This window comes from Juglans regia, chromosome 12, assembly GCF_001411555.2.
Source record: "Juglans regia cultivar Chandler chromosome 12, Walnut 2.0, whole genome shotgun sequence".
Taxonomy (NCBI): domain Eukaryota; kingdom Viridiplantae; phylum Streptophyta; class Magnoliopsida; order Fagales; family Juglandaceae; genus Juglans; species Juglans regia.
The window spans coordinates 11,041,930-11,114,018 of record NC_049912.1 but is presented as its reverse complement, the minus strand read 5'-3'; the positions used below and the strand labels follow the sequence as shown (position 1 = coordinate 11,114,018).

General features: G+C 36.9%; 2 protein-coding genes and 1 long non-coding RNA gene across 6 annotated transcripts; all 3 read right to left on the bottom strand.

Annotated features, from left to right (window-relative positions):
- Nucleotides 1–9,276: 9,276 nt before the first annotated feature.
- LOC109020950 lies at nucleotides 9,277–10,338 on the bottom strand. Its single transcript, XM_019003487.1, has 2 exons — nucleotides 9,600–10,338; nucleotides 9,277–9,437 (listed from the first exon to the last, which is right to left on the bottom strand). Exons 1-2 carry the CDS (start codon nucleotides 10,336–10,338, stop codon nucleotides 9,277–9,279), a joined length of 900 nt encoding a protein of 299 aa, XP_018859032.1.
- Nucleotides 10,339–19,596: 9,258 nt separating this feature from the next.
- On the bottom strand, nucleotides 19,597–20,276 carry LOC108980042. Its single transcript, XR_001994321.2, has 3 exons — nucleotides 20,047–20,276; nucleotides 19,881–19,921; nucleotides 19,597–19,780 (listed from the first exon to the last, which is right to left on the bottom strand). It is a non-coding gene; the product is annotated as an uncharacterized LOC108980042 (long non-coding RNA).
- A 13,073-nt stretch (nucleotides 20,277–33,349) lies between these two features.
- LOC109021240 lies at nucleotides 33,350–69,457 on the bottom strand. 4 transcript variants are annotated; one of them, XM_019003840.2, is made up of 20 exons: nucleotides 69,255–69,457; nucleotides 66,209–66,471; nucleotides 64,933–65,014; nucleotides 64,758–64,835; nucleotides 64,563–64,622; nucleotides 64,352–64,456; nucleotides 62,272–62,382; nucleotides 60,778–60,819; nucleotides 56,349–56,459; nucleotides 56,072–56,211; nucleotides 53,617–53,741; nucleotides 53,437–53,543; nucleotides 53,293–53,335; nucleotides 53,073–53,164; nucleotides 38,347–38,395; nucleotides 38,063–38,133; nucleotides 36,874–36,993; nucleotides 35,482–35,567; nucleotides 34,094–34,139; nucleotides 33,350–33,653 (listed from the first exon to the last, which is right to left on the bottom strand). In XM_019003840.2, the coding sequence occupies exons 2-20, from the start codon at nucleotides 66,283–66,285 to the stop codon at nucleotides 33,621–33,623; spliced, it is 1,578 nt and encodes a 525-aa protein (XP_018859385.1). In that variant the 5' UTR covers nucleotides 66,286–66,471; nucleotides 69,255–69,457; the 3' UTR covers nucleotides 33,350–33,620. The 4 variants fall into 4 exon arrangements, with proteins under 4 accessions (XP_018859385.1, XP_018859398.1, XP_018859393.1 ...); XM_019003853.2 differs by having other exon boundaries at nucleotides 38,063–38,127; XM_019003848.2 differs by having other exon boundaries at nucleotides 66,209–66,465.
- Nucleotides 69,458–72,089: the final 2,632 nt, after the last annotated feature.

The following is a 72,089-nucleotide window of genomic DNA, read 5'->3' as shown; positions in this document are numbered from 1 at the left end:
ATCGCAAAACTTGGACACCCAATCCCAGAATCTGGACATCCAAATCCGAAGAGTTATTTTTGGAAACATTATTGACACAAGTAATTGTGGTTGATGCTCAAATATACACCCTTAGTAAGGAAGATTTTAAGATTAATAAAAAATATCTTAAACCAGATTATATGAAAAAAGAAGATAATCAAAAGAGATTATTAGACTTCTCAACTTTTACAAAAATGGAACGAGATTATATTCAAGAGAAATATTATGAGTACTTAAAAGAAATACAAGCTAATATACATTTCTTTGCATGGTTTGAAATTTATAAATCAAACCAATTATCAACCATAAATTGGAGTACTAATCAATGGGTTAAGGAAGAAAGTGATCAAATTGTTTATGAAGAGTATCCTCTTTTGAAGCCATTAAGTACAACCAAAGAGGTACTCAAATCTTAGCGTCACCAATAAAGAAATCTAAAACACAAATTAAAAACACAAATAATATAATCCAAGAAAATAATGATACTAATTTATATTTAGAAACTATGAGCAAACAATTAGAGAGAATTAAGACCCAATTATCTCCCATTAATCCTACTGTTAAAGAAGTAAAAGAAACTCCTTTATTTGTTTCCCATGAAATTCCATCTCATTTAAAAATTATTTTTTCTAAAAACAAAAATGATTTATTAGAACAAGTCTCTAATAAATTAGAAAAAATTAAATATTACTAATATTGCCTCTACTTCAAAACAATCTCATATTAATATATTAAGTAAAACAAACTCACCTATTTTATCTAATTCTGAAATTAGCAATATCGAAAACCAGTTTAAGAATATAGATTTACAAATAAAAAATAAATAAAGGAGATCATGTCAATGAGTATTCTGCTGGGGATTCTAAATGACATATTTCCATTACTCGTAATTGGTATCCGATGCCAACCCCACTAGATATGAAATTCGCGGAAAGAAGACATATAGTAAGATTGTTTTTTCACTAGATGTACTATATGAATGGAACATAGATGGATTATTGGTTCTATTCTTAAAATACCTCCCAAGTGTGGAAGGTGTCTTACTTGTGTATACTGAGAGTCCCAAGGTCGATTTCACAGGGATTAAGGTAGATTCAGTGCTATGCAATTGTTTATTGGAATAACAGGAAGCAAGAAGGTGAGATATGAGATGTGCAACTATCTTACGGTCACTGGGCAACTTTGCAAGCCAGATTGTTCACACTAGAAGACTCAAGGGGTTGAAAATAGTTTTGCTTCTTTTTTGAGAATCCTAGATGTGAATGAGATGGATTGGATGCACACTAGATTTAAAAAAAAAAAAAAAACCTAAAGGAACCGAATTCTCTGTATTGATAAAGATGAACAAATTTAAAACTCAAGACCAATGTTCTGAAAAGCTTTTATAGGAAAAAAAATACCTAGGCTTCGGGTTAGCTTTACACAGATGGGTTCTAGGGGAGTTTTGCATTTACTTTCAAACGCGATTTAAATCATGATAAAAGCATTTGGATAATGTATATGATTAAAACTCTAACAACACATTTACTGAATAATCTCAACAAATTTCCCATTAAATTGGCAATCAACATACAAGTCGGGTTAGGGTCTGCATCCCTTAAGCATCCACCGTGCCGATGGATCAAAGAAGGCACAAAGAAGTCCTAATCCCAATGTCTATAACAATGACAGAGATTCATGGAGAATACAAATTAAAACTGGGAAGAAATCAAAACTCCCACTGAAAACCCTATTGCCCAAAGGTTCCCCTTGACCTAGGTCACAAAATTACTCTTCCATCCAGTATGAAAACAAGCTACTAAGCAAATAAAAAGACTGATCTATAATCCAGAGAAGGGAAAAACAAAAACCCTAAAATTAGAAGCTGAACTTTCAAAATGATTTTCGGACTCAGCCAAAAATCCCAACATCCCCTTCTCGTACGTCCCTTGGTCCCTTTTAACCTCTCCTTCCTCATCCTCTTCAGTGCTCCTGCTGGTTTCTCTCTCCAGGTTGTTGCTCTCTCCAATTCCATGCGGTTCTAAGGTGTGAAGCCTGAGATGCAAAGCAGTAAGGGTTATGGGCTTGAGAGGATTCCTTCTTCTCTTTTTTTTTTTTTTTTTTTCTCTCTAAGTGTCGAGTGAGTGTGTGAGGTAAGTGGTCAGATATTGATTTTTTTGCACGTGTATTTCCCATTTTAACCTTGTGGTACCTTTGTTGTAAACTTATTGTGTAAGTAAGCATATGTGCTCATTTTCAGACCAAAATCCTTAATTTTCATGCTTAATTTTCATATTATTTCCACTTAATCAATTATATGAATATTAAATATTAAATTATTTTCAAGAAATGATTATGGTTACTAATGTTTATTAAGGAAATGGAAAAACAGATCATCAAGTAGCTCACATTATTATTGCAGGTTTTATTGGTCAATTAAAAAGTTGGTGAGATCATTATCTTTCAAGTGAACAAAGAAGTAAAATATTAATCCAATATAAACATGATGAAAGAATGCAAATAATCAAAACATAAGATAGCCAACCATTAGAAGATGTTAATACTTTAATATTCATATTAACTAAGCATTTAATTTAAAAAAAGAAACAATGATTTTTTAATTAATTTAAGATGCCTTTAATTATCTGATTTTCGTTAGTATAAAGATATATTTCTAACTAAAGTTATGATTAGAAATGATTGTCAACAACCATACTAGAAGGAAAAGTTCATAATTTGACTTCCTTATTACTTCACCCAAAAGGTACAAAAATCATTAGTAAAAGCATACGGTATAATTGATTTTATTAATCTTACTTATGGTGATATTATAACTATTATTAATAGAACTAGTTTAACTATGTGTAATAATTTAAGATTAAAAAATCAAATGGAGAAAAAAAAAAAGAAATTTTCTAAGAAAGAACTGGGTACCTTTTGAGAACCGTTTGGTTATACTCTATTATTGCCTCCTTCTATAAGACATAAAAGGGAAAAAAGAGTTTATATGAATAAATGAAAATATAAAACACCCTATAAAAAGATAAAAGATAAAAAAAATATAATAAACTAATAAAAAATAATAAAAAGTATAATAAAAAGAAAAAATAAATTGTTAGTTATAAATGTGAAAAAATTGGATATTACAAGTCAAATGTAGAGTCAAACAGCAAATTAATGAATTAGATATATCTAAAACATGAAAAGAAAAACTATTAAATATTTTTATAGTACTGTCAAGTGAAGAAAAAGAAAGTTCTTCAGAAGAAATTTATCAATTAAAATAATCAAACCTTTTAGAACAATCTTCTAATAGTGAATCAGAAGAAGATGAGGCTTATGTTTGTAATTGTCTAAATAAAAAAAAAAAAATTGTATTTGCAACAAAATCATTAATGTTCTTTCAAAACATAAGGATATTATCATAGAATTAATTAATAAAATTAATAATCCACAAGAAATAAAAGATTATTTAGTAAAACTAAAAGATATTATTACTAATGATACTATTTCAGTTTCAACACCTTATAATTTTTCAGAACTAGTAAGTAGATCTAAAACTGAAAAACAAAAAATCACACTACAAGACTTATAACAAGAGATTAATAAAATAAAACAAGAGCTTAAAAATCTGAAAACATCTAATCTTAAATTAGAAGTTTCAAATGAACAATTATTATTAGAAATTATATTATTCAGACATTATGAATGGAATGTTATGCTATTTGTATTAAGAAAATGCTCCTAGTGAATTTTAAAATATTATGAATGAAATATTTACTCATTTCACTCACGTTTCAAAAGTTTATATAGATGATGTGTTAATTTTTCCTCATCTATTGAACAACACTAGCAATATTTAAATACCTTTGTTCAAATTATTAAACAAAATGGATTAGTTGTTTCATCACTAAAATAAAATTATTCCAAAATAAAATTAGGTTTCTTGTACATTATATCTATCAATGAACTATTACACCGATTAGTAGAGTAATAGATTTATCTAATAAATTTTCTGATGAAATAAAATATATGCAACAATTACAAAGATTCTTGAGAAATCTTAATTATGTTGCAGATTTTTATCAATCTCTCAAGCCAATGTGTAAAACATTATTCAAAAAATTAAAAAAGAATCTCCCTCCATGGACAAAAAAACATACAAATATTATAACAAGTTAAGTCCCATGTTAAGAAATTACCATGCCTAGGACTTCCATCTCCTCATACTTTTACAGTTATTGAAACAGATGCATTTGATCTTGGTTATGGGGTAATTATAAAGCAAAAATTATCAACTGATTCGGAACAAATTATTCTATTCTATTCAAGATGTTGGAATCCTACCCAAACGAATTACAGTACTATTAAAAAAAATCAGCTATTGTATTATGCATTTCTAAATTTCAAAATAATTTATTGAATCAAAAGTTTTTACTTAGAATAGATTGCAAATCAGCCAAGAAAGTTTTAATTAAAGATGTAAAAAACCTGGCTGCTAAACAAATATTTGCTAGATGGCAAACAATATTAATTATTTTTTATTTTGATATCAAAATAGTAAAGGAGAATCTAATTTTTCTTCATGACTTTCTATACCGAGAATTCTTACAGGAAAAATCATGTCATCCTTCAAAGTCAAGAGTAAAGTCAAAATCTTCTTCCACTAGGCTACCATCTCGTTCTTATCATTCACCTTGTCCTTCTGCAAATTCAAAATCATACATGGTATTGGAAACATTACCACAAACTATTAGGTCATCTTACAACTCATTCTCACTATTAGCCTCTCCAAAATTACCAATATATTCAAAAGTTGTTTCTCCTTCTTCTACTCCTCAAATTATTAGACATTCACTCTTATCTCAACCTTCAGCCTCTTCTATTATCATTAAAACTAACTGGTATTCAGTCTTCCCTATTGAGTCTGAAATCCAACACCTATCTTATCCCTTCAAAAATTACTTGATGCATTTCTCTTGCCTAATTGGCATTACGTTTTACAAAATATTATGAAAATCCAACAGTTTTATGAATTCATATTAATGGACACAGATTCAATTATTTTTTCTAAGATCCTTTGTTCTCTTCAAACTCAACATTCTCCACCTACATCTTCAAATATTGTCTTTCACAAAGTTACCATTAAACAAATCCTCATCTTGGAATAATGGGGAAAAAATTCCTATTTGACAAGGAAATTTTATTATCCTTATGATCCATCATATTATAATTATTATGATTACTACTAGGCATGGAAAAAATGTTTTTAAAACAAAACAAAAATTTGCATCATTTATGATTCCTCCATTTTGACAAATTACAAGAGATCAGAATACTCATACGATAGTTTTTACTATGGTGGGATTATTATAGACCTGAACAACTTCTTCTTCATATCATTCTCCAAGAAAGTGGTAAGATTTTCTCATCACACAATGATTATCCATTCACATTAAAATATTGTCTGCCACTTCTTTTTTTTCTTCCTCAAAATAAAATTGAATGGGATTATGAAGTGAGAATATCTTATCAAACCTCATTCTTAATTATGTTCTTAGCCCGCCAAGTCTCTGTCGAGTGGTGGAAAAAATATAATTATGATCACGTTGTAAAAATGTTTTCAACAATTACCAAAGCCCCTAAAGTTCTAATCCAGTGGAGTAGATTTCAAACTCAATTAGTATCCATTACTGTAACAACCTCGCCCTAGAGTGGGACGAGTTGCTACTTTTCATCTTGCCTTTTTTTTTTTTAATAATATACCAATAGTTTATAAAAAGAGACCTGTATCACGAACTAAAAATTTGGAAAAGGGACTGTGGAGGGATAAAATATCAAGCCCAAGGTTGTGCCCAACCCATCAGGCCATCACTAGGGACAAGAGAAGAAAGGTGTAGGATACAAGAAGGGGCATAGAACATGCATATGTTAGGAAGTCAGAAAGGAAGTCAGAAAAGGAGTCGTCTAGACACACAAAGCACTCAAACACACAAGGGAGACTAGTCACCTCATGGCAGGCTGGCGTGAGTAGTGAAGGGTTAGATAAAAGCGAAGGACCTCTCGACTTCTACTTGGCTCCTCTTCTTCAACTTGAGCAAGGAGAGCTCCAGATGGATTTTCTTCTCCAACAAGTAGATCTCCAGCTTTCTTTGTATAGTGAGATATGAAGGACCATAAGTGACTATAAACAAATACATTATAGTGAAAACTCTTCTCCCCAAACCCCATGGACGTAGGCCTAGTGTTGAACCACATAAATCTTTGTATCTATCTCTCTTTACTTTCTCTGCACTTATGTTCTATCCACTGCCATAGACGTACGTACTGACACTGTACAGCCACATCGGAACATTGCCGAGGGCTCCAAACAATACCGATCAAGGCCAAAGTCGCCCCAGTAGGCCAGAAATGACTCTTTCTTCCCTTCCGGCCTGTTGAGTGATTTTTTCTGCATCAACAGGAACCTTCCCCATTTCTATCATATTTCAAAGTTCAAAATAACTTGTTTGTTAAAAACATAGGACACTCTCATTAATTAAAAGTCAAAAACTACACTAATCTTTCGAGTAGAAACATCTAGCCGGTTCACAAAATACTTTGTCTAAAAATACATGCCCCAACGGTTTTACAAACCAACCAAAAAATTTCCAACATCAAATAAAGACCCAACACAAGCTATGTGAGTCTAATACATCCCCCTCCCTAGCGATGTCTTACTCCAAAGTTTCTTCTTCGACATTTCCTGAACATTTAAAATATTAACACAAAGGTGAGTCTAATACTCAATAAGTAGTACACTAAGCAATTAAAATACCATACCTCGACTATTTTTTACTTTTGAAAGATCACACAAGCTTAAAACATTTAAATAAACATAAAAATTTACATAAGCATTCGAATTCAGTTTCACTTTCCTTTGGCTGGTACACACTATTACGCCCTGTGTGTTAGGGTTAGCGGTCTTTCAGACCTGATCTCCGCCCGTGGCCACAGGTTACGAAATCTCTCAGTCAGAATGGCGCCATTGGGTGTACTATCAATGGGATTGATCCGGCATTGCAATTTGCCCCTTTCCTTTGGTACCATAATCATTCAGTCACTGGCCATTAAGTATTTTCATGCATAAAACTTTCATTCCTCTTTCTTTCCTTTCATAGCATTTTCATCATTTTTCTTAGTCCAATGCACATGCATTTACTTTCATAAAGATGCATTTCATGTCATACTTTATAGTAAGGATGATCATTAGCTTTTACAAAAACATGTGCATGATAAATCTCATGATCTAAACCTTGCATGTGCATGCTTTACATCATATATATACACACATTTATAATTCATAGGATGCTTAACATGGGCTACCAAGAAGGCTTATACATTATATACATTTAACTTTTTGTCACAAATAAGCATTTGAAGAAAGAAGCATTTAATAGAAGAAAATATTGAGTAAGAAGCATGGTCATAGCTATTTTCCTCCAAGCTTTACTCTTGGTTCCCTTTTGAACTTGAAAAAATCATATTCAATGATATGGAGCGAGTACACCAATATCCATTTCACTATAAGCTTCACTAACAAAAACCCTTAACTAGGGGCTCACTTTAATTCAGAAGGAATTAAAATGCTTTCCTTAACTCCCTCTTCACTTAGAGGACATCAACTACAAAACATAATCTCAACCCATTTAACTTCCCATCACACATGGCACTAAGCCAAAACATTAAAACTCTTCATTTAAAGCATTCTAAGAAAATTCACAATCTTGACTAATGGCATGCTTGTTGTCCAATGAGGGCTATTGAGCCTTCTATATTAAAGATAGATGGAGATCATGGGTTAAGAACGTACAAATAGTATGAATTTATTTAGGAATGAAAGAGAGCAAGGGAACATCATAAATCTGGAATTTTCATTAAAAGGGCATTTTGACCCTTTTTTGGTAACTTGGTTGGAGCCAAAGTAGGTGAAGGGTCAAGGCTTACTAGATGGCTTGTTTTGTCCCTCATTTTCCGTAGTTTATCTTACAAACAATTAGTTTTGGTTGAGCAAAAGATGCAAATGAGCAAAGGGGATGAAATGGAGTGGTTTAAGCCCCAAATCATAACACATAGTAAAACATTCTGCACTACATGGACAGCTAGTAGCCTTAGTGCATTCTTGCATTTTAAACTCCCTCCATTCAATCACAATCCGAACTACATAGACTAAGGTTACTAGTATTGAAGAAAACTTGCAAGAAACATCATTTTTTTTGTTTAAACATAGCACAAAATAGCAAGGGTGAATCCCTTATAAACCAAAGAGAAAAGATATTTACAATCGTGAATTGTGCAACCGTTGTGTAATCATTTTGAAAAAAGTGAATAAAGTATGGGACCTACATGAAAAAAATTAATTTTTTAGCAGGGGACCCCACTCTTTTCAAAGCGATTACTCGTCATTTACGTACTTCACATTTGTATGTAGAATTACTCTAAACCAAAAAATTACAACATAAAACTCACTAGTTTTAATAAAATCCTTTGTTGCTTACTAAGACTATTAACTTAGGGAAAATATTAAAAATACACATTCTCATCTCTACTAATTTAACACATTAAATAAATGCTTAAACATAACTAAGAACATAATTTAAACTCAAGAAAAGCAAGGTAAAGCCATAACAGAATATTTTTTCCAAAATACATAACTGAAATAAAAATAGGACAGAAAAATCCCTCACCTTCACAACTGTGGTCTTGACCGATTTTGGGCTATCCCTACCCTTCTTTCACTTTGTTATACATCCAAATAAACAAGAGCAGAGAACAACAAATAAGAAAATTAAACATTGGAAGGCAAAGGGCGAAATCTGGATAACAACAAATTTTCCCAAAAATAAAGGCCACGGTTTGAGCTTAGCTTCAATCCAACTACAAGGAGTTTGGAAACTAGGTTTGTTACCTGATTTGATCTTCCTCCCAAAGTGCAAAATGAGGCATCAAACAAGGAGATGAGAGTGAGAAATTTGAAGAAATGGAGAGGGTCTCGGCTAGATCACAAAATAGAATTTCAGATCAAAATCTTGTATGCCAATCATATAGAATCGAAAATCCTCAAGAGAATGGGTCAAGAATGGGCTTACCTTGTTGTTCCTCTCCATGAGGAGATGAGAGCTACGGCTTCTTTGAAATGGGAATGGAAGAGGCGAAATGGGGGGAAAGGAAGAGATGAGATGCACGGGTTGAGGCTTTGGGTTTTTATTTATTTATTTGAAACTGCAAAACTTCATTTCAAATAAACACACTATGGCCTTCAGCCATTACATTGTCAAGGTCAGAAACAAACCCTACATTATCATGGCCTCCATCATTTACACTAGATTGTAGTACATCTATTACAGTAGAACCAAAACCTGATCCATGCCTATCAACCATAACTTGAGCCCTTATACCTGGGTTGATAAAATCAATATCAATAACCTCACAACTTTGGTATAGTGCTTGTTGTGCTAGCTGATGAGCCACTTGATTTGCAATCCTCTTCACATGTCTGATCTCTCATCTTGTATCTGCCAAGATTGAATAAACATCCTGCACAAGGCATTGAAGCATACCATTCTCCTGAAAATGCTTTTTAACTGCATTTACAACTTGAAGTGAGTCTCCTTCAAAAACTACTTTTTGCAAACTGAACTCTTTACATAGCTTTACAGCTGATATTAAGCCTCTTGCTTCTGCCATAGTAGCTTGTGAGCAGAATTGTAATGGTTGCAGGCACAAAACCAATAAATTCCCTTCAAAGTCTCTAACTACAATTCCAACTCCAATTTTATGACTTCTTCCTCTTACTGCAACATCCCAATTTATCTTAAGCCAATCTGTCTCAGGAGGATGCCAATGAGTATTACATGTTTGATCTAATTTGCCATTATTTCTCGAGTGGAATTGTTGATGTTGCATCTGTTGGAAATCAGTTGCTTTCTTCATCAAAATGGAAGGGGCTATAAAACTATCTTCATACAACATCTTATTTCTTATTGTCCATAACATTCTAGGAATTTCTGCAAGCAAACAGATTTCGATTTTACCAATTCTCTGAAGCATCTGCATAAAAATATCTCCAAACTCTTCATGAGTGATTGCAGCTTTCTGTAATTGTTTGCTTCCTAACATCCAAGCATCCTGTGCAGATGGACAGGTCCATAGAACATGACCTGGAGTTTCTTCAGCTTGGTGACATATTGGACACAAAGGTTCCTCTACAATCTTCCTCTTGTACAAATTTTGCATAGGGGGTAAAGCATCATTACAAGCACGCCAACTAAATACTTTGACAGCATTGGTAGTTTGCATTTGCCATATGTGTTTCCATAATGCTTTATGCACCCCTGCTGTTGAAGTTTCCCCTTTTTTTATGATCTTGCCCTTGTTTGCATAGGTGATAGGCACTCTTAACTATAAAACAACCATTAATCGAATGCTACCATACTATATTATCCCTTAAATTAGTGGTCTGTGCTACAGGTATCTTTAGAATATGTTGCCTATCTTCTTCCCAAAAAATATCTTGAAGTAACTGCATATTCCACCACCTAGTATTAGGATCAATGAGCTCAGCTACCTTGGCATGTGATGACAGAGTTTTCACAGGAGACATTATTTTTGCAGATGCATTAGTTGGAATCCACTTATCTTGCCATATCTTCACCTCTTCCCCATTGGCAATTCTCCAAATCATACCCTCTTTAATAGTATCAATTGTTGTGCTAATACTTTTCCATGTATAAGAAGGTATGAATCTAGCTTTGGCTTGCAAAATAGAACTATTTGAGAAATAAATAGCTTTTAGAATTTTAGCTGCTAAGGCTGTAGGATTATTGAGAATCCTCCAAACCTGTTTGGCCAGTAAAGCAGAATTGAAGGCCATCAAATCTCTGAAACCAAGGCCCCCAACTACTTTGTTTTGACTCAAAGTATCCCACCCTTTCCAGTGAATTTTTGCAGCTTTTTCTTGAGTGCCCCACCAGATGTTCAAAATCAAAGAATTCAATTTACTGCATAAGGTTTTTGGAAGTAGAAACACATTCATACTTTAAGTAGGAATAGCCTGGACAACAGCCTTGATTAAGATCTCTTTACCAGCTTGTGAAAGAAACCTAACCTTCCAATTCTCAATTTTTTTACTCACTTTTTCAACTATTCCTTGAAAAGCTAAGACTTTGGATCTTCCAATAACTGATGGCAATCCCAAATATTTCTCCATATTTTATGAGGCTCTCAAACCAGAAACTTGCAAAATATAATTCTTTGTTTCTTGCTTTGTGTTGTTGCTTAAATATAAGGGAAGTATTGTTTCTATTAAGTCTTTGTCTTGAGGCCAGCTCATAGCTGTACAAAATCTGATTTAAAGTGACCCACTCTTGCATATTAGCTCAACAAAACAGTAAACTGTCATTAGCAAAAAACAAATGGCTCAGCTTCACCTTACCTCTGGCAATTGAAACTCCTGAGATAGACCCAGTCTCTTCTGCTTCCTTTAACTGATCTGTTAACACCTCAACACAAATGATAAACAAGAAAAGAGACAAAGGACAGCCTTGTCTAAGTCCCCTAGTGGGTTTCAAACATTCTTGAGGGACACCATTTAATAACACTGAAAAAGAGGAAGAAGAAATACACCTCAAAATAAGCTCAACCCATCTAGCATCAAAACCCATTTTCAGCATAGCTTCTTTCATAAACTTCCACTCAATCCTGTCATAGGCCTTACTCATGTCTAATTTCAAAGCCACGTAGCCCTTTTGTCCTTTCATCCTAGTCCTCATAGCATGCAAAATCTCATAGGCAGCCAATATGTTATCAGAAATCAGCCTACCAGGTACAAAAGCACACTGGTTTTGAGAGATTATGGAAGGGAGAATTTGTTTGAGTCTATTGGCTAACAATTTAGTGATGATTTTGTATAGAACATTACATAAACTAATGGGTCTATAGTCAGTAATGTTCATTGGATTACTACATTTTGGAATCATCACTAAATAGGTAAAATTTATATCTTCCATGCCATGATTAGTATTCAGAAATTCAAGTACAGCCTCACTAATCTCCTCCCCAACCACAGACCATTATTTTTGGTAAAAACAAGCCCCATACCCATTTGGTCCTGGAGCTTTATAAGGGCCCATCTGAAAAACAGCTTCCTCAACTTCCTCTTTTTTGAAAGGTGCCAAGAGAGCTTCATTCATTTGAGGAGTAACCTTGTTTTGAACAGTCTTCAGTACTTCTTCCATGTGAGTAGGATTGGAGGTTGTAAAAAGCCCTTTAAAAAACTGAGTAAAAGCCTCTCCAATTTGCTTTGAATCTGAAAAAGTCCTATCAGTATCATCAATAATCGTGGAAATATTATTCCTCTTCTTTTTCTGGGTTGCACAAAGGTGATAGAATCTAGTATTTCTATCTCCTTTCTGTAGCCAAGTCTCCTTTGCCCTTTGCTTCCATTTCACATGCTCTCTTTCCATCTGGTTATCAATTTCTTTTTGTAAATCTCTAAGTTGTTGCACTGTTTCTTCTATAACAGATTGTTGTAAATCTTGAAGAGCTTTCCTTTTCTGCTTTATAGTGGCTCTAGAAGCACATTCTTTTCGGTAAACTCCACTGTTTCAGTACCTGCAAGCAACCCTCAAGTTTTTTATTAATCTTAGTGAGGCCTGTCTTATTACTTCCATGCAGTTGCCAAGCATTATTGATAACTTCCTCACAGTCTGTAAATAGAGACCAACTGTCTTCATATCTGCAAAGTTGATTTGGTTTCCTAGTCCAATCACGCTGTTGCCCAACAGTCAACAAAAGAGGACAATGATCTGAAGTAGAGGAGGCTAAAACTTGTACCTCTCCCCCTCCATAATCTGCACACCACTCAGAATTAGCTGTGGCTCTATCCAGCCTTTCTTTAGTAAAATTATGATCCTGTCTATAGTTGGACTAGGTATACTTGCCTTGGACAAAACCCAAATCCCTCAATTGGCAGTCCTATAAAACACTTCTGAAATCATCCATCTGTTTTTCATCCCTTCGAGCCCTTCCATACTTTTCACTATGATATTAAATTTCATTAAAATCTCCTATGCATAGCCACCTTTCAGGATTGAGAAGATGAAGATGTCTCAGGATGCTCCATCCTTCATGTCTCTTGTCTGTTTCTGGATTGCCATAAAAACAAGTTAGCATCCACTTGGCTTCTGGTTTACCAACCCACATGTTTATGTGTCTTTGTGAATAGGTGCTTATGTTGAGGTGAACCTCTTCTACCAATAACAGAACCATCCCTCCACTTCTACCAACACCTTCAACTGAAAACAAACAATTGAACCCCAATTTCAGTTTTAAAGCTTCTAAGTTCTTCTTATGCAATTTTATTTCCATAAGAAACAAAATGCTAGGCTTATGGATCTTAACCAACAGGCTAAGATCTCTAACTGTCCGAGGGTTGCCAAGCCCTTGACAGTTCCAACTTAGGAGCCTCGTTTCTCCCAGCAGGGCTGGTTAATAGCCTCTGTCGATATATCAAAGCAAATGGTAAAGCTTGTTTCTTGCCTTTACCATCTTGCTGATTTTCCACTTCAAACATACCAGATTCTTCATCATTATTTCTTTTCCTTGTGGCATAATAAGAAGGTTGCATCAGTTCATTAGTTTGCTGTCCCCTCGCCCTTCTCTTCCATCTGTGTGCACATACCTCAGGAGTTTTCTGTGATTCACACAAACTGTTCTGATCCTGTAGGTTTTCTTTCTAATCTGGCTGACTGGTTCTCATCATTGCTAATGGAGATTGTGTTGCAGACTGATCCATCACATTCTTTGCATTGTTGAGAACGATTGCTTTTGATTCTACCTCCTTATTAAGCAGTGGTATTTCAATAATTTGAAGATTGCCTACAGTACTCTCTTCTTGATCCTTTCCAGTTGATTTCTGTTGTATTATTTCCCTACTTGTAATAATCTCAACAGATTCTTTTTGTTTCAAATTGTCCACCTTGTTACAATTTCCTTGCTTTGGTAGAGTAGGAAACATTGGACCAGATGTACTTCCATAACTTGAAACTGTAGCAGAGCTTGAAGCTCGCAGCCATGATCCATACTGTTGCATCATGTATTCTTTGTTTTCTGCATGCTGTTTATACATCCCCACACATCCTTGCACTTCATGTTTAATAGCCCCACATTTAAAACAAAATCTAGGAAGCCTTTCATATTTGAATTGAATGATGTTTTTCTAGCCAAGCAGTTCCACAATCTTCCCTCTTATTAAAGGCTTCAGTATATCCATCTCAACTTGCACTCTAATCCACTTCCCCCAACAATTCCCATCTGAATCAGCCTCCACCTCAATAACTCTACCTATCGTGGATCCAATTCGACCACCTATTTCCTTATTCATGCATCCAAGAGGTAAATTATGCAATTGGACCCACAAATTAGTAGAATTAAAGTTCATTTCAGAAGGTGGAGTAACACCATCAAACTTTTTTAAACAAATCAGATTTGTGTCAAACAACCAAGGCTGGCCTCCTAAAATTCTTTGTAAATCTGCCTCAGTTTGGAATTCAAACACATAAAGGTTTTCTCCAACTTCAATAATCTTTGTTCCAGCACAAGATTTCCACACTTTTAACAACGTATTCTTAAAAGCATCCTTATTAATTTTTTTTATCAGCTATTACTTTTCCCACCAGACATAACTTCCCTCTCTCCATGTTGGTCTCTATATCTTGGTCAGTTATAACTATCTCATACCTTTCCTCTTCAATTAAGGAAAATTTGTTCCATAATTCTGGAAGTTCCTCATCCATTTGAAGCCAGAATTCAATCCTGTACTTTGTCAAAGTTTGAAACTTGTGATGACAGAAGTGTCACAAAACAGATGTAGAAAAACTAGACTTCAGAAGAAGTAACTAAGGTTGCACCAAACTTGCCCTAGGCAAAAGACCCTTCAACCGAAGGTAAAGGACAAAATTCCTCCTCACTAGAGAGTTCTCGAGTAGAGAGGAAACTTAATCTGTTTGTTTCGGACGATTCTGGGTTTTTCTTTATTGTGCTATTTGCAATGGACGATGCGGATGAAGTGTAAGATTAGATATTTCCAACGTACCAAACCAAAGGATAAGATTAAAAGAAATTAACTTAACAATACACAATGAAAAATACATTTATACCCTTCTTCCCCTTCTTTTTCCAAATCTCATTTGTTTTAAAGAAATGATACTTGCAGTCGTGAGTGTGCAAGCGCCGTGCAGTCGCTTTGAAAAAAATAAATAAATATGAGACCCGCATGAAAAGAAATTAATTTTTTAATAGTGGACCCCACTCTTTTTCAAAGCGACTGCACTACGTTTGCGCATTCCACAACTATATGTAGCATTACTCTTTGTTTTATTTCAGATTTTTAACCTCTCATTTTTTATAATAATTGCTCATTTGAAGCTTCTTCCTCTTCTTTTTCCAAATCTCATTTAAAGATAGACACTTCAAATTAGCAATTATTACAAAAAATGAGAGGTTAAAAATTTGAAATAAAACAAATGAGATTTGGAAAAAGAAGGGGAAGAAGCTTCAAAGAAATTAATGAAATAAAAGAAGAGGTTAAAAATCTGAAAACATCTAATTTTAAGTTAGAAGTTTCAAATGAGCAATTATTACGAAAAGTTATATTATTAAAGATAGATGAGAATATTAATACCCCTAATAAATAACAAGGAGAATGTTCAACAATAGTTATTAAGGACGAGAAAGATAATTTTATTAATATCTTTGATAAAATAAATTTTTAAAAATGATATACTGAAGTAACAATTTCTATTAATGAATAATTTTCTTTTACAATAATTGTCTTATTAGATACATGAGCAAAATTAAATTGTATCAAAAAAGAATTAATATATTCTAAATATTTTGAAAAAATAAAAGAAACATTATCCCAACCCAACGGAACAAAGTTAAATATAAATTATAAGTTATCAAATACATATATATAATAACAGAATCTGTTTCGAAACAACATTTATCTTAGTAAAAAATATTAATACTAATATAATACTATCAAATCCATTTCTTGCCCTATTATACCATTTTTCAATAATAGAAGAATGAATTTATACTAGAATACTTGGATAGGAAATTATGTTATAGTCTGTCGAATGCTTTCTTGAGTAGGAGACAACATATAGTTAAATTACCCTATGATAGAGAATATTCTGAGAAAAATATTTTTACTAAAGTAAGACCAATTCAAATGAGCAATAAATTATTAGAATTTTGCAAAAAAGAGATTAACGATTTATTAAAAAATGATTGATAAGAAAAAGTAAATTACCATGGAGTTATACTGCCTTTTATGTTAAAAAAATGCAGAATTAGAACCAGGGGTTCCTTGATTAGTAATCAACTATAAACTATTAAATAAAGTATTACAATGGATTTAGTATCTAATTCCTAATAAAAAAGATTTATCATCTTGTCTTTATAATGCTATTGTATTTTCAAAATTTCATATGAAAAGAAGATTTTGACAAATCCAAATTGCTAAAAAAGATCGGTATAAAATAGCATTTACAGTTCCTCATACTGTAAGAAATTATAGTATGACTCTCATCTCCTCATACTTTAAAAATTATTGAAACAAATGCTTCTAATTTTGGTTATGGAAGAATTATGAAACAAAGATTATCAACTGATTTTGAACAGAATATTCGATTCCATTCCAGATGTTGGAATTCTGCCCAAAAGAATTATAATACTATTAAAAAAAAAATTTTAACCATTGTATTATGCATTTCTAAATTTTAAGATGATATATGAAATAAATTTTTTTTTTTACTTAGAATAGATTGCAAATTAGCCAAGAAAGTTTTAGTTAAAGATGTAAAAAACCTGACTGCTAAACAAATATTTACTAGATAACAAACTATATTAAGTATTTTCAATTTTGATATTGAACATATCAAGGGAGAATCTAATTATCTTCCTGATTTTCTATCCCAATAATTATTATAGGAAAAATCATGTCTTCCTCAAATTCAAGAGTAAAGCCTAAATTCTCATATGCTAGACCACCATCTCCTCCTTATCCTTCACCTTATCCTTCTACAACTCCAAAATCATACATGGTATTGGGAACATTACCACAACCGATTAGGCCATTCTACAACTCATTTTTACCATTAGCCTCTCCAAAATTACCAACATATTCAAAAGTCCTTTCTCCTTCTACTCATTCTCATATTATTAATGTATATTAGGTCATAAAATGTAATTGATATACTAATGTATATTAATATCAAAAGGAATATGTTGAGAATTTATTAGTCTATAAAATGTAATTAATATATATTTTTTATATTAATAACATATAATCAAACAAATGTTATGTTTAAGATTAAAATTTTATGTTATAAATTTTTATATATTTATTTCATATATAATTATATATATTAAAAATTAATATATATATATATATATATATATATATATATATATATATATATATACATGAACCATCCCGGACTGGTTTTGGCTGGCTTTTAAAATAGTAGAACGGGTCTCGGGCTGAACAGGTTCAGAACTGGATCTAACCAACTGGTTTGGGCGAGTTCTCAAACAAGTGAGTGAAAAAAGATGGCTTGCTCTTGCCTAAGGTAGGCATGTTTGAGAGAGAGTAGAGAAGATGAAACAAAATCTGAAAATCACACAATGATCGTTGGGCATCCCGAAACAAAATCTGAAAATCACACAATGATCGTTGGGCATCCCGTTTGGGCACCAGCCCCATAAAGCTCCCCTTATATATCTCCTCGTTTACCAACACAATCCTCATAGAGAATCCAAAAGTCTCCATGCATGGGTGCCATGTGGCATCATACTTCTTATTTGGCCAAAACCCTCCATTCTCTTCTTCATTATTGTCTTACGTTGGGAACTCCAAAAGTCACTCTGGATGTGGCGTGACCCTTAGGTGGTCCAGGTTCATTGAACCTCCAAGGGCATGTAGGGCTTTTATGACTGAAATCCTAAGTGTGTTTCACCAACTCTTGGATTTTCAAACTTGTGCATGGTTGCCATGTGGCAATGGCGTGTGTGTACACTTTTCCCTTCCTCAAGTGTATAAGTAACTAAAACTTAAAAAATACATAAACTACTATTGACTAGGACTTCCTTCACTTAAACACATTCTACTATCCAATTCCATCCTCTATGCTTTTCTTTATCACGTTTCTCAAAATTTTGGAATGCATAGCTTGGGACCAATATTTTGAATACCGTACTGGAAGCCGTACCTGTCAAGGTACTAGAACGAAATATTTCGATACCAGTACCGTTTTGTGTACCGTTTTGAAATAATTTATACCTGGATAAATTATATATATACAAGCATTAACTGTATTCCAAAATAACAACAAAATAAGTCATAAACTCAATACTTCTCAATACAAGTCTTAAGTTTTAAGTTACAACTAACATAAACACCAATATTATCACGATAAAATCATTAACGTCACCACGTCATCAAAAATACTCATCGTCATCAAAAAGACAATAAGGATCAAGATTCGATATGTTAATCAAAATATTTTCATCAACGTCACCATCGTCATCAACATCAACACCAACATTATCATTGTCTACCTCATTTTGTGAGGCTAATGACTCCTCAATACTTACCCAATCTAAATCTTCTCCATCAAGAAGCTCATATTTTTCACCCACCCATTCTTTCATCAAATCAATGTTTTCAAGATTAATTGGATCTAAAACATCTCTTCCATTTTTTATGCTCCTGTCAAAATAAAATCAAACATAAGTGAAAATGTTATATATTTTTCAATAGTGAAAACATTAGTATTAAAAACATTTACCTCTCTCTCAGCTTCAAGTTATAACGAACAAATACTAGGTCATTCAAACGTTTATACGCTAATATATTTCTCTTCTTCGAATGAATAAAATCAAATGTACTCCAGTTTCTCTCACATCCAGTTGCACTACAATATTGACTTAGTACTCAAACAACAAACCTTTGAAGCGTTGGAACCTCGCAACCAAATTGGGTTCACCGTGCAACTATAATAATAATGCAATTATTAATTATTAATTAAATACAAGTTAAAATAAAATAAGATAAAATTTAAAGTACAAAGTCATACTATTTAATAAATGATATTGATAAATGATAATACCTAGGCCTGCAACCCGGCATGCCATAAGCAGTCTTATGACCAACCCGACCCGAGAAGTTAGTTTTTTGGTGCCAAACCAGTCCGACCCAACCCGCCCAAAATAAAATTGGGTTGAACCCGTTGACCAGGTTTATATGTTTTATAATTTTATTTTTTATTTTTAACATAAAATTGAAAATATTAAAATTTTTTCATCTGGCAGAGGAGCATTGTACCCATTTTATTTTTTTAATTGAATACTAACTTTTTCCCCTGATCAAACTTCAACTTTCAATCTTATCTATAATTTTTATATCATGTTGATCTCTACAGGAATGCTGAGATTAAAAAAAAACAAAGAAAAATATTATGAATGAGAAAAATACTGACATTACCACTTCCTTCGCCTTTACATTTTCTTGGAAACCAAACAAGTACAAACCCACTAAATATTGTACTGAAATAACCATACTAGCCCCACTAAATATTAGACTAGATAACCATTGACGGACTCAAAACCGCTCAATATCTTATCCAAAACAACAGTATTTCTTAGGATTAGCCTCCAAATCATCCAAAATCATTTGCTCAGCAACATGTATCTACACAACAAAAGAGTTTATAATCATGATCATGATGATATAGTAAATACTAAATATTTGATCATACTGAGCAATAGAGACTCACCTCCATATTTTGCTAAAATATACTTGAATTGGAGAATGGTCCTGTTCAAGATTACATACATTAGTTGATCTATCATCCATGCTTATTCAACCTCGAGTTATTTTTCAAGATGGAAGGAAACAAAGATAGCTGGTTTTTTTTTTGCTTTTATAACAGTTTACAGCACCCTGTTATCTAGACTCCGAAACAGAGACCATGCTCCACGACAGGAATCCATTTCATTTTCTTTAATCAACGTCAGATATCATGTTTTCCTTCGTTTCCTCATGAGCCAAACAACTAAAACCACAATAGATTCTATTCAAATACAGAGAAAAAAATCCACAAAATTCAGAAACTTGAAGACTAATATGGAACCAAAAATACCCATAGAACTCCAAATCTGTAATGGAAATAAGAAAAAAACTTACCTTATGTCATTCAATACAAGAAAGACCCAGGAAAGCCATACGAGCAAACAAAAGACAAATCATAAAAGAAAGCAAACAAAAACATTAGTAACATTAGTTCCTGAAAACTAATTAAATATGAGCAAAGGGAATTTGAAGTGGAGACTTACACGAGCATTGAAAACAAATCGGTTCACGCCCTTTCAGTCATCCAAATCGTAAGCTGTAAAATGCTTGCAGCAAGCCAAAGCTTGAAGATGGGAGGCAGGGTTCTTATCCAGATTTGGGCAGCTAGGGTTTGAGAACTAAAGATAAGTATGTTTTTATAGTCAGACGGGCTGACACCGAGAACACAAATCCGCTACTAGTCGGGTTGGAGATCCGAAAAACTAAAGTCCGATAAAAATCGGGTCGGGTCGGATTATTGTAATCAGATTCGACGGTTTACCGGGTTATATGCACAGCCCTAGTAATACCTGGATTAATCTTATCACGCTGGCGGATAACTAAAGAATGTCCAAACTCATCTACTGCATTCTTATACAAGTCAAGTTTTGCAATGATATTGTCTTGATTATCGGGATCAAGTTTCATCTTCATAACACAGCTGTTGAAGCCTCTTACGACATCATTTTTATTTTTAAAGTTGGGGCTATAGTAAATTCCAAGGTTAAGAAAACAACCCGCCGCAATGGACTGTGAAGCTGCTTATCCCATCTAGAATCAACGATCCTGGTGAATGGACTGAATAAACTAACTTTGTTATTGCATCTTGCTTTTATGTTCTCTTTGGATCTTTCCATTGCTTCATACAAGTATCTCATTGCTTGCTTCTCATTCTCGTCAATAAGTCTTAGAACACGAACCAAAGGCTCACTAACTTTAACAATAAATTGACATTGAGCCCAAAACTCTTTATCTTTTAAATCGATCTCAACTATCTCCTTCCCTATGTTGCTCTTAGAATAATTTGACGCAATCCATTTATTACAAGTAAACATTTGTTTGAGTTCTTTCTTAAACAAGAGCAAGCATTGGATACTTAAAATTATTTTCGCAAATCTTGTAATTGCAGGACGACACAAATCATGACTTTTGGTAAAGTCTTTTCTCATCAATGCCAAAACTCAACCATGGTTATAGATGAACTTTGTTATCTTTTTTGCATTTTTTATAGTATCATCAATAAGGGGAAAATATCTTGGATTAGAAAAATTCTCCAACATTAAGTCTATGCAATGAGCTGCACATGGGGACTAGTAGAAAGAGCCATACATCATTTGTAACTTTTTTTCTACAGCTTTATAACTTGCATCATTGTCCGTTATGAACTGCACAAGATTCTCAGCTCCAATTTTTTGAACAACCTCATCAAAGATATTAAACAATGTTTCAGTGTCTTTTCTAAGGCCAGATGTATCAACAGACTTCAAAAACATTGTACCTTTCGGATAATAAACTAGAAAGTTGATTATTGATTGTTGCTTCTGGTTTGTCCAACCATCTGTCATTAGTGAACAACCGGTCTCATTCCAAACCTTCTTAATTTGTTGCAAATAATCTTGAACCTCATCCATAGCCATCTTTAACAAATTTCCTCTCAACTCATATAAAGAAGGGCCCTTGAATCCTAACCCGATGGCAGTCATGGCATTGATAGCTGGTCGATAAAACTTGGATTGAGCCGCATTGAAAGGCAGATTAATATCATACCACTAGCATGCTACAACCATCTTTGCTTTTACAATCATCTTATTTGAACACATAGAACTTTTAATTGAAGGTTGGGCCCCATGAGTTATTCTTGAAGCAAAAAATCTACTTAATACCCCCACTGACTTTCCAGTTCTAGATTCTTTCGACTTCCCCTTACCTTTTGAAAGCTGAGACTGCCCCTCCATACCATTACTATCATCAATATCATCAGATGTTAAATCTATATCGTCTCCAATTTCTGACCTTATTTTTCTTTTCTTTTCTTTGTTTTTTTTTCATGTCATCAAGCAACTCTTTCATTTGGCATTTTACATCTTCTTTTACATGCTTCTACATTGCCTGGAATCCCAGCTAGATGATACTTCAACCGAGTGATCCCGCCATCTCTAATTACTTTATTACAATATAAACATTCAGCATTATTTCTTGCCTTGGCATTACACGTGCATGGCCCATGCTGGATCTTCTGATCTTACAGGAGCAAGTGTTGGAGTTGAAGTCATACCACCTGTTAATTGACAACTAGATATTGTTAACTATTAAAGTATAAAAAATTAACACTTATAAGTAAGCCATTGAGAAGAAACTCATCAATGAATTCATGGTCAAAGAGGTAATTTTATACATCTTCACTTCGGTGATTCTGCATCAACGAATTCATGGTCAAAGATTTGATATGAATGGTGTGTTTTCATTATTATTTCAACTATTGATTTATTTACCACTAGTCTTGAATCAATTGGTTATGTCAATGTTCTCATTTTTTCAATTGCTTCCTATGCAATAACTCTTATCGGTAATATGGGCTCCTAAATTAATTTTCATAGTACTACGCTCAAAAGTTACATTTGAACTTCTCAGCTTCTTTGTTTGTTTCAATTTTAATTCAATGTGAAGAAGCATGGCTTAACCAATGAATGGGGAAGCGACTTAACTATAGTTTCATTCTATTTATCAATTTATAAAATTAATTATACCAAAAAGTCTCATGTTTGATCAACAACGTGAAAACACAGGAGGCGGCATCAGATACCTTGAACACATGGATAGAGGGAGCTCATGGGATTGTCATTTAGGCAACCCGCCTGATTTATTCAGTTCATTGAATTCTGGCAAGGGATATATCATATGATTCCATGTCTGGGAGCAATGTTTACTTGGCGAACTTGTCATTGATTCTTTAAACTAATGTTTTGAAATTCACAAGCTTGTATTCCTAAGTTGGCAAGAACTATATCAGATTTGGTGGTGCAGCTCTTTTTGTTTTTTGTTTTTTCCATGTAGTTTGGTAACTTGTGCCATTTGATGCTGTTATTAAATCCATATGTATTGCGTTGAAAATAGCTGCATATTAAATCCATATTTTTATCACAGATTTTGCTTATAAAATACCAAGTTTCGAATAGAATCAGACAATCACCCCAAAGCTATAGAATTATAGATACAATGTAGAATCTAAAAAAAACAAACAATATAAAAATATAACCTAAAATATCTATAAAAATACAATTTTGATTTATTTATAAAAAAAAGTAAGAAAAAAATCAAATTAATTAAAAAATTACTAGAGACGACGGTGGACGTGTTAGGAACCTCGATCAAGTCCCTAAACACTATGATCTCTACGCCAATGGTAGCCTTGTGATGACCGAACCTTTGTTCCTCTCTTGCTTGGTTCTCGATCAATGGTGGTCAAGATGACCACTTTGGTATGGTGAGATTAGGTGTTTAGGCTAGGATGGATGTATGGAAGGGTGGACTAGGTCAAGGAAGTGTATGGGCTACAATGGAGTAAGGGGCGGATGGCACTAGTGGAGGCTAGGGTTGGCGCCACTTGGACTTGGGGTTTAGGGTTTGGAAAGGTTGATGGACAACTAGGGTTTTGGTTTAGGGTTTGGAATTAGGCTAAGAGTAATGGGTGGCTAGGGTTGGTCGAGTATGGCTAGTGAGAGATTTTAGGAAAGTTTCCTAAAATCTTGGAAGTCAATGGGGAATGGTTATGGCCGGCTATAGGGAATAAATCAAATTCTTGATCCATGGCTTATACACGTGTGATCTTCAAACTAAAACATCTCATGGTTTAAAAATGTGTCCTAAAGAAGATCCAACCATCAAATTTAAAATCACATGGCTAAAATTTAATAAAACATGGATCTAACTCAAAAACATCAAATTTTAGGCCTAACCGAAATCCTCTTGCATAGAAAATCATATCTTTAAAAATAATACTAAATATCTTCGAAATAACATCCTAACATGTATATAAGAGGCTTAGGATCATCATATAAAAATATCAAACCCTTTGGAATAAGATTAAACCACGAAATATTCAAACTTTCACAAAACAGAAACTGTTTTTCCACTTCCAGTTTTCAAGTTTCTAACTCTAAGAAAATCTATCATCAAAAGCTTTATTCATGCAACAAAACCTCAATGAACATTCATAAACACATATTAACAACACTCCATAAAATTTTCGGACCAAGATATGTCCATTAGCTTGGTCAAAACTTCCAAAACATAACATACTCTCCAGTTTCACACCCAGAATGACCTTTCCATGGTTAAAAATACTTTTGACCAATCAAATGAGCATGGAATGAGACTAATAAGAAATACATGGAAACTAGACTCAAAGACGAACAACTTATGTGAAGGAATCATCTTGGGAAAATACTTACAAAGGGTCTAAAATGGCCACGCAAAATGTCCCAGAAATCTGCCCGAGAGAGCTCTTTTGGGTTTCTCTCTAAGAACGGGGGAAAAGAAGTGATAAAATGGAATGAAAAGTGCCTTGCACGACTATAGACTCCTGGAGGGGGAAGTTGTGGGCTGGAATGACCCTTGATTGGTGGTGGCTATGTGACATAAAGTGGGGAATAGTGAGGGGCAAAGACTGCCTGCAGTAGCTGTGAAAGATGGAGGTTGATGGAGTGGCTTTCTCCTTCACATCAAGGCACTATTGGGTGCAGCCAATGGCAGTGGATGGTCTGCCATGTGGGGGAGGAAACTTCTCCAAGAAGTTTTGTCAAGGTGGCCAATTTCGTGGGCCTTGGTGGGCCCCACCAAGTGGGCTTCAATTTGGGGTTTAAAGGGGGTTTGGTTAGGGTTTTGAGATGCTATCAAGCCCAAAACCAATTTTTCTTGGCCCAATCAAATTTTCAAGATTTAAAAGGTTGGATAATGATGTCATAACAATGATTTGATTAATTAATAGCATGTGGATGTGATTTAATCAAGTGATTAAACACAATGCTAGAAATCGGATTAAAAAGGGTTTGGAGGCCAACTTTAGGGTTTGGGAAAACCGTTTAGGGTTTTGGTTTCAACCAAGCTTTTGGGGTGTCAATTGGATTCCAACCGTTTAGGGTTTTTCTAGGGTTGAAACCCTCTTTGGTCTGGCACAATTTAGCTGATCAGATGAAACAGAGATTTGCTTAGGTGGCATGATCTCACACATTGACTTCCTTCACAAATCCATCTAATGGTTCCTATGGTGCCAAGTCTCTAATACTATTCACTATGTGTGGCTAAGATCTTGCTAAGTGTCCAAATAAAACTCTTCCAACCTAATTTGCACATTTCACACTATGATTTTGAAAACACTGCACTGGGTGCGCTTATCGAGGTTATTATTCACTCCAAAAAACATACATAATAAACTTAGTACTAAAAAATTCTAAATATTCATATTAACCTATAGTGAAAATCGTTTACTGAGATTCAATCCCGAAGTGCCCCTAAAAATAAATTTCATAATTTCCAACAGATGTTTCGTCCGAAATTATGAAAATAGGCTATTGCGCCATAAAATCCTAAATAATCCACTGAGTCTAATGGTGCAGACCATAACGCATTCTGACACTTCTAACTATCTCAAATAATTAAACTCATAAATCTAGCACCATAGTGAGTGATAACACTGATTATGATGACAAACTAAAACCTAAGCGATTGGTCGATTCGTAAAAACTTATGGGTTTTTCACGAGATTCCTAAAGTCAATAGAAATTCCACCAATGATAGCGGGCTATTACAATCTGTCTAAGTATTTCCTTTTCCTTTTGCTATATATTTTCCCAGAAAGGAACTAACTTAGACAACGAAGGCTTTCTTCTAGTTACTAAGGGGCTAGCCTGTTTACAGGTATAACGCAGGTTAGTGGGCACACCGAAATTGACGTCAACATGATACATTATAATATTTAGGTCCTTATGGGATACATTAGAAGCTCCTATTCACGAGGTTAACCAAAACTCAAATAAATAAATATTTTCTTGTATAACTAGTTTGTCATGAATCGGTGGCTGGCATTGGGACAAGAGCACGAAGGAACCCTAGAGTAGAGAAACTAAGAGAAGAAAGGGGGAGATTTTGGGCATCAAACTTGAAGTGAGAAGAGAAGTGGCTTGAAGTGTAAGTGTTTTAAGTGAAGAACTCAAAACGACGATATAAGAGAAAAGGGGGAAACAGTGCGTAGCGAGGTCCTAAAGGCAGAGTCGGTGTGCGTGCGTTTTGATGTTGAGTCTCGAATGGGTGCGTGCGTTTCGTGTGAAATCTGAGCAGTGTGCGTGCGTTTTTTAAATTGGTCATGGGAGCGTGCGTTTTACGTTATGCTTTGGGCGTTTGATAACTGTTAAACGCACCGTTTGAGTTGAAAGACTTCAAAAGGTGCGTTGGGAAATTTTTGGGATTAAGACTTGTATGCAACGCAGAGTTTAAGTGTTATTTCAAGTATTGAGTCTATCATTTTAATTGGAAGTCAATCTTGGTTAGTTTATCATTTGAATAGTTAGTTACAGGTGAGAGAAAGGTAAGAATAAAAAGGGAAGTGAGTGGAAAGGAAGGGATCATGAAGAATATTATTGTAAGAGAATTCTTGTAAGGAGGTTTGGGAGCCCTCGAAGAACTCCCATGGCAATACAACTTCTTCTAGTCTTTTTATCAAACATCTCTTGTGCCCTCTGCTCTTCTTCGTGCAGCAACCCTCTCCTACATTTCTTCATCTTCCTCCATTACACAGCAGTTTTCCCATCAGGTTCATAACAAGTGGTACCAACAGCCAACGATCCTACCAAGATTCATCCATACAACCACCAAAAATAAGACCCAAACACTCACAAAATTCCATCCAAACAGCCACCAAAATAACACCCAAACACCCAGAAAATTCATACAAACAGACAACAAATCCGACCCAAACACCCACAACAAGTCATCCAAACAGCCACAAATCCACACCTTCTACTTAGAGCATTAACCCTACCATACCATAGACTACCATCGCTGAAAACACTCTATCAAAACACCAACAGCAGCAACAAGTTGATGCCCTACAAGTTCAAATGGACCAAACCAAACAAGAGCTCAATGAGGTTAAGACAGATGTTCAAGAAATTAAAGACATGCTACGGGCCCATTTCGCCCAACAAAACAATCCTCCTCCTCCCCCACCTCCACCCCCACACAACCCATTCCAACTGGAGTTTGACAACCAAGACCCAAGAAGATTTAACCCCAGGGGTGTCAAGTTGGAATTTCCCCATTTTCAAGGATCTAACCCAGCCGATTGGCTTTTTAAAGCCAACCACTACTTTGATTTCCACCAAACCCCACTACCTCACCTTTTGTTGATGGCTTCTTACCACATGGAAGGTGAGACCCTTGTTTGGTTCCAAGAAGCTGAAAATGGTGGATTATTCCAGGATTGGGAGATGTTTTCCAAGGCGTTACTCCTTCGCTTTGGTCCCACGGCGTATGACGATCCAATGGAGGCATTGACGAGGTTGAAACAGTCTGGTACTGTAGCTACTTACATGAGCCAGTTTGAGGCTTTGGCCAATCGCGCGAGAGGTCTTTCTGACTCACAAGCAGAGTTGCTTTCTCAGCGGCTTGAAAGATGAGGTTCACATTCCAACCCATATTTTAAACCCTGTACATTTACATGCAGTATATGGGTTAGCAAAAATGCAAAATGGAAAAATCCTTTCCAAAGCTATGGGTGGGAGTAATTCTTTCCAAAGCTCTTACTCGGGGTGAGGCGTATCACAAATGGAAAAATCCAACCGGGGGACTAAATCTATTTATTCAACTCAAATGGATGAAAAACATCGCAAGGGTTTGTGCTACATTGCGATGAGAAGTGGAATCCATTACATAAATGTAAGAGTCCAAAAATCTATTTGTTATAAGATAGTGAGGATAAGGGTGATGAAAAGGAGGAGCTGCCTAGTGATGAGAATGATGGAAAAACCCAGCTGGAGACACTGTCCAGCAGCAAAGAATAGCCCGAAATATCCTTGGCAGCTATTGCTGGAACCCCCACATCAAAAACCATGCGTGTAGTTGGAAGTATTTTTGGCGAACAAGTGGTTATATTGTTGGATTCGGGCAGTTCACACAACTTTATCGACACGGCTGTGGTCTCAAGATTAAAGTTACCAGTGGATTACTTAGTTAATTTGAGGGTGCACGTAGCCAATGTGCAAGGACTGAGCAGTGAAGGAATCTGTAGATCAGCCCCCTTAAAGGTCCAAGGTAACTTGCTAAACCCACCTCTCATTTATTGGACCTTGCTAGTTGTGACATTGTGCTGGGCATTCAATGGTTGGAAACATTGGGCCCTATCACTTGGGATTTTTCGAAATCCCTTATGAATTTTGTGTGGGATGGCAAACCTATCGAATTAAAGGGATTAAAGTTAAACTCATCGGTAGTAGAGGACGGTGATAAGTTGCTTAAGGCGACTATGACTACCAGGAAGGGCATTTTACTGCAAATCATGTGTGAGGAGGTAACAAACGAAAAATATGTAAGTGTGGATGGGCAAATTTCTGATATGTTGGAGGAGTTTGAAGGGGTATTTAGTGAACCCCAAGGGCTGCCATCACCCCGTAGATTTGACCACCACCTCAAGGAGGGATACAACCAATTTCCAATAGACCTTATCGATACCCATATTACCAGAAAACTGAGATTGAGAAGATTGTGACTGAATTGTTGGTGTCGGGGGTGGTTAGGCCTAGTTCTAGTCCATTTTCGTCCCCTGTTTTGCTGGTTCGCAAGGCCAATAGTACTTGGCGGCTTTGCGTGGACTATAGGGCACTCAATAAGGAAACGATAAAGGCAAAGTTTCCTATTCCAGTTATAGACGAGCTACTGGATGAGCTCTTTGGGTCGGTGATCTTTTCTAAACTCGATTTACGTTTGGGCTATCATCAAGTGAGAGTAGTGCCTAGTGACATTCCCAAAACAGCATTTCGTACTCATGAGGGACATTATGAATTTTTGGTGATGCCTTTTGGCCTTACCAACGCGCCCGCCACATTCCAAGGGCTCATGAATGATGTTTTTAAACCTTTTTTGAGGAAATTTGTGCTTGTATTATTTGATGACATTCTAGTATATAGCAAGTCAGTTTGCAAGAAAATTCAAGTGTCGGTTTGCGGTTAATGAAGTTGTCTATTTGGGCCACATTATTAATGATAAAGGAGTGATGGCTGATCATTCTAAGAATGTTTCTATGGTAGAGTGGCCCGAGCCTAAGAATGTGAAGGCCTTACAAGGATTCCTAGGACTCACGGGTTATTACAGGAAATTTATTCAGAATTATGGTCTTATTGCTGCTCCACTTACTTCATTACTCAGAAAAAATAGTCTCCCTTGGAACCCGGAGGCCAGCAAGGCTTTTACAACCTTAAAACAGGCTATGTCCCACCCACCGGTCCTTAAACTTCATGATTTTAGCAAGCCATTTGTAATTGAGTGTGATGCAAGTGGGAAAGGGATAGAGGCAGTGTTAATGCAGCTAGGGCAACCCATTTATTTCTGAGTCAGGCTCTTAAGGGCAAGGCCTTGCTACTGTCGACATACGAGAAGGAATTATTGGCTCTTGTGACAACGGTACAAAAGTGGAGACCCTACCTCTTTGGGTAGCCTTTCATCATAAAAACTGACCGGCAAGCCCTTAAGTTTTTGCTAGAACAACGCGTGGGGACTGAGACGCAACAGAAATGGATTACAAAGCTAATGGGTTATGATTTTTCCATTGAATACAAAAAGGGTAAGGAAAACAAGGTGGCGGATGCCCTTTCAAGAAGGGAGGGGGAAGACCAAGAGTTGGTTTGCTCAGCTATGATTTCATTTCCTACGCCTTTTTGGATTGAGGAGTTGAAGAAAAGCTACCTAGATTCTACGGAGTTAGTGGAGTTACTTAAAAACCTGCACCAAAATCAGAACATTCCTCAAGGGTTTTCCTTACAACAAGGGTTGATTGTTAAGAAGGGAAGGTTGGTTTTGAATCCAGATTCATATTTTAAGCTAAAAGTTCTGCAGTACATTCACCATAACCCCCAGGCAGGTCACTCCGGGTATTTAAAAACATATCACAGAGCCAAACATGATTTTTATTGGAAAGGAATGAAGAAGGACATCAAACAGTTGGTGAGAGAATGTGAGACCTGTCAAGCTATTAAATATGAAACAACTTATCCATCAGGGTTGTTACAATCCTTATCCATTCCCAATCAGCCTTGGACTGACATATCCCTTGATTTTATTGATGGTTTACCTAATTCTAAGGGATTCAGTATTATTTTTGTGGTGGTGGACCGTTTTTCGAAGTATGGCCATTTTATAGCCTTGTCCCACCCCTACACAACTTAAGTAGTCGCAAATGTGTTCATGAAGAATATTTTTAAGCTGCATGGGTTTCCTAGGTTCGTGGTGTCGGATAGGGACCCTATTTTCTTGAGTTCCTTTTGGCAGGCTTTATTTCACTCCCAAGGTTCCTCTCTTGACTTCAGCTCAGCTTACCATCCTCAAACCGATGGCCAGACCGAGGCGCTTAACAAGGGTTTGGAATGCTACCTAAGATGCTATGCAAGGGTAAAACCCAAGTCCTGGTCAGTTTGGCTACCTATGGCAGAGTGGTGGTACAATACCACTTATCACACATCAACAAAAATGACTCCTTTCGAAGCTGTGTACGGGCACCCTCCTCTTACCTTACTATCTTATGTCCCAGGAACAAGCACTAATAGCACGGCAGACCAAGTTTTAAGGGATAGGGATCAGGTGATACAGTTACTTAAGAATAATTTGAGTGAAGCCAGTAATCGAATGAAGCACTTTGCTGATAAAAAAAGGACTGAGAGACAGTTTGATGTAGGGGACTGGGTCTATTTGAAGTTACAAACATACAGACAAAAAACCCTAACTATTCGACACAACATGAAATTAGCTCCCCGATTTTATGGGCCTTTTCAAATTGAAGCTAAAATAGGTGCAGTGGCTTACAGACTAAAGCTTCCCGAATCTTCCAAAGTCCACCCGACATTTCATGTTTCGTGCTTGAAGAAAAAAATTGGCTCCCAAGTTCCAGTTTTTCCATCACTACCACCTACAGATCACACAGGGGAATTAAGACCAGAACCAGAAAAAATCATTGAAAGACGTATGAAGAAACAAGGTGCAAGAGTAGTTACCGAGGTCCTCGTGAAGTGGTTGGGTTTGCCGACTAAAGAGAATACTTGGGAGTTACTATGGCGTCTGCAAGGCCTTTACCCACACCTTGTGGGGAAGGTGCTGTGATGGGAGGGAGTTGTCATGAACCGGCAGCTGGCATTGCGACAAGAGCACGAAGGAACCCTAGAGTAGAGAAACTAAGAGAAGAAAGGGGGAGATTCTGGGCATAGAACTTGAAGTGAGAAGTGAAGTGGCTTGAAGTGTAAGTGTTTTAAGTGAAGAACTAAGAACGACGACGTAAGAGAAAAGGGGGAAATAGTGCGTAGCGAGGTCCTAAAGGCAGAGTCGGTGTGCGTGCGTTTTGATGTTGAGTCTCGAATGGGTGCGTGCGTTTCGTGTGAAATCTGAGCAATGTGCGTGCATTTTTTAAATTGGGCATGGGTGCGTGCGTTTTATGTTATGCTTTGGGCATTTAATAACTGTTAAACGCACCGTTTGAGTTGAAAGACTTCAAACGGTGCGTTGGGAAATTTCTGGAATTAAGACCTGTATGCAACGCAGAGTTTAAGTGTTATTTCAAGTATTGAGTCTGTCATTTTAATTGAAAGTCAGTCTTGGTTAGTTTATCATTTGAATAGTTAGTTACAGGTGAGAGAAAGGTAAGAATAAGAAGGGAAGTGAGTGGAAATGAAGGGATCATGAAGAATATTATTGTAAGAGAATTCTTGTAAGGAGATTTGGGAGCCCTCGAAGAACTCCCATGGCAATACAACTTCTTCTAGTCTTTTTATCAAACATCCCTTGTGCCCTCTGCTTTTCTTCGTGCAGCAACCCTCTCCTACATTTCTTCATCTTCCTCCATTACACAGCAGTTTTCCCATAAGGTTCATAACATAGTTCCGTCATCTTTTCACTGATAATGATAGGTAACATCAAAATTTCTTGAGAAAAACATCAAGCAATAACAAGCTCCGTTTCCCCAGGTAATTTGGTGTGAGGGTGCGCGTAAAACACTGAAAGCAAGCCCATAAAATTTCAACATGCCAAAGCAGAGCTGCCGCTTCAATAGGTTAAGATCTCGCCTTTGGTAGAGATTCTATGCTCTCGAATATTAAAATTTCATAGGCTTGCTTCTAGTGTTTTACGTGCACCCACAATCACATACACCAAATTCCAAAAGTGTTTCAGGATTATTAATTGAGATCTTGTAATATCCATGAATAATAATTAAATGATTTGATTTAAGATGTCCTATTGAATTTTGAAAAATGAAAGAAACAAATTGAATATAAATATTATGAAGTTAAAAAAAATTTTGAATATAATTTTTTTTTTCAAAATTCAAAGAAATAAAATTATTTTTTTTTTGCTTTGTTTGAGAGTTTGGAAAGATTTTTATAATTAGGTAATGATTAAATGAAAAAGTTGAAGATTTGAAATTAAAAAATATTCTGTGTAAGTGATGTTTGGAAAGTAAATATCTGAAAATACTTGAAAACAGTTATGTTGCCAATCAGACCCTAAGTTCTAGAGTTTGGGCAAGATCTCTAATACCAATGACAATAGGACTCCGAAAACATCACCTGATAAAGGAATGCATAATTGATGTCATATGGTCTCGCAAGACGCCTGTCCTTACAAATACATTGTAAGCCTATTCGAGCTGTTTGACGAGCAGGCTAACTTTCAGGTTTCTTATTTGGAATCAACAACAAATGACTAGGGAAAAGCTAAAGCCAGAACTGTCTAAATTGCTTTGCAGCATAAGAAGCAACCTAAGATCCTTGGCAGTATCCCTTCCCCCTCCCCACCTTTCCCATTGTATCACATGTGGAAGTAGGCTATTGATATGGTAGTCTAATACCAAAAAAAGAGCAAAATAAAAACAAAAGATTGCAATTCAAACCATCAATACAAATTATCTGGAGAGAAACTAACTGATACAAAGAGAATAGACACATAGTATTAATCACAAAGTTGATCCATACGGAAAGCTGACTGATACATTGCTTCATAATTCAACTTTTAGTTCAATCAGAATCTATAGAGTACAATGGAAATAAGAAAACTCTAAGACATTCTTTTGTCACGACACATTATTTGGATTTATTGTTCTTCTTTTCATCAATTTAAACAATTCCTATGAACAATGTACTTAGAACACATGATTCTAGGCTCTTCCTTTCTTTTTTTCATCCAGTGCCTGCTCAAAATAGAAACGTTTCAAATATTGAGGACACAGATACTGATGGTTAATCATATAAAAGCAAATTGTGTCAATGCAATGAATATGGAAGCAATATTATTTTCTAATCCATACGTGACAAACAAAATCACATCTATGCTTTTAATTGTATTCATCTACTGCATGAAGTTTATAAAACTGTAAAAAAGCACTATCAGTATGATTTCCTTATAAAATTATTCTTTTTCTATAATCAGAGCTGTCGAGATCATGGAATTAAGAAATTACTATTCCCCTGCAAAAAAACTGATGAGAAATAACATTTATGCATCATAGTTCCATCCAACAAGGATAATAAAGGAAGCATCAATTACTTCAAAATAATTAAATTACACCCACAGAAATGTCTAACAAATCTTAGCACATAGATTTATTTAGATTTAAACCTGAAACAATACCTTGCTCTGGAACATTCTCATGGTCAATACAAGAGTATCACGCATTCTACAAAAGAAATAGAATGGCATCACAATAGACATCATTACAATTAAAAATACAACTTATCAAAGGCATAAGGATCTTTAAAAAGAGGTTAGGAAGTGGGGAGTCATTTATAGGACATGCAAAGAAGATATATTGTGATACCTCATATTCAGTGATAAGGGGAGGTAGTGTATGGGATCCCACATTACTTGGGATGGAGAAATACTTGCTATTTGGATGCTCAAGCCACATGTGGGTCTATACTCTAAAAAACTAGTCAATGATATAATTAGAGCCCCATTGGAACCATGACCCAAGACAGGTTTGAGTCTATACTCCAAAAGGACTAGTCAATGATATAATTGGAGCCCTATTGGAACCATTATAAAGAGAAAGAACTTCTTATTCCCAAATAATGTGAGATCCTATACACCACCTACCCTTATCATTTAGAGGCTCCGATTGTATCATTCTGGACTGCTCCCTCGAGGCGTTCCAAATAGCAAGAATTTTTCATTCAAGCAATACATGATTTCATACATCACCGATCCTTATAACTCAATATGGGGTATCGCATATATAACGTCCTTGTTATAGACAACGAGGAATAAAGAAATTGCAAAGAAAATTTATTTGGAAAAATCTTCATTTTAGACACGAGTGCTCTTTTAAGTCTTATTCATGCAATCATGCTGCAATCTTTTCAAAATGGAAAATTATCAACGATGGTCCCCACATATAACAAAATAGAAAATCCTTTTACACAAGCATCTAAGTTTAAAATCACAAAGATATGGTGTACAATAAGAGCAAGGGAAACTTGCTTCTGATAACTGCCTGTGCTTCCTTGTAAAGAAGTGAAACCCTATTAATATGAATTCTTTTAGTAAATGCTGTTATCCTTTATATTATAAATACTTTCTTGTTTCAGGGAAATAAACGGCTGTAACATGTGACACATTTTGATAGTTAGGTTGAGTAACCATATCAAATACAAAACCTTTGCTTCAATTAAGTTTTGGATGTACTTTTGTTCAACTCTACTCCCTTATGAGAATGTCAAGTTAAAGCACATCAGTAATTTATGGGGAAAGTTAACCATTTTTTTTTTAAAATCCGTTTTTTTATTCAGCAAATTGATCATGCCAATGCTGATGACTTCACTGTACTAAAATAGAGGCAAATTGATCGTGCCAATACTTAGATTTTTGTAGCATTGGAACTAATGACATGAATAGAGGCATATGATTAGTGAGCCTCAAGAAATATGCTCCATAAATTAACTAATATATTTCACGATAGAAAATATATGGACATAAATATGAATGAAAAAACAATTCCAAGCTTAAAATTGATGAATTACCGAACACTGTATGTACTAAAAGGACGAGAAGATCCATCAGAACATGTCAAAACAAATTGAGTTGAAAGCCCACTAGGAATTTTTATCTGCAACAAATAAATAGGAAGTGATTGCAGTGTCTTCTAGCCAATAAAGAAACATCTCCTCAAATAATTTTAAAACGTCTCTCTCTGTGTACATATATATATATATATATATATAATTCTCTCAGCATGGAGCTTTATTCAGCCACGTCATTAACTATATCATTATATTATTACTGTATGACAGATAAAAAAAAATATTATTATTGAATGATAACTACTCATGAAAAAATGTGTTATTACTAAATGAAAATTACAAAATGTATGTTTTAAGTTAAATAATTAAATGAAAGAACCCACACATGAGTAGCCCAAGTGTGTAAGGGCGAACTTGTGTGCATGAACCCTATGTCACCGGTTCGATTCCCCCTAGGATCCAACTGCGATTTAAATGGGAGGCCTTGGTGGTGGGTTGCTGTGCTAGTCTCCCCGGGGATTTAGGTTCCATGGGTGAGTCCTTAGGGCTCTGCCCTAGAGTGGTTCCCCCGTCATGAAAAATTAAACGAAAGATATTATATTTAATTAAATTACTCATTTTGATTTATAATTAGAAGCCTTTTTCAGGTTTCTTGGGAGTATACAAATGAAACCAGAACCGACCAGAACAGCTAGAAGTGGCCGGAACTGGCTGGAATTGGCCAGGTCCTTATAGGAATCGATCGGTTACAGCGGCCATAATGTTAATAACTGAAGATATCGATTTGGTCGTTGATCCGGGTGACTTGGTTCAGACCGAACTGATTGATTAGTTATATGCATTCTATGTAATATGCCCGCCCCAGATCATTAAACCCAACCCAACGCAACCCAGTTCAGGTTTCATAACAAAAGACATGATTTTAGTTTAGTACATTAAGGCAGACTCCTTTTTCTCTTGATTCTTCTTCTTCTTTCTTTCATTCTATCTCATTGGTTCTTTCCCCTGCTTCTTGCCACTTCTTTGTCTCACAATTGACAAAGCCCCATAGCATTATTAACTAACTGCAGGTCCTAGCAGATTTTATTTGCAGCATACAATAATATTATTGTAATGATTTATAAAAGTGAAAATGATATGAAATTTTGAAGTTCAACACAGCTTAAATACTAAATTTATCCAAAAGGAAAACTATAATACTGACTTCAAAAGAATCTTTCAGAACCGCACTTGATAAAATTGAACGTTGGGAAATGGATTTAATATTACATACTATCATTACTGCATGCTTAAAATATACCTTGTACCAAACAATGACAGCAACTAAATTGTACCAAACAATGACAGCAACTAAAATGTAATGAGGACATATTAATAAAGTAAAGAACATACCGACAGATCCTTCGAAAACTTCTCTGCAATCACCACAGCTTCTGTGCTATTGATCTTAATTTGATAGCTTGATCGTCTCAATGATAGAGTTGTTGGTTCCCAATTCTCAGAAGTATCCATCTACAAAATATGATTCAAAAAGTGTCACGTGATATGTAAGGCCATAAATAGGAACACAATTTTAAGACTGTAATCTTGTTGCACAGAAGTTGATGGCTGAAAATGGAACCATTTATCATTATGACCAATTTGGCATTACAGATATTCGCTCCTAGCCAAAATGAAGGCATTAAAAAGCCTAGAAAGAATGTAGAGAGGAGCTTGGAAGTTGGCACCCAGAAGGATGGAAACCCACTCCGTTCAGCCATGTGTTGATCATTGAAAATAATCTCAGAGCACGTTATTTTTCCCTTAAATATTTATGCAGTAAGATATTCTCCCTCCCCCCTCACAAACAACATTTTCATTCTATAAAAGTATCATGAATTTTCCCTGAAGGATGAGGTAGAGATAGGGGTTGCCTGCAATCCCTAAGAAACATGTACAACCCCCATAATTTTCACATATCTTACTGCAAATACAAGTGAAAAAATTTCAGGTTGCTTGAAAATCATCATGAATATTCCCAGAACAATGAGAGAGATATAGCCTCATGTATAGAAGAGGTTCATTGACATGAATAAACATTAAAAGGTTTAGCCCCCAACAATCTCAATGAAGTGTGTACAACCCCCAGAAGTTCCATACCATGAGCAGGATGATAAACTCCCAAAAAACATATGGTGTTAATTTACAATATTTTGCTACTAACTGAGATTCTAAGACTTGGTGTGCAACATTTTGCCTAAAAACATACCTTAAACTGTAAAATGCAACTTAGGGAAGAGAATATATAAAGCACAAAGCTTCAAATAACTAAGAGTTTCAATTGTTTCGAACTTCTAATTTTTTCAATACAATACCCATGAACAGAATCCAATCTTATCTTGAATCCATTCTGTTGTAAAAGTTAGAGAGAACACAAACAAGAGGGAAAAACAAGTTGTTTAAGCTTGTGTTTATTCATCAATGTTCCACTATATATATACTAAACAAACAATTGACGATTATACCCTCATGAGTATACTTATTAATGGCTGCTACATAGCATTCCTCTAAAAAATAACTGTTAAACCTGAAGCAGACCTACCAGCAATAGAACACTAAACGCTGCTTGTCCTCTGGCAATATGTGTGTCAATCTCCGACTGCATTTCTGGGTCTAAAATGTTGCTCATCAGAAATCTGCAAATAATATAATTTTGCTTTTGGCAGGGACAAGAGGGATGGGGTTGTTCAAAAGCATATAACGAAAAAATATCAACAAGAAGATATAACTGCTCTGTTGCATGAAGTCTCGAAATTCTTAGTTCAAGGATCTTTGTTTGAATGATCTCTTAGTGAAATTATTCCCAATTTAGTGCAATAAACTTACCACATTTTATTTTGTTCTGATCATTTGCAAAAAGCTTCACCAGATCCCCCTGATAACAGTAAACAAATTTGAAGATGTTAAGAAGGTAGCATTATATTAACTGTGCTGGTAAAATATTACACTAGTGATAGTGTGTGATTTTGCATCTACCCACTACATTCAGCTTTTGATTTCTTCTCTCTCAACCCCATCTCTAAGACCTAAAATCGATCTGCCTGGTATCAGAGCAATGTTATTAGACTGTTTTTCACACCTCAAACTTTTTTTTCTTCTTCATTTCCTTCCTTTACTTCACTAAAACAAGGGCAAGTATGGTTGGTATGCATAAGCTATCTATCCCTCAGGATAACGCCTCCCCATATTGTAGCTCTGGCCATCCTCAAAATTCAGATCCGAGCACCATAGCAAGGGATGATATATTCAGTTTTTAACTTACATACAGGCCACCTCCAATTCTGCATGCCTCATCTCAACTGCCCAAAATCTATGGATGATCATTTCAGAAGCCAATGAACATATGATTGGTTTGTCTAATACCTTGCCTAGTTACATTCTATATGAACTCTAAGAAGTGTTTCCTTACCAATGATCCCCTTTCTAAAATTACAGTCATGGGATTTACCAAACTCAGCGACTCCATGTCCTTTCACTTGTTTTATATTTTCCGAGCTTTTCATTTATTTTGTTTTTTGAAAAATGATACATCTACACTCTTTTACAGCTATTTTACAACCAATCATTATAATTGTGCCACTTTGTTATAAAAAATTTCAATTTTACATAAATACCCTCCATTTGAAAGAGTTGTAAAATAGTTGTACCTTTATCATTTTCTTTGTTTTTTTATCTGTAAATTTTTAAAACCCTACAATGTTTGGTGAATTTTTACCCCCTTGCTGCAGAGTTTGCATGGAAAACAAAGAGAGAAAAAGGAGGTTAGAAAATCTTATATAGTCTCTTCACACCTACTAACAAATCCTTCTAATCCTAACAAACTCTTTAAACACTCCTCTCAAGTTGGAGCTTATATAACATTTAAACTAGCTCGGAACAAATGAACTCTAAAAGATCACAATAAAAACATTTTGCAAACATATCAGCTAACTAGTCTCCAAGCTTCACGAATGGCGTAGATATATATCTCCACTAAGTAGTATCTTATCTCAAACAAAATGATGAAAAACTTCCATATGCTTAGCCTTTCCACGAAAAACTGGGTTAGATGCAATATGTAAAGCAGTTTGACTATCACAAAGAACACCCATCAACCACAGAAAGCTCATATAAGCACAAGTAAACACCCAAAATTAAGTAATGCTTAAAAAAGGAGGCCAAAGTTTTGGTTTTTCTGTTGACGACAACACCACCAATGATGACGGAATTGAAGGCAGAGATGACAAAAATATCACATCAAGGATGACATTGAGAAGCTCGATTCTGGTACTCCACGATCAAGAACAAAAAAGTGGGAGAGAGAGAGGAAAAATAATAAAAAAGAATAGGAAGAAAGATCAAACAAGAAGATTATAGAGAAGGATGAACCCTAAACCCTAAGCTCTGATAACATATTGTAGATTTTGAATGGATAACCATAAAGAGAAAGAGCCAGAAGAATTTTATGTGGCCTATCTCACACCTTTGGTATACAGATTGAAAAAACCAACCAAATGACCAAAGTACCCTTATAACAAAATTTGTTCACAAAAAGATCATAATAACCCGAATAAACTTTTCTAATATCCCTCTTTACGTGTTTGTTAGGAACTCAATACCATTAATATCGATATAAGGGTACTTGACTTCAAGCCCATGACCTTCAAGCTCACACATCTTTATCATCATTGCCCTTTTAGTGACATTGTGTCTTGGCCATCTTGTTTCCTGGATATTGAAGCATTTGATATGCCAGATGTTGAATCTAGGAAATGTGTCCTCTACTTTGTGAAGCATGTCAATTTGTTAAACACCATCTTATGTCTTCTATTACTTCCAGCGGATAGTCGTGCTTTGAGCCCTTTTGAAATGATTCATCTAAACATATGGGGTCAATCACTATTGGAGCAAATAAATTTCATTATTTATAACTTTTTCAATGATCATTCTGCAATAGTTGTATCTTATAAGACATCATCTGAGCTTTTTTTCCATATTCCATTTTCTTGGTAAGAAAATTCAAACCCAATTTAGATGCAAAGGATTTAAGTTCGAACAATGCCAAAAATATGAGTCTACTTCATTTGCCAAGTAGGTAATAAAAGGCATGTCCATCAAATCACAGATACTCAACCCCACAACAAAACAATGGCTGGACACACAATTGTCATTTATTTAATGTGACTCAAGCTCTTTTAATTCACATGCATCTTCCCAAATGGTTTTGAGGCGACATGATCCTACCTACTTACTTGTCACCTTATTAACTGAATCCCTCTTCTCACTTGGTCTTATTTTCTCTCTCTCCTTCATTTTCTATCCGCCAAATATCTTTCGTTGCATTTGTTATGTTCACAACCTTGATTACGGTTTTGATAAACTTGATCAATTGCTACTAGAATTGTGTTTCTTGGCTATTCTTGGACTCAAAGGAGAATGTTATTACAATCCCATCCTTCGACACTACTTCAACAAAGTTGATATCACCTTTTTGAGTCTACAACCTATTTTCGGATATCTATTCTCTTGTGAGCGGCATCTTATACCATCATCATTATTCATTCTACTAACTAGTCTCACTCTTTCTATATAACCATGTGACCACCTTCTACAATTCCCTCTTAGGTTTACTCATGTCACTCGAGGCCGCTAGCTTTCATGCCTCCACCATCTTTGCCTTGGTTTTCAAACCTAGGGTCACCTAGTACTTCATACTGCCAATTTTCTAGTAAAACATACACATTCATGTCCACTCAATAGTCAATATCTCATTATTCAAGTTGTCTCTTGGTTTTTTTTTTTTTTTGATAAATAATAAGATATTTTATTTATCAAAAGTAGGCATAGCCCAGGTACACTGGAAGTATACATGTGCATACACCTATTTAGGAACTAAAAACAGTTACAAGAAAATCATGGAAGTTGAGACCATTCAACTCTAAAGCAATGGCCCACATAAATAAAGTCTTCTACATAAAACTCCTAAACTCTTCCAAGGAGAGTTCATGATCCTCAAAGTGTCTATCATTTCTTTCACACCAAATGCACCAAAGAATACATAAAGGAGCCATCTTCCACACAGCTGCTATCTGTGATGTCCCAGTAATCCCTCTCTAACTTGCTAGAAGTTTCACCACCCTTCCCAGCATTACCCATGCCATTCCCATTCTACTGAAGAAATAATTCCAGATTTCTCTTGCAAACTCGCAATGGAAGAGTAGATGGTCCACCAATTCACCACTATTTCTATACATACAGCACCAGTATGTGATAATAAAACCACGTCTTCTAAGATTATCCACAGTCAAAATCTTCCCTAAAGCTGCTGTCTAGACAAAGAAAGCAACCTTTGTAGGTGCTTTACTTCTCCAAATGTTCTTCTAAGGAAATTCTGTCGATGTTGCATGGTAGATGCTTCATAGAAGGAGCGTACCGAAAAAATCCCTTTCCTAGAGGGTCTCCATTCCATCTCATCTTCATTTGTGGCAGCAATAGCAGCATTATACATCAGATTAAGAAACTCCATCAGCTCCGCCACTTCCCAATCATGTGCATCTCGATTAAGGCTAATGTTCCATTCTTGTGTGCCATGAGTTAAAGCCCGCAAGTCAGCCACTATAGCTTCTTTGACCCGTGCAATTCTGAAAATAGTGGGATAAGTCCTTCAACGCTGTGTCTCCCACCCACACATCATACCAAAAACTAATCTTATTGCCATTCCCCAAACGCAGCCGAGTATGACGAACAAAGGAGCACCATCCTTTCTGTATATACTTCCATAATCCCACACGTATGCCCCCTCCCCTCTCTAGAACACCACCCCCCGGTGTACTTCCATACTTCATATCGATCACCCCTTTCCACAAAGCACCCATCTCATTATTATATCGCCACAACCATTTTCCTAATAGAGCCTTATTAAAAGCCTTCATGTTGCGAACTCTCAATCCTCCATCTCTCAAAGGAGTACACACCTTATCCCACCCCACTAAGTGAAATTTAAACTCGTCTCCTATTCCACCCCAAAGGAAGTCGCGATGAAATTTCTCAATCCTATTTGCAATGCTAGCAGGGAGAGGAAAGAAAGACAAGTAGTATGTGGGAAGGTTGGATAAAGTGATCTTTATAAGAGTGATCCGCCCCCTCTAGTTAAATACAATCTTTTCCACCCAGCCAACCTACGCTCTATTTTCTCCACCACCTCCTCCCAAATTGTTTTAGCCTTAAAAGAAGCCCCCAATGGAAGACCGAGATACCTCAATGGCAACGAAGAAACCACACATCCCAATATATTCGCCAACCCCCTAATGTTACTTACCTCACCCACCGCAATCATCTCCGTCTTAGCAAGATTAATCTTCAACCTTGATACCGCTTCAAAACAAAGTATGATAGCCTTCAAGGATTGTACATGTCCAACACTTGCCTCACAAAACAGCAATGTGTCATCCTCAAACAAAACAGCAATGATGGACCCATAATTATTAGCTCCCGCTAAAAATCCTGAGAAAAATCTCCCTGCTACCGTAGCCGACACCGTTCTACTTAGCGCCTCCATGACTAGAACAAATAAAAGGGGTAACAATGGATCCCCTTGTCTTAGATCCCTCAAACTATTAAAGAAACCCATAGGGTCACCATTAACCAATGCCAAGAAACGGGCCGTTGACACACAATGCTTCATCCACTTCCTCCATCTTTCCCCAAACCCACATCTATTCAATATATAAAGCAAAAAGTCCCAATTAACATGATCATAGGCCTTCTCCATATCTAATTTGCATAGGATGCCTGGTTCTCCCGACTTCATTTGCTAAAAGGACCGAATCCAAGATTTGTCTCCCTCTCATGAAAGCATTTTGAGACGTAGAGATAATCTTGTCCATAACCGTGCTCATCCTATTAGCAAGGACTTTGAAAAGCATCTTGTATATGCTGCCCACTAAGCTGATAGGCCTAAAATCTTGTACCTCTATTGCACCCGGCTTTTTAGGGATTAGTGCAATAAAAGTAGCATTCAAGCTCTTCTCAAATTTGCCAAAATTGTAAAATTCCTGAAAAACCAACATGACATCCTCCCTTACCACCTCCCAACAAATCTGAAAAAATGCCATAGTAAAACCATCAGGTTCCGAAGCTTTATCTTTGTTCATTTTTCTGATCATTAGCTGAACCTCTTCCTCTTCAAATGGTCTCTCCAACCAATCCATACTACTATGGTCAATAGATTCGAAAGCTAGTCCATCTAAAGTAGGCCTCCATGCATGAGGTTCCGACAGCAAATGTTAAAAATATCCAGCCACATGATCCTTATATCTTAGCTTGGTCTATAGATGTGTCTCCATCAAAATTCATGGACTCAATAGTATTAAACTGATGTAGGATAGAAATGAGAATAGAAATAGAAGTAGAATAATAGCAAATAGAGAAGAAAGAACCAGAAAGAGAAGAGAAGAAGAACCAAAAGGAGAAGAGAAGAAGACGAAAGCAAGAGAAATGGAGATAGGAAGGAGGCGGCTGCACAAGCGCACAATTCTTAATTCTTCAACAACTAACATTCAGTATTTCATTACAAGTATTTAAATAGGAAAATAACAAAACCCAAGTAAACCTTAAAAAGGTTATGGGCTAAAGCCCAAGCCCATTAAAATAAAGAAAACATAAGTAAAAATAACCAAAATAACAGTCATAAAAATATGTCCTCATCAACTCTCCCGGGGTGGGAAAAAAAAAACTCGACTCCGTCGAGTGAACAAAACACAATAAGGCTGCAATCAATCACCCAACCATAAGCTAAGTGGTTGAGCAAGCTTCTTCCGACGTCCATAAACACGAATGAGAGGAGGCCTGAATCTGGTATCCCCATCAACTCTCTCGGAACGGGTGGACGGTGATCCGGGCAGGAGAAGATCTGGCTGACTCTGATAGAGCTCCAATAAATCTGAATCAAGCTGCTGAAGTGTCTCTCTGGGATCTACCCAGCGAACAAGGAAACGCTGAACCTCTCCATCATTGGTCAATACCATCTGTTCATCTAAAATAGCATCAATTTTATCTTTGTGTGCTTTGATAGATGGTATTAGAGTAGGAATAACGAAATGGTCAAGGTCAAGGTCAAGGTCAAGGTTCACAAATGGAGGTAGAAATAGATCATTGGAGGAATTGAAATGGCCTTTGTAAGCAACTAAGTCCTCAACATTGAAAGTAGAGTGGCAACCAAAATGTGATGGAAGATCAATAACATAGGCATTTTGATCAACATGCTTTAAAATTTTAAAAGGACCAGCACTACATGCTTGCAATTTTGGAACGGATCCAGGTGGACACCGTTTCAATCTAATTCGGATCACAACATAATCCTCAATACGCAAATCAACTCGAAGTTTATATGATGCATTACTGGCTTCATGTTGTTTATTGATCTCAATATGCGAATCATGAAAATGTTGTACAAATGTCTTAACTGATGCAGACACACTAGCATGTAGGAACATGAGAATAGGATCTAAAAGCTTCCTAGGTTTATAACCATGAACAACTTCAAAGGGACCCATGCCTAAAGACCGATTCACAGAAATGTTACATGCAAAGTGAGTGGTAGGGAGGATCAAAACCCAATCCCGAAGATTGTCCTGGACCAAACATCTTCTAAAATTGCCAGGACTGCGGTTAACAACTTCAGTTTGATCACCCGTCTGAGCAAGGGCCACTATTGGAGACTCCAACGGGACCTCCATAACAACCACAACAAACACAATAGAGTTACCCACATGTGTATGCTCACACTCCGTAGGGCTAATGATATTTAGCTCTTTTCGTTCCACAATTTTCTTTGCTTGCTGTGAACCAATAGGTTTTGGAGGTAACGGATTAAGGTGAATCTTCTTCCCATTAAACACAAAGGAACATGAATTGGATCGACCATGGATGGTTACATCCAAGTCGAACAACCAAGGTCGACCAAGAATGATATGACCGACATCCATAGGAATGACATCACACCATATATGATCCTTATACTCTAGGAACTGGATGGGCACCAAACAACGCTCTTTTATAGCTATGGAATAAGTATCGACCCAAGAGACACTATACGACTGAGGGTGAAGAACTGGCTTCAACCCAAGACGTGACACAATAGACACAGAAACCGCATTAATGCAACTACCACTATCCACAATGATTTTACAACCCTTATCATTGATTTTGATATAAGTATGGAAAATGGCATGACGACGCCAATCATTAGTATCTTTGGGCTGGATAAGGGTACAACGAACAACACTTAATCGGAGTGTGTCGGGAACAAAGGGCATAGAACCTAGACCCACAGGGAGGGTCCGAATGCAACCTAAGAAGGTATCTTCATCATCACCCAAATCACCAAACTCTTCAAGCTTAGGCTCATAGACTTGATCTTCTAATGGCTTATCAACAACACCCTCATGTTCTTCAATGACCAAAGCTCGACTAGGACAATTGGAGGCAATATGGCCAAAACCCTTACAGTTGAAGCACTGCAAGCGAGAGGAAGTCCTAGGAATTTCAGGACCTTTACCCTTATTTTCCAGTACAGGAGGAATATTAGATGGGGGAGGCCCTAGAAGAGACTTAGGGGAAAAAGTGGATGCTGGGGTGATGGACGGGCGGTTGTCACCACGCTTTCCATACGGAGTCCTGGTAATCGACTCATAATCTCGGACTAAAGAATAAGCGTGGTCAAGAGTAGTGACACCCCGAAGGACAAGCTCGCCCTTAAGATCATCTTTTAGGCCTTGTCTAAACCTACTCAAGGTCATGGCCTCATCCTCAACTACATGACATCTCATTCGTAACTCATCGAATTGAGTAACGTACTCAGTCACTGGCCGATTGCCCTGTGTGAGGGCATTCCATTGGTCCAATAAATTACCCTTATAAGATTGGGGCAAGTACTTCTCTTGAAGACGGCGTTTCATTTCTTCCCAACTCCCAACAGGAAGCGCATGACGCCTTTCAAGAAGATCCTCTACACTTTCCCAAAAGAGTTGGGCAGTGCCAATTAATTTCAAGCTGGCGAATTCAACTCTTCGATCCTCAGGAACCCCATACCAAGTAAAGAAACGATCCATATCCTTAATCCATTGAGTAAAAATTGAGGATCTAAACAACCATCAAAAGTAGGGGCATCTAACTTGATGTTTCTAAATAAGCACTCTTCATGACGAGTAGGAGACTGAGTACCCTGACGGTAATAGTCTCGTCCTCACTCACGACCATAATCCCTACCCCCACGATCATGTCTGACATGTTGTCGATCACCTCGTCGACGACGATCGCGTCTATTTTGGGACACTTCAGAGTCGTCAGACGAATGAGGGAGTCCCTCAAAATTATTCAACCTAGCAACTAGGTCTCTGTTTTCCTCACGAGTAGCAGCCATCTCGGTTTGGACAGCCGCTAATTGAGTTTGTACATGTTACTGGTTATTGGCTAGTTGAGCTAATTGTCGAGTGAGGGTCTCAAATTGGGAAGGGTCCATGGTAGAGGTACTCAGACTGACAAGACGACCACTACGCAACTGCATGCAATGCAACACTAGCTAAATGAGATGCAATGAAGAGATCAATAAACAATAAGTGCAAGTTATGAAAATATCAACTGAGCCAAATAATAATAAGTCTTCTTTTTTTTTTTTTTTTGGATTAAGTAAATCCAAAATACGGCAAACAAATAATGCTGATGTTTAAAATAACAAAGCAATAGTCAAATGCTAATCGAACAAATCCAATCACATAGCAATGCTGATATGTATATATATATATTTTTTTTGGAAGGACAATGAATGCAAAGATGAAAAGTAAAGGTTCCGGCTATGGAAGTGAGAATGGGAACACAAGAAATAGGAAGTAAACAAAATCCAAGTGTTGAATAAATCTGACCGTAGCAAATGCGGGTTTGGCTAAGTTCACTATGGTAATAGCATCACATAGAAACAATTAATATATTTTCAAAACAAACCGATAGTGTAAAACCAAAGAAAGAGATAGTAAAACTCCCATTTGCTCATGTTGATAGCTGTGCGCAGTCGGCTAGCTTCGTTTGCTGGCACCTGGTTTTTGGTTATCTCTGGCACTCTGCACTGGGGGTCGAGAGGAGAAAACGAGGGAGAAGTAGACGTCTGCCTCAGGTCTAGTGGTTTCGGCAAAGTCTGCCTCAGGTCTGGTGGTTTCGGCGAGATCTGCCTCAGGTCTGGTGGTTCGGCGAGGTCTGTATTGCTCTCTCTCTCTCTTTTTTTTTTCCCGCACCTATTGTCTCTGGGTATCTCGGCACTGGGTGTTTCGGGAGAGACCGAGGGGTGGTATCTCGACACTGGGTGAGACGGAGGTAAGGAGAGGCAGAAACGGTGGTATCTCGGCACTGGGTGTTTCGAGAGAGGCCGAGGGGTGAGACGGAGGTAAAGGAGAGGTAGAGAGGCTTACCGGCAGTGTGCTCAGGGTCAAGAGAGGTAGCGACGGCGGCCACTCACAGAGAACGAGATGGAGAATCGGAGAAAGCAGATTCACTGAAGAGAACCCAGTTTTCGGCAAGGTCTTCGACGGGTTTTGTTTTGGCTTGGATCGAAGGGAACTCAGATGTACGGGTTTGGGATTAATCTATTGTTTGAGAAAACAATAGAACCGGCTCTTGATACCAATATGATGTAGGATAGAAATGAGAATAGAAATAGAAGTAGAATAATAGCAAATAGAGAAGAAAGAACCAGAAAGAGAAGAGGAGAAGAACTAGAAGGAGAAGAGAAGAGAAGAAGATGAAAGCAAGAGAAATGGAGATTGGAAGGAGGCGGCTGCACAAGCGCACAATTCTTAATTCTTCAACAACTAACATTCAGTATTTCATTACAAGTATTTAAATAGGAAAATAACAAAACCCAAGTAAACCTTAAAAAGGTTATGGGCTAAAGCCCAAGCCCATTAAAATAAAGAAAACATAAGTAAAAATAACCAAAATAACAGTAATAAAAAGATGTCCTCATCATAAACCTCTTGTGTGAGTTCGCAACTCGATGAAAAAACTTTGTGCACTTGTGCCCCCTCCCTTAACCACACTGCCCTTGACTTTTGTCGCCACGAAATTTTCTCCATTAGGATCAGCCTTTCTAGTTTAGAAACCACTTGCCCTTTTCAGTTATGCTCATCTCCTACACCCTCCAAGCTTTGTAACTCAATAAACTCTTCTTTTGTAAAGTTACATCACCAAATACTTGCTCATTCCATGTCTTCAATTCTTTCTTCAAAGCCTTTAATTTTCCAGCCAAAACATTGCTAGAAGTGCCTTGGAGTTGAAATGAATTCCACCATTGTCTAATCAAATCCACAAACCCCTCTGTTTTTAGCCACATATTCTCAAACTTAAAAGGCCTTCTACCTCCATGAATGCCTCCACAATCCAACATAATCGGGATGTGATCTGAGCATATCCTTGGTAGTCTTTTTTTACATAAATCTGGAAATTGTAGCTCCCAAGAAGGAGATATAAGAAATTTGTCCAATCTTGACCAACTTTGATTATTAGCCCAAGTGTATTAACCTCTCATCAATGGTAAGTCCATAAGACCCAATTCAAAAATTAGACCCGAAAATTCCACCATAGCATGGTTGTGCCCCTCCCCTGATCTTTCACTAGGGAACCTAGTCATGTTAAAACCTCCCCCAATACACCAAGGTACATCCCACCAAGTACATAAGCCAGCCAGTTCATCCCAAAGTAGCCGCCTTTCACAATCTAAATTGGGGCCATACACCCCTCCGAAGGCCCATAGAAAACCATCATCTGTGTTTTTGAAACAACACCCCACCGAAAATTCTCCCACAAATTCCTCTCTATGTTTTCCACTCCCCTCTTGTCCCACATGACCAAAATTCCACCTGAGGCCCCTTTCGAAGATAAATATGTCCATCCGGCATATTGGCAACTCCATATGCTCCGGATAGTTCTTCTAGTGATGTGCTTCAGTTTTGTTTCTTGGAGACAAATGATAATCATCTTCCATTGTCTTAAAAGAGATCTTATTTGAAGGCGTTTGTTGATCTCATTCAGCCCCCTAACATTCCAAATCAATATTTTGTGTTTCATTTAACAACTGATCCAGCCCTCCCCTTATTTCTTCCACAACTTGCACTCCCCTCCTTCCCCTCATAATTAATGGACCAAGTCAACCTCTTCAACTCCCTTTCTCTTTTTGACCCTGCTCCCTGTTGGCCTGCCTCCATGGCTATTATCAGTGCCTTAAACTGATCCTCATAGCCCTCACACGAAATCCCCATACATCTCTGAAGTTCCTCCACTTGTTTCATAAACCCAATCAGACAAAAGAGTAGGAGGAATCATACTTATTGGTATAGGATCTTCTCCTAGATACTCCACCCCTTCTGCTAAGTGTTTACATGGCTCAAACAGGATCAAAGAACCTTCCCCTTCTATCTCCACCTCCTCTAACCCACCCTCATACTCCAACTCATCAAGTTCAGTCTCCTCCTCTCCCTCCTTACTCCTCTCGTAAAGCCTTTCTTCCATCATTATGCAATACTGGTCCTGTCCTAAGGATGGCGATGATTTCAGCGACAGCCCAGGTCTCGCCGGAGTTGTCTGTGTCAGCCCACAGGGTAACGCCCCTCCCTGTTTGACTCCCACCCTTGTTGGACACAAACCCAGGCCTTCGGAGTCTGCACTGCGCTGCTCGGAAACCCCCTCTACTACTGCTTGCGTCGTAGATGGCCCCGCTGGACCACCACTAGCCTCGCAATAGACCATCGCCTGAATTTGTACGAGATTCACCCCAAAAACCTGTTCCGGGTCAAGTGTTTCAGGCTGATCCTTCAAACCCGAAACACTAGGCTGCACTAGGCTGCTCGAAAACCCCTTCCGACGATACTACTACCTTCGCCAGTGACCGCAAACCCTTCGCCAGCACCGTAGGCTGAGCCCCGCTGCCCTCGACGCATCCCACCGCTACATGTGGAAGTGAAGCCCCTCGTCTCCTCCAAACAGGCCCGTTGGGTCTGTTTACCAACCTACTGGGCCTTGGCCCATTTGAAGGACCAGCCTTATCCCCAGGGAAGGTTACAGGTTCCTTACCCTTGGTTTGCCCCTTGGGCCCATCTCCTGAGTCCTTTACAGGCAGCCCATGTCCTACCCGTTATTCCTATCTCTCCATCTTATTTCCCCTATGCATTTTATAGCCTCCATTCCAAAGAAAGATTTTTTTTAATAAGCAAGCAAAGATAGAAAATAATGCATTATCTGATCTAGGTTGACAAAAAGCTATGGAGATTGAAATGGATGCTCTTCATCATAAAGAGAAATAGGATCTTGTTCCACTGCCTCAAAGTAAACTAACTATTGACGTAAATTGGTGCCTAAAATAAGGTCAGTCCTAAGTATGCTCCAAGGAAAAATTGGTTGCTAAGGGTTTTACAAAAACAAATGGCATTGATTATGAGTAGGCTTTTTCTCTGGTTGCCAAAATCTCCTCTATTCTGAGTGTTGACTTCGTTTGCAGATATTTTGACTACATATTGAGGATGTATTTCTATGTGGAGAATACTAGAGAAAGTTTACATGAACTAACCACCTGGGTTTGCTACTCGGGTAGGGTATTGGGAAACTACGTACAAGTTAAATACAGCAGTATATAGCTTAAAAGATTCCCCTAGAGCAATTATCCCAAAAAAAGAGCGAGATTACCCTAGATCATGGTTTGGAAACTTTTCTAATGCATTATTAGAGTTTGGACTTCATAGATGTCAAAGTCAAACATATAACCCAGTGTTTTACCCACACAGCGCAGTCTATTGGTATTGTGTGTGGATGATATTGAAATGACTGGGGAAGCAGGGATTGGAAGGGTGAAAAAACTTTGAGATTGGTTTGACACCAAAGATATTTTCTTGGGATTGGCATCAGCAAGTGTAAAAAGGGTGTTAGCCTATCTCGTAGTATGTGACACTTGACCTATTGATACTCCAATAGAACCAAAATGTAGACTCTTGAAGGGTGAAGAGAGTAATTTGGAGATCTAAATAGCCATTGTCGACTTGTTGGGAAATTGACTTATCTTTCTATTGCTAGACCAAAAATCTCATATGTGGTGACTGAAGTTAGTTAATTTTTTGATAATCCAAGGATCTCATATTGTGATGTATATTCTTTGTTATCTTAAATGAGGTGCTGGTTTCATATTGTCATTAGGCCACAAGGACACATCATAGCAAATGTTTTATCAAATGGTGATCGGCAGGATTTCATCAAATAGAAGATCTACCATTGAATATTCTTGAGAAATTAGACAAACAATAGTAACATGATCTTATGTAGCAATTGAAAACAGGGCCAATAGTAACTCGATACAATATAGCTTGTGAGTTGACATGGTTGAAACACTTTTTTCTCCCAACTTCCAATTCCTCCCAAGTTATTTCGTGACAATCAAGTTCTGTGACGTATTGACTTTAAGCCTCTGTTTCACGAAATTCTATAGAGTCTGGGAAGTAAGTAGCATAAATGTTTACTAAGTCGTTGTGTCATAGCTGAGTTAAGAGTTTATTTGTTCCAACCTGGATTTGGATTTATATGACTTATGCTCCAGCTTGAATGTTCATCTTTTATGGGTTATTTATCCAGTATACCAAGCAAGGGTATAAATGCAAAATATAGTATAAAAGAAGTGTGTGATTCTATATCATTATTATGATGAGGAACCCCCTGTAGACTGTGCAAACGCAACATGTCTTTTACCCAGTTGAACCCGGACCCATGTAGCACGCCACATCATATGGATCACGTGAATCATAGGCTACACCAAGAGGAGGAATCCCCTAAAAAAATTTTGAACCCAGGACCAAGACCATTATCACTTGAGCAAACCCTCGGGATTAGGTGTGTGATTCTATATCTCTCCACCATTTCCGACTTTTCTAATACTTCTATGTAACCCGCATCTCTAAAACCACATTCTAGGGAAGAAAGAATAGGGAGGACAAAATGGCCATGAGCAAAAAATATAAAAACTAATTTTTGAATGCTAAAAAAAATAAAAAACTAAATTTTGAATGCTAAATTAACAGAATTTTCATTTCTGACAAAGCAGAGATCATGCATAAAGGGATCTAATAAAATTACCAAAACAAAAAAACAACATGAAGTTCTGTTACTCCCAAGGAGCATCAGGCTGCATGTCCAATCCAAGACAATTACTAGATAAGAAGACTTGATGACTTTTACCAAATTTTTGGATCCTCAGAATGCACCATCTTTTTCTATGATTTAGAACAGATATACATTACAAGAAGGTAATGGGGAATGCTAGTATGATGAGAGAGAGAGAGAGAGAGAGAGAGTTAAATTTTTTCCTGTATAACCGAGTTAAAATGATAACATTGTCATTTTTTTCCAAAAAAGGAAAGGGGATGAGGTGGACATAGCAATCAGATTACAGAACCATGCAAGGATTTTCGGTAGGAGAAAGGACATGAACTATTAAATACACATACATAGATACAAAAAAAGGTTTGAATGTGTAAAATACAAGAAACCTGACGGCCTTTGTCATCCATTGGTATGCACTCAACAGCAATCAGTTTATCAACATCATCAGCTGTAACAACATATTCTGGATTTGTGGCTCCTGAAGTAGAAGACACTAAATAAATAAACACATAATACAAATAGGAACATCTATCATGAAACTATGCTACACTAAGAAATCTAACCTGCAGAGACACTAAAAAAATCCAGGTTCATATCAATGCTCACCTTCAATGTACTGTCTGGTGCCATCCTGAAGATGACGAACCCACTGATTGCAGAAACAATGTTGACATATAATTAACCCATAAAAGATGAACAATAAATAATAGGTACAAAATTGTGTTGGAAAGGACTTACAAGGAGTTTTACCTGAAAAATACACAAAGAATTCCCACGTACAGGATATCCACATCCAAGAAGCCTGCCTCCTGGCATAGCATCACCAATGATCTGAAAACCCTCTATGCCAGGGCCCTCTAAAATGAAACAAGTCAAATTAGATTTTATCAATGGCCATCCCATTCTACCATGGACCAAAACACCAATCACCTTCAGAATCAGAGTCATTATGCTTGGTGGTATGCTGAAATGAGGTGGCATCAGTCATTTTTCCTGCATTGACCTTGAGATCACTTTCAACAGCAGAGGTACGAGATAGAGAGCCAGGCATCACCCTGCAAGTATACGACTTATTTGTAAGAAGAAGAAATGTAGTAGATAGAAGGATCCAAATGAATAACTAGTGGAACTGATGTCATGATAGAATATGCATCAACTTCCTTCAGAAGCCAAGTTCATATTTTAGAGTAAGTAATGCCGACAAAGATACCAATTCATAGAAGAGAAAACTTTTGCAGGTAGCCAGCAGAATTTTCAGGAAATAAAAAATTGTCGCACGCAGTGGCAGCCCGCACCCCTGCCAGCAACACAACTTAGGTGCATGAAGGAGGCATCCACATGTATGCTCTGACCACCAGTTCAGTGAAAGGCAGCAAGTGATGCTGAGAGCAAAATGCTGATGATGGCTAGGCGAGTGGTAAATGTTTGGGGTTGGCTTGAGCAAAGCTTGGTGGCCGGACTGTGGACCAGAATGCTGTTGTGTAGTGAATAGTCAAATGTTAGGTTTGATGTGCATTGTGTTACTATGAATGCTTGTGGGAGCAGAGCTGAGTGCTTACCATTGGAAGCGATGCTGTATGCTCTGCTTACCAGTGCCCACAGCTTACCAGTGAAAGCTGTGGCAAAGGCATGAAGATGTCAGTGTACTGAATGTAGGTATACAACCCTATGCCTCCATGGCCAACCCCAATCTAACAGCCATACCTAGCTATTATGTGCCCATAGGGCCGGGCTGCAAGGCAGAAGGTATATGATCAAGGAAGGTAGCATGGTTGGGGCCAAGCCCCGCACTGTTGGATGCAAAACCAAAAGACAACTAGCAGAAAGCCATGGACAGGCTATGAATCTCATTCCATCAGCTTAAGCTTTTGGGACACATTGTGATTCAAAACTGCTTGACTATGGTTGTTTACCAAGTGGCATCATGTCAAGGATCAGACAAGGCGATAACCAGAAGTTATGTGCAATAACCAGATAAGCAAATCTGGTAGCAGGGCACTCGGACAAGGTAACTGTTTGACGAGGCAGTTTCCTCAATCTGCTCCAGACAACCCGCCTTGCCTGGGGGATTTACTTGTGTAACTGCCAGGGGAGTGAGTGAATAGGCAGGGGAAGGGCCTGAGTCCAGAAAGCAGTCAAGGAAGTGCAACCATAGTGTGTATGAGTGAGTAACATCTGTTGAGTGGCAGTACTTAATGCCTCAGGTACGTAATTGATTAAAGCTTCAATGCGAATATTTTGCAAGGGATCTCTATCTTCCTTTGTACAATCATTTGTATATGAAAGTTAGTTTCTCCTGTATGTCTGTGAACTCTACATGTGGTCAAGTCGAAGTAAAAAGATATGGTGAATTAGCAGCAAAACCTCGTGTGGAATATTTCCCCCATGATAGCAAGTCAATACAAATATAGAGCAAACTAGAGGTAAAAATTCACATTAATCAATTGAGAAAAGCTCCCAACCGGATGGGTTTGAAACCCATTTTCACACCAGCCACTAATATCGTGACACATAGGCATTACTAACACAATTTTCCTGCACCTGGCAACACCAAACCGGCTCCCTATTTCGAGCTCCAAGTGTCTGTCCCTCTCTATTTCTGTGTTAGTCCCATCTATCTAGCCCAAGTTCACTGCTCATCATCTTCTACTTCTGAATTGTTGTTTCAGACTTTCATTGTTTATTACAAAGAATATTTTATCCCTTTCCAGATCCAAACAGTTTTCTCAAGAAACCAAAAACCCAAAGAAAAAGAAAAAGAAAAAGGTAAGCACAGCCTCACCCACCTGAAGCAACAACTACAGAGACAAATCTCTCTTCAAAGTAAGCTCCTCCTAAAATTTTGAGAGAAATAGGCAGACAAGAGTTGATGAACGAAGAAGAGGAGAAACCGAGCTCGTACTTGGTCAGCCAAGGACGAAATCGCAACCAAGGGACCAAACAAATGCACTCGGTCAGACGGACAAAATCGAACAAAGGGAAGAAAAGAGAAACACAAAATGGAGTCGGCGTGGATCCATCGACGTGGAGCGTCACAAATGGGAGGGAGAGAAATGAGAGGGCTGGGCAGGAGAGGGAGAGTGAAGATGGGAGGGAGAGGGAGAGCGTGATATGGGCGTTTTTCTCATACATGCGGGTGCATTTTAGTGATGAATAGATTGCCTACGTGTCTATTTGTTATTGGCCGGTGGGAAAATGTTTTTCACACCCATCCGGCCCCAAGATTTTCTCTAACCAATTTATTCTCACAGAGAACGAACATGAAATCCTTTAAATTTCCAAGCCTCTAACAAAAAACCATCTAAGTTTTTCAACACAGAACTGAGAATAATGATAGAAGAAAAAAAGACCAAGGCATACAGACAAATTATATAATAATGTCAACCTATCAGTATTGGATGAGAACTCCTGAACATTGTCATTATTGATTAACTGTGGCTTGTCAACATTAAGCATCAAGTTTTTCATATCAGGAAGATCATTATACTGCATTGATCTTGATATTTCCTCAGTTGGTTGCTGACCCTGCATTGGAAGACAAAAAAAGGAAAATGAATAACAGTAACAAAGAGAAGAAAGCAATCATATGATAACATCAATTTAATAAAATGGAAAAAAAATATAACCAGATACTATACAATTAGATTACATCCCAATAGTACCATGGATCTGGGATGAAGTTGGCCTCTCAAATTGTCAAAAACTGGGAAATCATTATCACGAGACACACTTCCACCATGATCAACCGTAGATGTTAATCCTCTAATTCTATCCTGTGATATGAATAAACATGGAGATGAATAATCCTCTCAAGCCACCATATGGAGATGAATAAAAACTCAAATAAGCAAAAGATGCAAGAAACCTTGATGAAATAATACTGAAGGCATGCAAAGAAATAATGAAAAAGAAAATACTTATTTGTGTACAACAATGACTCAACTCCGTAGTTATAGAACAATGCTTTTAGTAAGATAATCAATATTGTATTAATTTTTTTCCTCAAGTAAAAATTTTATCAATACCAATAAAGGAATACGTGTAGTCCGAGTACATAGGGCGTATACAAGGGAAAACACCTAACAACCTCACGCGACCCTAGCAACCTCACAATGAAGTAGCAAGTGATCTACAGTTTAAGAGCTTTTCCTACACATGCAGCACTAGGTCAATTACGATGATCAGCATTTCTGTAAGCTGTCCATGGTCAGGATCTTCCCAAGTAAGCTATTCATACAACTATGGTAGCCTTTAGAGGTGCCTTAATCCTCCAAATGTTCTTCCCAGAAAATAATTGTTGCTCGTACTAGTGATGGCCCTATAGAATGAGCAAATAGAGAATTTCACTTTCCCAGAGAGAATCCACTTATTAACCTCTCGATCTTTTATTTAAGTGGAGCATAATAGGCTGAAGAATTCAGGAAAAAAAAAAAAACTTCCCAATCATGGGCCACCCGCCCTAATGAAGTTAGCATCCTACTGTGGAGCACCACCCCGAACTCTCCAATAACTCCACCACCAATGCCCCTTATTCACACACAGTCCTATAGACAGTAAGAAATATGTCCCTGAGGACCCAATCTCCACACCAAATATCATACCAGAATCTGATTTTGGATCCATCCCCCACCACGAACCTAGTGCATGATGTTAACATTGTTAACATAGATGAAAGACACATCAGGAGAATTATGAATGAAGGTTTTTTTTTTACAAGTAATAAGAAAGAAGTGTTATTGAATCCAGTAAATTGGCAGCCCAAGTACACAGGAAGTATACAAGAGAAAGCACCTAAATACAAGCTAGGAATTAGTAGAAGCTAAAAGAATATCATGAAAATTGTCCCCATTCAAAACAAGAACATTCGCCCAAAGACATAAAGTAGAAAGAAAAACTCTCTAATTCCTCCCAGCGTCTCTAACTTCAAAGCACCGCCCATTTCTTTCCAAATAGCATGACTACCCTTATAACCTATCCAACAAGCCAAAAGATCCACCACCCTCTTAGGCATCACCTAAGCAATACCCGTCCTACCAAAAATCCTAGCACAAATTGACTTAGCCACCTCACAATAAAGAAATAAATGGTCAACAGATTCACCATCTTTTTTACACATGAAGCACCAATCTAAAACGATAAGACCCCGCTTTCTCAAGTTATCGTTGTCAAGAATTTCCCAAGAGACGCCAACCAGCAGAAAAAACCAACCTTGATTGGCACTTTGGATCTACAAATGCACTTCCAAGGAAATTGACTAACACAATGGCAAGTCAATGCCTTGTAGAATGAACTAATAGAGAGTCTGAAATTTCCAGCATGATTGCACAGCAAACTATCCTCCCTTGTACAATCTTCATGTCATACAACCTTCTGAAAAAAATCTGAGACGACACTCACTTCCCAGTCATGAACATCTCTAATAAAACTCACATTCCATTGAGAAGTATCGTTTAAAATGATAAAAGAATCAGCCACCACAGCTTCTTGATCTCTTGCAATCCTAAAAAGAGAAGGAAAAGCATTCTTGAGAGCCATATCCCCAAACCAAACATCATGCCAAAAGCGAACCCTAGTTCCTCCACTCACCTTAAATTTAACATGGCTAGCAAATTCCCCCCAACCATTACGAATAGACTTCCACAACCCCACTCCATACACACCTCTAACTTCGTTAGAACACCAACTCCCTCAAGCCCTCCCATATTTAACATCAATAATATTCCTCCATAACGCATCCCCCTCATGATGAAACCACCATAGCCATTTCCCAAGAAGAGCTTTCTTGAAAAGCCTAATATTTGGAACCCTCAATCCTCCACAAAAAACTAGTGAACAAACTTTATCCCAACTTACCAAATGGAACTTTCTTTCCTCCCCATGACAAGCCCACAAAGTTCTGAAACCTCCTGTGAATTCTACCAGCCACCCCTATGGGCAAAGGAAAAAGAGATGGAAAATACATTGGAAGATTAGACTCTTAATCAATGTAATTCCTTCCCCTTTAGACAAATAAATCATTTTCCATCCAGTCAATCTCCTCTTGATCTTCTCAATCACACCATCCCAAAACGTCAAAGATTTATGTGGAGCTCCCAAGGGGGAGACCAAGATATCTCATAGGTAAAGATGAGACCTTGCAACCCAAAATGTTGGCCAAATCCAAAATGTCACAAACAAAACCTAGTGGAACCACTTTAGATAAATTAACTATAAGACCAAAAACAACTTCAAAACATTTTTTTTTTATAAGTAATCAAAGATGTATTAATAAAGATAGGCAAAGTCCAAGTACACAAGATGGTATACAAGAGATGAAACCTATCTAGGTCGAAGTAAGGGAAACTAGAAAATCATGAAAATTCAGGCCATTAAAATATAAAGCAATGGCCATTAACAGAAGGGTTCTCAAAGAGCGAAGGCTGATTACCCTTACTAAAAATTAATGAATCGTCAGCGAAGAGGATGTGAGACCTTTATGCTACCTAGAGAATTACCTCCCACCAAGAATCCCCACATGAAATTCCCATCTACTGTTGCTTCAATCATTCTCCTCAATGCATCCATGACAAGAACAAAAAGAAAAGGATACAGAAGGTTCTCTTGTCTCAAACCACGAGAACTACCAAAAAGACCAACTAGGGAACCATTCACCGAAATTGAAAATTTGACCGTTGAAATGTCATGCCTAATCCACAAACATCACTTCTCTCCAAATCCAAATCTCCCAAGTAAATATAGAAGAAACTCCTAGTTTACATGATCATATGCCTTTTCCATATCCAATTTGACAAGAATACCAGTCACCCGCTCTGATCCTACTTTCCAAACATTCATTGGCAATTAAAATTGAGTCAAGAATTTGCCTCCCCATGTCAAATGCATTCTGAGATTTCAAGATAAATTTTTCCATCACTGCACTCATCCAGTTAGCAAGAACATTTGAGATAATCTTGTAAACCCCATTAATTAAACTGATTGGGAAAAAATCATTCATCTCAACAACCCCCACCGTTTTAGGGATAAGAGCAATAAATGTAGCATTAAGACTTTTCTCAAATTTCATAAACGAATGAAATTCAAGGAAAACCTTCATTACATCCTCACGCACGCATTTGCTAGTTTGTTTAAAATGTTGAGGATGTTTTGGGACTAGCCTTACGCAAGCACTTATGGGCCAAGTTTGGAAGGTGATAGGAGACTTCTTTGGGAGGAGCTGGTGGGTTTATATTATCTATGGGATGTGCTATGGTGTATGCGTGGGGATTTGAATATTACTCGCTTTCCTGGTGAGCGATCGGGGGAACCTCAAACTTCCTTGGCTATGGAGGACGTTTACTCAAGTGAAAGATGTTTACGTGTAATCCCAGTTACTTTGGAAGTCAAGGTCACATTGAAGAACGTTTACATGAGGGTGTGGGCCACTAGAGTAAGTTACATGCAAGTGAAAGACAAGTTTAATAAGTTATGTAAAGAGCATGTTGGTTGCTTATGTCTGATCATTTATTCATCCTTGAACATTTTAGTATTTGTTTGAATTGATATGCTTATTAGTTGGATGTACTATGAGCTCATGGTTGCTTACTGATTGTTGATTGTTCCACATGGTATATAAGTACAGATGTTCATGGATGCTCAAGGTAAAAACCTAAGTTTAATTAGTTCACAGTATGATCTGCTAATTTTTTAGTCTTCAACTTATTTTTTTTTATATTTATGTTTTTAATTTTCCAAGTGATGACATAAATGATGAGCAAACGGGCCAGGCATCGACCATGTGTTGCAAGAATTCCGGACTTTGTTAATAAGTGTCTTCACACAGGACAAGCTTCAAGTTTAAGCATTATGCCATTGTGTTATTTTTTAGTATCAAGCACTCTTATGTTATGCTTTTTATTTTTCAATAAAATGATATGTTGGATCACTTACCTAGCACAAGTTTCATGAATTAGTAACATTCCTATACCTACAGGCATAGGTATAAAAAAAAACTGTTCACATCATATATAGAGTTAAAAACTGTTCACTAAAATTACTACATCAAGAATTACAGCTTACTAATTGGCAGCATGAAATGATAAGTTGCAGGCTTACATGTGAATTTCTAATCTTCCAGTGCAGTTGATCATGAAACACCTGCAGACATTTAAGAGAACAAATTAATTGGCAAAAAGACTGTAGCAACATGTAGAATCTTCTAACTAATCCTATAGGTCTCAAAGCAGATGTCTGAATAAAGCAAACAGAAAAATATAAGAAAAATTTGATCAGTAAACCCTGTGCTTTGCCACAATTGAGATTCGCTCCCTGTGCAATTTGTTTTAGGAATATACCCCCGTGCCATGACAAACTTGAGATTTGCCCCCTCCAATACTAATTCCGTCCATCTTATCTAATGGAAAACGTGTGGCAGTAAAACTGCCACCCAGAAAATTATTTTCTCTTAATTTAAAAATATACATTTTTTTTATAAGTAAATTTAAAAATATACTAAATATAAAAAATATGTTTTTTTAAAATTTATAATAAAAATAAAACAATTAAAAAAAAAAACTAAAGGTTGGTGGGCCGAATCAACTACCCTTAATGGTGGTCCAAGTCTTAGCCACCCCATGGGAGGCCAATCCAGCCACCCCACGGAGGAGCTGCACCTAGGCCACTAGTGGCTGAACCATGTGGGTTCGGCTGCCAAGGAGCATCCGACCACCTTGTGGCGGCCGAACCCATGTGGTTCCGCCGCCACCCATGCGGTGGCCCAATGGCCAAATCCCGTAACCCCGTGGTGACCCAGGTCTCTAGATTCCATTAAGTTAGATTGACTGAATTAGTACTGGAGATCGAAAATATCAAGTTTGTCATAGCACGAAGGTTTATTCATCAAAAAAATAATTGTATAGTGGGCGAATCTCAATCAGGGCAAAGCATAGGGTATTACTGACCGAATTTTCCAAAATATAAAAACAGAACTATGTAGCAATCTTGGCGGGCAGGGAAGTTTATATATAGAAAAAGGTACAGGAGGAAGTAAAATGGGGAAGAATTGAGGCATGAATAACACAAGTTGGATCTAATAAGTGTCTTACACTTTTCGTAAAGCCCACGGCACAATATCAAACCAACCGCTAGAAAAACAGCACGGATCTAAGCGCGATGTTTAGATGAGTACAAGTTGTATTTGGAGGGAAAATAACATAGGAGTGTTGGTCTATGAGGGAATTGTGATTAACCTTCGAAAAATAATTCATAATTTTCTCAATGGCTCTATTCAATTTCCAAGGTCGCCTCAATGCACCATCAGTTTAACATACTTGTCATCAGACCCCTCTCATATCAGCACATTATTTTTGTTTTATTTGTCCACAGGACACCATAATTTTTCTTTTCAAAATTTGAAGTGGTTGATGTTATGCATAGGAACTGTGGCATAGTTTCTGGCAAATCACTGTTAAGGTTTTGGACTGCCAGGTCCGCTTCCATGAGGACTCGTTGTTTCTGCTCACTAATAAGATAAGTAGCACATGACTGAGGTGCGAGACAAAAGCAATTAAGCGTACTATTGCTTGAAATTTTATTCCATATAGTTAATACCTTTATCGTATTGGATATCACAGAGGCATTCATAACACGAGGCCGGATACCAAATTCAGCCAATAACCCAAGCATGGAAGACACAAAGATATATCTCTCATCTTCTGTAGCCTAGAGAATCAGAAAACCACGAAAAACAGTAATCTATAAGTAATAATGAAAATTATGGACAATACAAGAATAGAAGACTGGTGAATGACAATAAATCTGAATGATTAGATCGTGCAAAGTATCTCAAAGCATCTCAAGGCATCATTCAGTAAACACTCCACATTCATATATCAGTGCAATCGACCTGATTTTCTATGTTATTTTTCAAATATCTGGCCACTGGCCTTGAGAAACTCTACTGCAAAACAAATGCACCAATATCTTGACCATGAGTACTTAAATATAAACAATAACATCTGATAAATAAAACACATTAGACTTAGCTGTTTGAATAAATCATGTAGATAGGTCTCAACCTTCTGAAAAGGTGGACTCACTGGACTCAAAAAATTTCTGATAGATCAGAATCATAAATAATACTTCAGACCAATCTGTGAACTCTCCTTTGGTGTTTTGATATTTAAGCTGGCAGACAGATAAGTGGCACTAAATAGGTGAAAAATATTTTGAACTCAACGTTTAGGCCTCGTTTGTTTTCACAATCATTCTCATCTCATCTCATCTCATCTAATCATTACAACTTTCCAAAATTCTCATGCAAAATAAAATAAACAATTCAACTTTTTCAAATTCCAAAACAAAAATAATATTAAAAATATATATTTTAACAATATTTTATTCAACTTTCAACTTTCAACTTTCAACTTTCATCTCATCTCATCTCATTTGCGAAAACAAACGAGACCTTATTGTTTGTGTTGAAAGGCACTATCGATATAGAAACATGCGAAACAGAAAATTGCATGCAAGCAGGAGAAAACATCAAAGAATAACAAACTCCAGTTGTGTATTCCATTCTTATCCATAGCACTAAAAACAAATTAATTGTACCTCAAATTGCTACAATTTACATAGCAAGCAATACTACTAGGCCCCGTTTGGATTGAGAAGTGATCTCAACTCATCTCATCTCATCTTATCTCATAATTACAACTTTTCCAAATTTTCATACAAAATATAATAAACAATTCAACTTTTTCAAATCTCAAAACAATAACAATATTTTATTCAACTTTCATCTCATCTCATCTCAACTCTCAATACAAACGGGGCCTAAATCAAGAGATACAAGTGGTTTAAGTTGCAAGTGAAGACAGGAACATGTGCAATCTTATATGTTAGCAATTTAATTTTTTTGATAAGAATACAATTGTATCTTATATCTTATATGTTAGCAATTACTTTTCACAATAAATTATTTAAGAAGTTAGGAAGATAATTATCATTTTATGTTAATTATTTATGTCATTTTTTATCACTATGGTCATTATATTGTTATCACATGTCACACGGTTCAATCTTCTTCCAGGTTTAGGTACTTCTTTTTTACTATTCTTTTGTATGTATCAATATTATCTATGGCATATTTTTCATCTTTTTTGACAAAAGTATGTATTATTAATATTTTAAGTTGCTAAGAAGTAAGCTGTAAATTTAAATGATCTCAAGGTGTATTTTAATGAATTACCTTTTAGCAATACAAGTCAATTAAATAAGTAGGATATTATCTTTTACATTCCCTTTGAACATGAGTTGCTTCTCCTTTTAATAAACCTTTTATTACTGACCATCAAATTAGCAATACAAACACCATTATTGAGATTGAAGAGTATTTAATTAAGAGGTTAACATGAAGAAGTTCATTTCATCAAATGTTTAAAAAAAGGAAAACAAGTTCTTTTCGGTGATGGAACTTATATTAGTATTTTTTTTTTCTATTTTATCTCATGGTAATGGAACTTATATTAGTATCTTAACATCTTAGCCTCAAGACCGTTGCCAGGCTCAATATTAAACTCCCAAGTTCTGCTCAATATTGCCAACTTGATTTGCTTTCACAAAGCATAGCAAACTATCAACTTGAAAGGGTACAAAGAAGCATCCATTGACATTGAAATTATAAATCTACCTTCAAATCATGAGCCAATTTCAAACTTTCCTCAAGATCGCCTTTTCTTTGAACCAACTCATTTAAGGAAGAAGAAATGGCTTCATTTTGTTTCTCATCAATTGCCTAAAAAATTAAAAACAAATTCATCAATCCAGCTCACAAAATTCCAAGTACAATAGAGAGAGATGGGGAGAAAACTCAATAAATAATTTCAAAGAGATGAACACACCATTCGTAAGTCAGAGAGGTTCCTCTCTAGCATATACTTCTCATTCAATAGCTGCATTTCCTGATACCACCAAGAACAAATGCATAACTTCGTGTTATGTGAAGAAGTGTAGTAATTATCAAAAAAAAAAAAAAGTGTAGAAGTGTAGTAACTGCAACAATGACACAATCGAAGGCCTTTGAAGAAATGATATACCCTAACATATGCTATAGCAATTTGTTTGTGAAGAAACTGGATCTCCTCTTCCTGCGCTCTGGCTCGCGAATCAAGTTCCTACTTATGAACTTAGTTAGCTTAAAGAAAGATACCGAGCATCATTTTCAGTTCAAAATCAAAATCCATGACGGAAATCTATGCAAGGTAACAGTACCATAGCCTCTTGGTCTTGAAGATGGCTAAAATTGACATCCCCTTTGAAATGCCTTGGAGAAAGTTGTATTTCAATTTTACTCCTATAAAAGATGGGGAAGAAAAGACAAAGAAACACCAAAGTATCCCAAATCATTAATATACCACAAAACATAATAACTTGCTTCCACCACAAGTACATAATATAGAAAAGCTCTATGGTGCAGACTACAAGAGGCTTGCAGAAGAGTGAGTTTAAAGACCAGAGAGATCTAGAAATGTGGGCTAAATTTGTCGCAAGTCCCACTTGGGATCCCTCAGACTTGTTTATTATTTTCATATTTGACTTGTATTAATTACCATTAAGCTTTTCTATTGCCAAAGTAGGATATTTTTCAAGAAACTCATTATAGTACCATGAAATCAAGATACATTTCTGCATGGATACTTGAGGAAGAAAGTAGAAAAATTGTTAAAATGTTCTCACTAGTGTGACACCCGAGCCATAAATTCCTAAGGTTAGGGCTGGATTTTAGAACCTAGGCCCACGGGTCTATGGTCTCTTATACCATTGAATGAGTGACTTCAATGCATATAGAGCTAATTTTTGGCCCAATCTTGGTAGGAAGCTGCCACAGGCGAAGATGTCAAAAGAAAAACCCTAAAAGAGTTGTTTGTCTTGAAATACCAATAAATCCTAGTGATACTAGGAATCCTAACCTCGCTAAGAAACCTAGTCCCACAAGGAAACAGAGAATAAACGCTGGATATTAACTCTGCCAACACTTGGGATGTTCTATCATGACTCTAAATCTGTCCTAGAAGGGTTCACAAGACCAAAATCCCACGAAATGTCCAGATCTTGCTGCTGCCAACTTTGGAGAATATTAGGACTCCTAATCTTGGTTGGAAACCAAGAAAAATTGAACCAACCCACACTATATCTTGGTAGAAAACTACCAAAAATAGGGCTTCCAAGAATTAGCTGAACTAGGAAGCCAAATCCAACTACGAATCAATGAAACCAAGGATTCACAACCTCTGTAAATAAGGGACAAGATCTGCCTAGAGTCCAAATAGAATTAGGACAACCTCTTCCCCGGGCCAATAAAAACAACTTCAAAAGAAGAAAGTAACCCGCCGTATGAGGGCTGGGCAACAATCAATCCAAGCAAAATGCATAAGGTCAAATCCAGAGTCGCACCCTCTGCTGTCACCTAGCTCTGCCAAATCAATACATAAGGTTGTCTCCATCCAAAAGAAGTGTAAAAAAGTAACAAACCTGATTGACATATTACCTGTTTACAAAGCCTGTGCTTTGTTTCTGAACTCCATTATCATCATACCCCTGCAAAGTACTGTTACTAGAAGACATTGCACCGATGGTTTAAGGTCCTCTTTCAGACAACCTCTCATTTCATCATAGCTGATTTTGCCCATCATCGCCAGAAAAATCGTGCATTTTAACTCATTTTATCTCCTATCCACATTTCTTTGTCCAAGCAAAATTAAATTTTGCATCATCTGATTCCCACTCCCAAAATGTTGAGAGAAGCTACAACTAACAAGGGACAAATAAGTTATCAGAGATGAAGAAAGAACGAACAAAACCATCGAGCTATTGCTCTACTTTTTCATAGAATCAACTATTGCTTGAACAATGAAAACGGAAAGAAATATCCAGTTTTACTGTCCATATCACCAAATAAGACAACATATGAGATGACATTTAGTCATTGTTGAATTGCTACTGCTACAAGTATTAGTCTTCAGTTAAAACAGTATTTGGTGATAACATATGAGATGATTGCGAAACAAACAACCAACACCGACAATGTCTCTAACCATGTCATCCAATCCCAACATTCTAATAAAAACAACCATCAAATGGTTAAGGGCTAATTTTCAACATAACTACCAACTGAAAAAAAATACAAGCACAGTGAGCAAATATTCTCACTTTAAAAAAAAAAAAATTAAAAAGATGCCTATAGCAATAATCCAGTACTTGAGGAATGTGAATTCACCTCAATATCAACAGATAATACAAATTTGAGTTGTTTTCCCAGTTAGTTAGAATGAATAAAAATTGCATGGACAGAAAATGACAGAAATGCTCATATAACGCAAGATTTCGTATTTTGTGGTGATTGTTACACAATTGGACACCCAACAGCAAAAGAAAATTCTAACAAAATGAGTGCTGCATGGTAAAAGGAATTACCCAATCCACTTTGAAGGGAATTTAGAGAAGTACAACAGAAGGATACAGGCAGAATTAAACACAGCATTGTACCATCCCAGAGCAGGGGGTACAAAGTGATGCTCAAAGCAGAAATTTTTTTCTTTCATTTAGTAATTTTAGATTTAATAAAAGCAATCTACTATACGGACAATAAACAAGTGGACAGCAAAATGGTTGGTTTTTTCAAGATTTTACAACTACTGCCTTTTTTTCATTGCAACAGGAACTCTTGAATCTAAGATCTATATTGACTCATTACTCATAACAGAGAGACAGCTTGTCAAAGGAAGAGTATGCATACAGTCAGTCCAGTCTAAGCCAGGTTTGTAAAGGAAATTAACCCAGCTCATTTATATACAGTCTAACCAAACAAAGAAGAGAAAAGGAACACTAACAAGATATTTAAAAACTACAAGAAAACTATATATATATATATTTAAGAAGCATTCATAATTGCTTAATATTATTCATGTTGAACTTTAACCAAACCCACCCATGAATTTAAAATAACCCAACTCAGCTCAAAGTTAAAAAGCAGTATAGGAGAGAACTGGCACCAATGGAACCCTTTTACTTTTAGTAGGCTGTAGATCCAGGTTGGACAATGGCACTCCATGGAAAGATTTTATGTGCATAATACCACCCATAGTCAATGAAAAGTGCAATGCAATTCAAGAGATTATCACTCTTGATAGACATATCACATACAAGCCTCAGAAGACTGCAGGTGGCAGAGCTTTTACCTTTAACACAAGGAAGCTAACGTCTCTCATGTTTGGATTTATTTTCTTGGAATCACAGCATCAACCATTTTTGCAGGATTTTGAAAATCAGTGAATTACGTGGGAAATACGAGACTTTAATCAAACCCACCATTGGGGAAAAAGCATTTTAAGAACTGGCATATAGTGCAACGATATTTGCAATGCAACCCATGGTTTGTGAGAAAGAAGAGTTTAAAATTCCTAATAAAACATAAAAATAAAAAAAAAACAATATCTATTAAGAAAGACTTAACAAGGGGTTCATGTAGAAAGGAGAGCCAAACTACAAAATACAAAACACAAATTACAATAACACAACAACCAAAGCTTCCCATAACAAAACCCTCTATGTGCACCAAGAATTCGACAATATCGTAAACAAACCACCAGTAAAGAGGCTTAAGTTTGGGGAAATTTTCAATTTTAACTAGAAACTTAAACCACATTGATGGAAGGACAGCACTAAGGAATAAACCACGGAGGATGTCAAAAAATGTCACCATCAAAGAGCTCGAGATTTTGGGTTCCCATTTGAAAGGAAATACACAAATCACTCAGACGAGTTACAATACCCATGTCAATTCTGATCAATATTTCTGGAACGTCTCTTCAGGAGAATGGATGATTTTCTGATCTGAAACAATCTATTTTCTACCGGATAACTTTGCTAAGCATCAGGAATTGTCACATGCTGGCGGATATGTATTCAAGCTTCACATATCTGTACATACTGACTTCCCCCTATTGACTTCTAGATCAGACAAGCATTTCGCAGCACTACAAAACTAAAAAAATTTGGAGCACATTTCTTGACGTTATGGCATCTTAAATACTTTAACAATACAGACAAAAGAACCCATTTACTAAACATTATTTTTTACTTGTATCCCTCAGGACGAGAAATTTTATGACAGATACTGTCTTGGATATCAGATCCACTTCATTATTTAACCAAATATGCCAAACTTCAAAACAGTATAAACTTGCTTCATAATACATGAACGAATATCACATAAAAAAAAAGGGGCAAAGGTTATTAGCAACTGAACCACATAAACTCAAAAAACGTTAAGTACCTACCAAAAAGTCAGAAAAAAAAAAAAAAAAGACTAACCTGGAAACCATAATATATTATTCCCATGTTAAAGCTATGTTGGGTTGCCGATAAAAATAAAGAAGGACAGGTTCCAAGTTCTTCTTTCTAGTTCTTTCGAAACTTGACAAAAAAATTCAGCATAATGAAACAAAAATCGACCGTTTTCAAAACTACAAAACAGAAATACAAAGGAGTAGGCTCAACAGCCGAAACACATATCATCTACCTAGCTAATGTACCTGTGCAGCTATACTGTGCTGAATTAGCAGGATAGAGCCTCGAGGTATGAGGGCTCTCTGAAGTCGGAAAGGAAACGTCGAAAAAGTGCCCGAGTTGAATGGGGCTTATCAGGCAAGGGAAAGGGAGAGAGAGAGATTGAGCGTGAGATATGGGTTTGTTGTTTAAGTCAATTGCTTGTAGGTAGGTCGTTATGGTTTTTCTTTCGATTCCACGTACTTGTAGACGCGTGGGAAAATAGGACTTCGGAGAGTGGCAATACAGTATAATAAATTTATGTGGACGAGGAAAGCCATGAATCGTTCTTTTTCTTTTACGAAGGTTGACAAAGTCAAAAATAAAAAAATTATCTAAAGAGGAAGGGAACCGACCCTATGGGTTCTGTTCACGTGGCAAACCTCAAACGACGACTGTGTTGTTGTCGTTGCTGTCACTGTTATTGAAACCTCAACCAGAAAAAAGCCACATTCATTTATCCCTTTGTAGAAAGTTATTGAGTATTCCAGGTCCCAAGTTTCGAATCCTCCGTGGTTTAAGAAAGGTCAAAAGATGTTTGTGAATGAGCGATGGCATTTGTACCCAAAGTTGATTATTTTTTTCTTTTTAATCAAACATAACTTTATCTTCATCATAAACCAGTGTTATCAACCACATTGCTTTATCCTCATCATAAACCAGTGCTATCAACCACATTGCATTAGATATCTTCTTTCCCAAGTCAACATAAACATTTTTCCTCTCAAGAGCCCCTGCGATTGTGGAGGTTTTTTTCTCCTATCTCAAGTACAGGTCTTAGAACTCTTCCATCATGGAAGAGACTTTAGAAGACTTATGTAACCGGATGTCTCTGTCGGAAAAAGAAAAGGAGGAGCTTATAGTGGAAGAGGACTGCTTGACGAAACGAATCAAAGAGGTGAGCATTGTCTCCTAGTGTCTCTACTTACGGAGAAACACTACAACAACGAGGCCTTTAAACAAACTTTGCAAAAAACTATGGAGACCAATAAAAAGAATGTGGTTTAAGGAACTGGACTCTAAAATGCCTTTGGTGGAATTCGAAGACCAGAGGGAAAAGGCCAGGGTGCAACGAGAAGGACCTTGGTCCTTTGATAGACACCTAATCTTGGTGAAACAATTCGTATGAAGCTTACAGGCAAACAAAGTTAAGATTGTCTTGTCTTCTTTCTAGATAAGACTATATGACCTATCTCTGGGTGCCATGAATGAGAGAGTGGTGAGAAAAATTGGTAACAACATAGGTATGGTAGAGGAGATCAATATTGAGCCGAATGAATTTGCATGGGGGGAGTTTATCAGAGTCAGGGTAAGCTTGGATGTCACAAAACCTCTTCTACGAGGAAAATGCATTGACATTCCTACCCAAGATGTTTGCTGGGTTCGTTCCATGTATGAAAGATTACCTACCTTTTGTTATATATGTGGTATATTGGGTCATAGTCATAAAGATTGTGAAGAAAGGATGAAAGCTAGGGAAACACAAAAGGAAGAGGATTACCCATATGGGCCATGGCTGCGAGCAGGGACCTCCTCTATAAACCACCGTTACCCCTAGGCCAAGCACGGTAAAGAGTTTCCTGTTCTGCCACCTTGTTCAAGTTCCAAGGGTAATGGAGCAAATCAGGAAGGAACAGGTGTAATCCCAGATCCAACTATCTCAGGAAGTGTAGGTGGAAGCAGGCTTCAAGGCACTGAGGCACGCGAAGTCAATGTTACTAAGGCCACAAGTATAGAACTCCATACTGGTTTAATGAGGGGAAAAGAGGGCTTACCTCATTCGATAGCTAGACTAGATGGGGGAATGGGAAACCTGTAGGAGAAACAGTCAAGAAGGGAGGAGGCTATCACGAGAATACAAACAAACAATCTGACTGATATTGACTCAAACAGAAGTTTGAAAGATGAGGCCCTTCCAAAAGCAGATTTGGTCTATAAGGATGGGTCCCTTTCTACGTCTGGAGGTGAGCTTAAGTTAGTAGATGAATTGGGCCTAGGTGATCCAACTTCCAGGCCCAAACGAGGGAGGCCAGGGAGGAAATGGACTCGTGTATATCCAGCTTCTCTTCGAAGCCCATCAATAATTCCTATGCAACAAGTTACTAAAAGAAAGAGAAAGGCCATATCACTGACCCTATGAAGCAAAGCGCATGAAAAATGAGAGAATAAAAAGAAATATAGTGGAGATAAATGAAGAAGAAAGGTGGTGGCTGCTAAGTAGCCCCACCATAACCTATGACTCATTAGTTGGAACTCCCGTGGGCTTGGGAACTCACTGGGAGTTCGAGCTCTTCATGATCTCATTATTAGGGAAGTTCCCACAGTTTTGTTTCTGCTTGAAACAAAGTTGGCTGCTACTGCTATGGAGAGAATTCGAATAAGAGTGGATTTTGATGGTTGTTTTGTTGTACCAAGTGAAGGAAGGAGTGGAGGTTTGGCTCTAATGTGGAAGAATGAGATTGGCCTGAGTATCAAGAGCTACTCACTCTTTCATATTGATACAAAGATAGAGGACCCAAGGAAAGGATTTATGTGGAAGTTTACAGGAATATATGGACATCCAGAAACTGAAAGAAAGGGAGAGTCTTGGGATTTAGCTCGACGTTTAAGGGAGCCTCAAGATATCCCATGGTTGGTCTGTGGTGATTTCAATGAGGTGCTAAGTAACTATGGAAAGTTGGATGGAAGACAAAGGCAAGAGAGATTGATGAATGCATTTAGAGATGTTCTTGATGACTATCATCTGCTAGACTTGGGGTTTCAAGGGACTAAATACACGTGGTCTAGTAGGAGACAAAATCAACAGGTGATAAGTGAAAGGC

Coding starts and splice junctions, on each gene's coding strand:
- LOC109020950 (XM_019003487.1), bottom strand. CDS start 10,338: ATGCAAACTACCAATGCTGTCAAAGTATTTAGTTGGCGTGCTTGTAAT. Junction 9,438..9,599: donor AAAGCATTTTCAGGAGAATG/GTATGCTTCAAT, acceptor TTATCAACCCAG/GTATAAGGGCTCAAGTTATG.
- LOC109021240 (XM_019003840.2), bottom strand. CDS start 66,285: ATGTCTTCTAGTAACAGTACTTTGCAGGGGTATGATGATAATGGAGTT. Junction 53,544..53,616: donor TAATGACTCTGATTCTGAAG/GTGATTGGTGTT, acceptor GTTTCATTTTAG/AGGGCCCTGGCATAGAGGGT. Junction 38,134..38,346: donor TCAGAACAAAATAAAATGTG/GTAAGTTTATTG, acceptor GCAACATTTTAG/ACCCAGAAATGCAGTCGGAG.